Here is a 72,089-nt window from a genome sequence, read left to right as displayed (position 1 = left end):
GACCACGTAAAACTAACCGAGTCTAGAGTCCGACGTGCACATGCGCAGCACCAAATTTTGAAACTAATAAGCCCGAAAACTGTAAGTTGTAATGGAGAAATAGCACATGCTGAAATATTTTAGAACATGTATTGTGGCATGATCAATTATGACACCCCTGTATGAGTGTATTGCAGATTATCCACCTTAATTTAGTTACGTAAATGGGTGAAATACAGGCTGTAGAGTCTCAGCCGGATTCGGGACTTGACGAAAACGCACAGTTGGCCGGAGTCTGACTCGGAAGTCGCACTCAGTTTTTTTGGGGCGGAGTCGGACTCAGGATATCTTTAACCGACTCCACAGCCCTATAGTTTTACTGTACCACATGGTCCTGCGTTTGTATGGCCTTGGTGGCATAGCCGAACTAAACTTGCAACAACATTGCGATCAGGAAAATTTGACAAGATCAACCTGGTAATATGGAACTACGGCGACTGTACCTATATGCTGAACGTCGACCGTGTACATGTGACAGTCTGAACGTCGACCGTGTACGTGTGACAGTGAAACGTAGAGTGGAAACGAATCGATCTTGGTTCGACATTGGGAGTAGAATAGCTTCACTTAAATCTTTAGAAGATTACTTGACACATAGTCGTTGATAAAGACAAGTGGCCTGACATGCCAAATATATATATGTATTAGTTTAAGCGCTTCCGATGAAGGAGACCAAATACATAAAAAAAATACTGATTACATAAAGGTTTATTCATTTGTAAAGATAGCTACAAATATTTTAGTTTTGACGAGCTTGTAAGAGAGTATGGAAAATTGAGGATGCCTCATTCAACAAAGTGTTCGAAAATTACAAAATAAACATAAAGGCATATATCTATCAAAAAAGTTTTACAAAAAGTAAACAACGGGCGATATTAAATTGCTATTTGGGTCGGAATTGGCTCCACGAGGCGTAGTTTGCCCAGGTCTGGGCAAGAGTGTGTAACGTGATAATACGAGCAAACGTTCTGTAACGAACGCTGTGCTTTCTTGACACATAACACGATTTTTTGTCCGGTAAGGTGCTGAACACGCCCACATGGATACCTAAACCTAGAGTAGTGAGAGCGACAAACTTACCTTCCTCTTTGGCGATCGAGACAGAAGTCGTACGGCGCCAGGCTTCGACGATTTTCCGCCAGGCCGCTTTCGTAAATGTTCGGACAAGTTCGCGCAACTTCGGGCCCGCACAGAGGCACCCGGTGTGCGTCGGCCATCTGCTCAAGGCGAGCCCTGGCGTCATGACAGGCCAGACGCACGTTGTACGCCCTTACGTGCTTGCAGTTTACCCTCTTATCTCTCAAAAGAGTCGCTCGAGCGGACTGGGCGTCACTCATAGCCATAATTAGGCAGAAAACAAAGCTAAAGGCTGAAGAAAAGTACAACGACAACATGGCTTGGGTCACCGTCCAATAACCAACGCGAAACTATACAACTCCTAATATCGCACGTTTTTGAAACCCCTTCGAAATCGTTCAAGCACCCGGAATGCATTTCCACTCTGAAAACGTTCGGTTTATATATCGTGGAAGGGGGAACGTGCCGGCACCGATTTAGATTCAGAAAATACCGCTCGTATCCATTGAATTCGACCGGCCCCAAGTTTTAAATTCAAATCAGTTGCGGCTTTAAAGTGGGGGCGCCTAACGCGTGTATTTGCGAATCAATTCGCGCACGTTTACGACTGCAACAAAAACGACGGAAGGACACCGCGACGCAGGAACCAATCTGTGCGGAGGCAGCGAGTTAACCTGTCGGATTATGGGTTAAGTACCACGTAGGCGTTTGTCTTTTTATGGAAGGACCTCCAGGTTTTGGAACATTTCCTTAAGCTACTTTCCTGAGGGTTCGTCAAAAGCTTTGCAAGTCGTGCGTTGCTATGTTGTAATGTGAAACCTTTCAGTCTGCGACCCCCTGTTAGTTACATGTCGTCGCTAACCTTGTGGTTTAGCAGCTTCAAAGGGGCATTTCCCGCCGACGCGAAATTATTATTGCAGTGCATAACTCAGTTGAAGACTATTTTTGCACAACCAGAAAAATGACACATTTCACTAATTTAGAAACAGACGTAACTTACTGCTAGTGACCCCTTTAAGCTCGACCAGCAGTTTGCGAAGCTCGGTTACAGCGCTATTTCATATTTCGCTTAAATCAGGGGTTGTTAAACTGGGGATTCATGAAGGCCTAATTGAACTATGAGTGTATATTTAAGCAATTATTTTTTCTAAGAAAAGAGTAGGCTATAGTTAAAAGTAAAACGTTATTGCACTTTATTTATTTAGACTTCACTTTATTTTGCATTTTTTGGACCGGAAACAGCAAATTCTGAAGCCTATTCGTATTATGACGAAAATTTATGACTTGATTCCTAAAAATTTCTTACCTATACACTGTCCATGCGAAGAAAAACATCTTTAATGGGGCCCGCAGTAAAAAAGTTTAAGAACACGTGGCTTAAATTGATAAACAAATTAGTTTTATATATATACAGAAAACTGCATTAGTTATAGTACGCAGCTCATGCTATATCCCTGCACTTTTGCCGGTCAAGGTAAAACGTCAAGAAGTCGAACGTTTTGCCTTATAAGGAAACGTATAGGCACGTCGTCGATTGGAATCTCCGTCGTAAAAAGTATCGTGGAAAGACGCGTTGTGTTGATTTGACAAACACGGCCTCCTAAAAGTGGAGTTCCGCCCATAAAGCTTTGGGTAGAACGGTGACGTAAAGCCGCAAAATACCGGAAAAAGCAAACAAACGGCATACGAGAAAAATTTAAATACTGACGTAATGTCACAAATGCTTTGCCAACTTGTTCCTAACAAATTCACGTCGTATATCACCGTTGTGGAAAGTTTAGGTCAGATTGTGAGTACAACTTTTTTTAAAGAGGAAGCCATGCCATTTTTTGGACGTATTTTGTCTAGATTTCTCACATAAAACCATCTATAAGCCTAAAAAATAATAATAATTCACCTTTTGGTATACACCAGTAGTCGGCATCCGCCGGTCCGTAGCAGGTTTGCCAGATTAAAATTTTGTTTAAACACGAACTGTACGTAAATACCTTGTAAAAAGTCGAAAACAATACTTTCGTTTTAATATACTTTATGGTTGATTGTATGATAAAAAACACAATTGGTATCAAGCTCTCGTGAGGTTCAAAACAACTGTTGTGCTGTGGCCCATATGAGTTACATAGCACGTTCACAACATCCTAAAATGCATATTTTTATTACAAGATCTAACTTCTAGTACTTACAATATATCGAAAAACAGGCTGAAATATCATTTTTTTTAGATGTTTAAGCCTGCTCGCCTTAAAGTGTAGTGCAATATCATGTAAATAATGTTTATAAACTATGTCCAAAATAAAATAATTTATTATTTTGATATTTAAGCAGGGAAGGTTTCGAAAATACGTATGCATATTAATTAGTTTTAGCCTCTATAGTTTTTGACTATCAAAATGACAGAAAATCCAAATAATGTATTTTCTGACATGAACCACGTTGAAAAAACGATAGATTTGTGAAATTCGTGGTGAAAAATGCCAATCTGGCAAGCCTTGTACGTATAGCCTATCTATCCCACACTTTTCAGATCTCGGTCTGTGGTTCGTACTTTTTTATATTGATCCATTTTTTTCGTTTTATATTACGTAAGCTAACTATTGAAAGTGTCGTGTAGGACCTTGTCAATAATGGGATCTGAAATAAATTGTTATATATTATACAAAGTGTGACTTTTTTTAAAAGAATACTTTGAATATCCTTATTTTAACAAGCTGGTAAGAATAGAGGAATTGGTAATAATGGTATACAAGTTAAATTTAGGAAAAAACGTTAAGGCATAAAAGTTTTATTGAAATGAGCCGCGGGCATTAAATTGCTTGGCGGGCTGGATGCCGCCCGCGGGTTTGAGTAAGTTCAATAATTCCTGGGTGGGAGCATCTCTTTGCGGCAAAGCAAGCATAAAGTTCGCATTAAAAAGAGTTGCAATAAATTTCCTTTACTGACCATTTGTTGTTGTTTTAAGGCCGGTCCGCGAAGAAATTTCCGTTTTAATTTGGTCCTCAGTGCAAAAAGGTTGCCGACCCCCGGTATACACCATAACAAATGTCCCGCGCTTTATGTTGTTTTCCTCGCATATCGTAATAGAAAATTGTTCTGTAAACTTGGACTAATTAAGCGGCCTATGCATGTTAATTAGTGGCATCAATGTAATCTTATTATCAGAAGTTCTCGTAAAGCCTAAAAACAAATTACATTCAATGAATCTCTGGCTTAAAAATATTATTTAATTTCGCTGTGAACCACTAACAAAACTACCTCAAACGGAAAACTTTCGAAATTAATGTAAGCCTTTTAAAAATAAAAAACATTCACTAAATACAGTATTTTCATAACCTCCTCCTTAAGGACGTGGATCCCTTAAAATGAATTCTCGCCTATAGAAACTATTTAACGTCAATTTAATAAATGTCAAACCTAATGTTATATTTCAAAGTCATCGGCGAATAAAATATGACAATTTTCCTCGAATTTAAAAAGTTAACTGATAGAAAAAATCTTTGTTTTCAAATGTTTTTAAGATGATTATATTTTAAAATAAAATGGCATCGTAATCCTGCTACCTGGTATTATTAATATAAATTGAGAGACAAACATACCATAATATACCACAGAATAGTAAAAAAACTTCCCATTTTCCTCAATGAAAACATGTAGCTAAATCAATCCAATCGATTTGATCGGATTTTCTAAAATTGATCTTTTACAGAAATACAACATTTTTGGATCCGTTGATTTGAGAGAACTGAAATGAGGTTGATAATTTGATTTTGCCATTAACAATAAAAACATAAACTTTGTGATTCATACATCGATTCTAATGTTTGTTTGTTTTGTTTTTTTGGTATAAATACATTTTTGTATCGATGCTCGTCTTATTCAACAAAAACTCAACATTAAAAATAAAATTGCAATTGCGACATATTTTACAGAAAGAAAATATTTTTTTTTCCTAATTCTCTTTTTTTCCCTAATTGGTTGATTAGATGTGTTTTGTCAATCGTTTTTCTGCATGCGGCACACTTTTGTATTGTACATGGGTCAAGTAAAAAAATGTTTGGTCCCGTGGCGACTGTGCTAAATGGATGAATAGCCACTTGAAGCGGTAGAGTGGATCAAAGTTTTCAGGATAAGATTCTCATAATTATTTTGATGTCAACGAGGTTACCCGCGATTGTTGAAAACAAACTAATTACGTGAAATTCGTTTATGAAAAAGAATGACTGAGTGCTAAACAGCGTTGTAAAGAAGTCATTTTAATAGACTTAAGTCCAAGAAAAGTTATTCGTAAATCATCTTAGTCTAAGTAAATATTTTTGCAGTTACATAACAAGACAAGTCCCAGTACAAGTCATCACTTGGTTTAAGCCAAGTTACAGTCAAGTGATAATTAGAACAAGTCCACTCAAATTCAAGGCCTTGTTATAACAATAACAAACCTTTAAAAGTTGGCAAACTCGCCCAAATATTAACTCAAATATAAAATAACAAAAAGCGCTCCATATTGCAAATAAATTGTCTTTGGCTATATGAAAAAATTGGGATAAATAACCCAATTTTATATAAATTAAACAAAAACACATAATTTTAGCGAGCGTTTAAAACTCAACGGCGATTTTTAACTAATTTATTTAAACATTTCAAACCCTGCTTTGCAACACTTTTTTATTTACCTTTGCTGGTCGTCTTCGGGCCAACGGTTACCGTCGTTTTGTACACTGGCGGCTTGGCAAACAAAAACACATCATTTTTTTTGTCCAAAAGTTCTAAGTCAAATCAGGTCATTTCGTCCTAAATACTTCAGTCAAGTCACGTCTTTCAATGGAGTGAACTTTACTTATAAGAAGCTGTTTTTAAATAGAAATAATCTCAGTATCATTAATAATTTCGACATCTAAATGCTTGTTGACACATTTGTTCAGACGTAGGGGGACATCGGCTTTTTAAACAGTACTTGCTTGAATCGGCACGAGAAAAGTGACGCAGCAAAAGTCAAATCAATCAAGGCCGAAAACCGATTAAAAATATGCGAGATCGTAATGCAAGCGTGACTTTCTTTGGTGCATCAGATGGAGGCGAAGTAGGGTTCAAAGTTTTATTTTTAACATAATCGTGCATTGCGTCCCGGTCTAAAATGCAAAAACAACTTTACAATTACTCAGCTCTGTCAAGGTTCTTTCAGGCTATTCTTGCGTCGTACATAAACTCGATAACCATCCAATTATGGAACCTTTTAAGGGCGTTTATTGGGTTTCGACGAATTTATTATTATGTATAGAAATCACAGTCACGAGTATGTTTTCCTTCCACTGGGCTGACTCACAACCCCACGAAGTAAAGGAAGCAGTGACGGCTTTCTGCAGTGTGTTTTATTTACTCGCGGCATATTTTCTACCGCAGCAAAGTTGACATTTTTCCTGTTGAAAGCCAGTTTGCAACGTTTTACTAAAAAATATATCAACAAACTAAGGTTTAGGCTATGGATTTGTTTTGGAGCTTTTGTATAGCTCTTGTTTGGACTGCCATCCTGTATGGACAAACATATGCTCGTAAGTAAAAAAAGAAATTTTAGGAATTTTATTTTAGACAACACCTGAAAGAAACTACAGGATGCCATCAAGTGATTTAACCTTCATTCTGCGAATATACTGGATTATACTTTGTAGTGATATTGCTATTAGTTTAAGAAACCAAGCATTGTTGGAGAAACGACAATATTTAGGTTAATATACTTGTTTAAGTGCAAAAAAACAAATTATTAGAGTAGGCCGTAAAAGAAACAAAATGCTGAGTTTTTAGCAGACATATATCTTACATTGCAAATTCCAGTAAAACTTACATGAATCGTATTTTTAAAGCGCGACTAACTGTTTTTTCAGATAAGATATGCTGTGATATTTTGTAACAACGTATTGAAAAGGCACAGTATGCTGAACATCCGTAACATATTGTAGTACAACGTACGTAATTCAAAAACAAAAATCAATATAAAACATCCCTTTAAATAACGTGAAAAGGTGCTTCTGTCGGCAACGAAAACAATAAATACATGATCGTGGTGCGTATAGATGACCTAAGCTTATACAACCATAACCAAAATCAATCAACGTGCCATACATTACCAGCACATACGAAAAAAGGGTCTAGGGTATCTCAACTACAGTCCCTAGACCCACCCCATCTGGGGGTTTTCGGAGGACCGCGATTATTTTAGTTATTCGCCGGGCAAACTCAAATTTGTGCTTCTCCTGACGACTTCTAGACCTCTTTTTTAACGTTCTGTGAACTATTTGCGATAGGTGAACAGAGTGGGAGGCACAAAGTCCAATAGAAAGGAAACACAAGACAGCTAATAGAAGGAGGACAAAAGCCTTGAAAGATTGCGAACTACTGCCCTAGACCCTAACAATTGCTTCAGTTCCAATTAAAATTATCTTTTGTAGGGATTACGCAAGGTAGAACAACAGCAACGGCAGATGCTTATCCTGCGCTTGCGAGGCCCCTTCACAACCCAACAAAAGCGACGTCGCGTTATGCCAAGAAGTCTTCGGCTTCTCCAGTAACAAAGTCAGGGACGAGTTACAGAACGCTGCCGTCGATTCCGTTTTCCTTTGTTAATGACCTTGTCCCTCTTTCCACGCAATCCCGGGATAAGCCGCCAGTGTACAAATCGACGGTAGCCGTTGGCCCGAAGACGACCAGCAAAGGTAAATAAAAAAATGTTGCAAAACGTGCTGTGAAATTTTAAATGAATTAATAAGCTAAAAATCGCGGCGATTACTTTAGATAAGTCCTGGGTAAACAATGCTCGCTAAAAACTGAACCCTTGTTTTTATTTAATTTGGTATATTTTCGCTATCAACTGGTTACTGGGGTAGTACGATACAAAATTAATTTAAAAACAGCCATGATTTTTAAACGCAGCGATTGAACCCTGACAACTAAATTTATTAAGGTCGAAGGTTAAAACGTGGAGGAAGTAGATAACGGAACTATAGTATCGAAATAGGATGTCGTATGTCGGACATCCCTAGGTTACACGATATGCGTTTCTTAAAGTTGTGGTGCGGTCAATCTATTTATTTTACTTTTTGGCAGTGAAAACTCGGCCACGTTCATTCAGGCCCCAATCCAAAAAGCCGCGAGTAACACGCGCCTCAACGCTCGCCATAAAGCCAAGGGCTTTCGCAACGATCAGAACCAGCACAACGACATCAGCAGCTGGTACTGCGGCGCCAGGTGGATTGTCATTTAACATCCCGGACTTGTTCCCGTTTTTAACGACGCCCGCAGCGGAAAGCTTATCTACGGTTGGTCCCCCGGCACCACCCAACTACGGTCCGTGCAAGAACTCCACTTGTCATCCGTTGGCAAAATGCAGCACAAATGGAGCGGGCTATAACTGCACCTGTCCAAGCACGCACCGGGGAAACGGCACGATGTGCACTCGTAAGTATAGATTTGCCGCGAATTTGAAGTTGTGCACCTGCAATGTATGCTTAGTGAATCACGGTGCGCAGTCGAAAGTAAGAAGATTAATACTAGGGTGACCTTAACACCATGCGGCCAGAAGGGCAACCTTTCGCCCATTTTCACAGTTAGTTTTATATTTAACTCGGCGATATCTCAAATTTTTCCGTATTGCCGTGTTGACAAAACGCTATACAATTATTTTAACAACTTTCATACAGGTGTCGTACATAAAGATGATTTTTGTAGCCCTTGCATAATTTGGAGTTGTACAGGCCAAAAAGTCTTAAAAATTGTAGTATTTCTAGTTGAACAGACCAACTAAAAAACAGACCAACTTAAGTTTGGGTATGTGGTATGCGGAAAAGGTAAATATCTATTGCTATTCTTTAACCAAATTATCCTGTTTCAGCATTTTGCGTGAGCGTGGACGTCTCTACTGTCGTTGCTGCCACTGCGCTAAACCAGCTTGGGTTTCCATCTTTAAACTCACAACGATCTGCTCCAGCAAATCTCTCGCTGCCGAAATTTATTAGAAAGACGGCTAATACCGTGAAGGATAAAACCGCTGTCGCTGTTAAAAAAGTTCCTGCAGTTTTGAATCCCATCGGCATTCTCAGCGCAACTTTTCCTGCTACAAACCTCGGGCAAACGGCATTTTCGGATCTGAAATGCAACGGTAACTACAAACAGAGAATTGTCAATCTACAGTTCGGTTTCTTTTCGGACCAAAGTGGTTAAGAAACTGTTTCAGCGTGCGACGCACTAAAATATGAAAATCATCGCGGCACTATCTGTCATTACAGCAATAGCTAAATACCCAAATATTCCTGATTAACGGATATTATGCATATAATTTTCAAATTGAAAACTGCCAACCTACACTGTTAATGAATCACACCGTTAACCTTATTTGTGGTATATTTGTATATGCAAGGTCAAGATGTTAGATCCAAAAAATTCCACTCTTAGTTATTATTATTATTAACCACAAGAATTTTTCAGGAAGACCGTATGCGAAAGCAGATTGTGTAAAGGATTCAAGCAATCCGCAAAGAGCCATATTCGAAATGAGCTTTAATCCAACGAAGTTAACTTGCAGCGACACAATTTCGTCAATCGTAAAGGTAAGTCAGTGTTAAATAAGTGTAGACTTTTTACTATTTTTGTCTTGCATTACAGTTAGGATAGTTTTACAATTATATATTAATCCCAGAATTATTGGTTTTAAACTGTGTTTCATTATTTTTTTCTTTTTTCTTTTTTTTTAGGCAAAGTTGTCAGATATATATAAATTTTTCATTTTTTTGATATCATCATACCAATTTTGCCTCTTCGCTATTCACCGGTGAATTAACACGTTTGTTAATTATTATTAACACCAGATTAGGATGAAAATAAGACTTTCGCCACTAAAAGGAAACTTTTTTTTTTGAAAAATATTTTCGCAAAAATGTTTGTTTATCCCAGTTGCTTAAACGGGACTTAATTTAAAATTTTAAAAAGTATTGTTTACAACCATGCTAATTTAAATCACCAGCTAATATAGCACATTAATTTAATACAATCTATGTCATTGCAAAAAAAGTAAAATAAAAAAAAATAAAAACAATATATAAAAATGAAAAAATGGTGAAATAAAAAATATATTTAGGCATATTACATAACATGGTCTCTAATTGTTATGCGCCCCAAGTTTTAGTCACCGCTTGCCGACTGACAATTATCACGTTCTAAATACATCCGAGCACAAGTCACATCATCAATCGGGCTTGCGTTCTCGTTCCGAAAGTATTGGCTTATATTTAAATAGCGTACGCTTGATTTGCTTTTTAAGGTTCTGAGCGGCGCCGTGACATCGGAGGCAATAGGTCAAAACATTTTCTTCCTAACTCAACTCATGTCCTTCGCGGATACGATGACACTCAAAGACGCCCGGGCCATTACGACAGTCTTGTATCAGCTGGCTACCAACGTAGCCAACGAATTCACTGTAGGTTTTTGCATTGAACATACAGCACAGACTGCTCTACGCCTTTTTTATGAATATGCTGTTGCTGTCGGGCATTGTTTCAATCGTAAAATTGTTCTTGCGGTAAAATTTTATTAAAGCGCCAACGTTTCGGCCACCTATTCAGGCAATCTTCTTCAGGGCAATATAGTTACAACTATAAGGACGAAAACATCTGGGTTATAAACATTTTTAATTTGCCAAATCAAGGAAAAACGAAATGTGGCACAAGTTTACTTAAAATAGTTTAAAAACGAAATCTTGTTCAAAAGTTTCAGAATCACCGTTTATATAGTTAAACTTTAACGAAAAAAATAAATAAAACATAAAAAAAATATATACCCTGGGCCACCCCACTCCTTATATACGCACAGTTTTACAGATTTACTTGTTAATTTTAAAATATTTTTACATACTTTCCCCCTGCTTAATAAGTCGTTAGGTCTCATGAGTTTTTACGAGTTATGCCATTTAAAAGTTTAGAGGGTTGGGGCACTAAAACGAATACAGTAAACCGAGATTCATTACAGGTAACGCGCACCACCCTTTCGCAAGTGCTGGAGATTTGCAGCCAGGTTGCCAACATTATCCAGTCTCAGTCGAACGGCGACTTGGTCGGGTAGGTGCATAAGTTTCTACATCATTGCGGTAGACCAGGTAAGGTCTTTCAGACCTTAAGCCAGGGATGTCAAACCTGCGGCCCGCCTGAAATTTTTGTGCGGCCCGCTAGTCATTTTCACTCCCAAGTAGTATTTTAAACGTTTAATTTGGCCTAATTAAAATGTACCAGTCCGCTTTTAGGGGCGCACTAATAGTATAATATGAGTAAAAAAATATATACATTCCTCTATAGGCCCGTTATAACTCTAAAAGCCAATACTTAATCTTGAAACTTGATAAGTGTCAATGCGGCCCACTATAATAAAATGTTGGACATCCCTGCCTTAAGCAATGACTTGATCACTTTCCATTAATAATTTTTGGCTGAGTTGATGTTTGACCTAAATCAAGTGTTTTCAAGTTTTACACAAAAAACGGCTGAGTTTGTAGTGAACGCAAAATACAGTTATTTTAGTCTTTGAATTAAAGTATAGCTATCGGGTATCCGAGTATAATGTATGGTATTTTAATCTGATACCGATATCCGATACTTCAGACAAACGATCCGATTCGATATTTCGGGACAAACAACGCGAATATTGTGCTCAAAAAAGAAAATATATTGACTTAAACGTTCAAAATATAGTTTTTACCAGGTTCTTGGGCCTAACATTGCAATAGCGTTAAGCAGATTAATAACCATCAGTTGTTATCTACTATGATTCGGAGCATTTATCTATACAAGTAAAAGAATGCTGCATTGGATGGAAATCATAGCTAAAATACATACACCAATTTGGTATCGGATCGGCACCGATGCCACCTTAGTATAATGCGAGTAACGATACTAGTACTTGGCGCATCGTATATAGTTTAATATTACCGAAATCCCAAAGCAGCTGTACTACCTTTTATGAAGTTTGGAGAGATGGTCTGTGCTATTGCAATGCGTGTACTACTTTAAGTTGCTTAGGGTAACCCTTGCTGTAATTCCTTTCACAATTTTTTTGCAATTATGAAAAATACTCGGTTGTTCAACGTTTATTTTATTAAAAGGTACTAATTCCGCAAAACAGCAGAAGTTGTGAATATAAGATATTTTATAAGATCAACTATTAGGAACTTTTAGAAAACCTTAAAACTTCCCTTTCTCTTATTATGATTTATTTATACAATTTATTTCGGATTCCTTTGCATTTCGCTCAATTAAATAAATTCCTACCTATGTGCAACTCAATTGTCGTTAAACACTGCTGTCCGTTTCAGAATAAAAAATGAAGTATCCAAGATCGTAACCGTTATTGACGAGTTTTCATTGAAGCTACAAAACAATCCGCCAGGTGCCCAGCTTAATCCCTTATCTACACCGCTTTTTGCCACCAACGACTTGATGATGCAAGTAAGATACACCTACACATGATAAAAAAAATCACAAAAACAAGAAGAAGCTATTTGAATGCAATTTGTACTTTGTACGTACAGTTTGGCCTATTTTATATCATTTCTACAAATTCAGACAGACGCGGATCTACGATTTTTGCTCTTTTTTTTGAGGGGTGGGCGTGATTTTTTGTACTAGGTTACGTTGGAGCGTGACGTCAAAAAGAAGTAGTCTTAAGAACACTACACAGTTCATTTCTAAACTGTTTCCTTTCAGGTGCAAAACGTATTGCCCCGGTTCAATACCAGCGCATACGGAAGTTGGACGTTCAATAAATTTGGAAAGAACCAGTCGGCCGTGGACGTACAAGTGCCGGGTTCGGTTTTCCAGGAGGCGTCGAGGGCAACTAACAACAGTCGTCTGCGCGTTTCCTACACAGTCTTCCCTAACGACCTTTTCTTTCCTTCACACCGTAACGTGTCAAATGTATGTACCCTCTCGGACTTGATTTTATCAGTTAATTGCCAAGCCTTGGACAAATTATGCCAGCTGTCGTGATAAATTCTTAGTGCCGAAAAACTACACGTATTTCATACTACAAAACTTATGCTTAACTTAATATTAAAGTTGCAGAAACTATGCTTTTAACGCCGATTGCATTGCTTAACACTCCATTGAAATACTCTAAAATACACGATAGAATCGAACGTGGTTCCAACTGAAATCAGATGACTTTCGTTTTATACCCAATATGTTGTTTTTCTCGTTTGAAGATTGCCTGCGTCAACATCAATAACTACAAGCCAGCTGTTATTAAAGAACCGATCAACGTTACGTTTGAGCAAGAAAACGCTCGACAAGGAAGCAAGAAGCTTACGAGTAACCCCGTCATGGTAAACAATGTTTTCATGCTTTTGAAGTGCTTACGAAAATACAACTTTTCATACGATTATTTTTAAGGCGTTTTACGAACAAACAGTGATCAAAAATAAATGGATATTATAGCAATCGTGTATTCAAAAAAACAACTAACTACACATTTCGAACCGGGTTGTCAAGCATAGGGTTTGTCAAGCACAATTTTGGGGATATTAAAAATTATGAATGTTGGGTGACCTTTTTTGAAATATTTGTCACAAAGCAAAAAGCATATATGTCGAGTAAATTAAAAGCGTTTTTTTCGGCAAAGAAAAAACAAGAACTTGTATTTGCCAAAAAAAATGCAATTTTTAGTTTATAGAATGCTTGGCAGCAATAATATAGGCTTGTTTCGAATAGTAGCACAACCCCAACCCCACTTAAAACCATTCTTACAAGTTATTTTTGTATCACAGGCAGAGGTGACAAGGACCACATGTATGGTGTGGGACAAAGACAAGTTGATTTGGATGCCAAATAAATGCGCCCTAGTATTAGGAAGCTCTCCGCCGAAATGCCGCTGCTCGGTTATAGCCAGCTTTGCGATGATTGTGGTAAGATTATATTGGTTTGGCCGAAGACAAAGCCGGCCAACCCGCTGTTTGTAATTTGCAAGCGTCAATTTACCCAGTTTCATGCGGACTAACAATAATACTTACTTCATTTTTTTAGCATGTACAATTTATAATATAACAAACTTAATTGTCTGGCTATCCGCCTTAATTCACCGACTTGTGCCGGTCCGGACCTAAATATTATTACTTTCTGTACAATGTACACAGAAAGCCATCGCTGTCTCACCGAATCTGTCAAATCTCTTAAGTTCGCCGTAATCGTTGGTCAAAGAGCAGCTGAAGTAACAAGACTTGTTACAAGACGTAATGGAACACTAAGGAATATTCTTAATGCCAAGAACGTCTCTGTTAAGACCTTGCCTTCAATAGATGTTGGAGTATGACTTGATCGCCACACGAACACGTCTCCTGGTTCGTTGTTGGCTTGCAGAGAATGCACAGCCACAATTCCAAGATTGTCTATATTGCTGATATGCCGGAATTCTCTGATGCTAGGAATAGCAAAATGGTCAAAGGCCGTCCTCTTGATAATGGCCTCAAAAGAACCGTTTTGAAGTCTGATTTGTTGGGTAGTTACTGCACGAGCTTTGAAATAAGAATCGACAAAAGGGCAAGATTCCTGATTTTCAAGTAGCCGATCGGAAGCAATTTGCTCTCTTGATGTGCCTGCACTAAACGGGACGTGGATTCGCCACGAAGGTCTTGGAGCTGGCGGGAGATACAGTTCGTAAGAATCTTCGGATTCCGGGGAACGTTCGTGGCTATTTCTTCTGTAATTGTTTCTTCTTTCCGATGGATATCTTCTTATTGGTGGTGATCTTCTGCTTGATTGTGATCTTCTGCTTGATGGTGATCTAGATCTTATGGGCGATCTGGATCCTGAAATTCGTCTAATCAAAGGTGGAGTTCTTGGACCTCGAGATGGCTTGCTCAATTGTATTTTCGCTTCTGGACAGGAGAATTTCTGCTTGAATCTGAGCTTGCAGAACTGATTGGCGAGAACTCTGGTTCTCGGCGTACAAACCCTGTTCTGTCCGCTTGCTGCGGTTCGGGTGAGTAGCCTCTATCTGGTCCAGTCACAAAAGCACCCGAGTTTGCTGTCTGAGTAGTAGCTATATAAGCCATTTTATATTGATTGAACACGCTATTTATAGACGAGAATCAGTTAAGAAAATTTCTGCGATAAAAGAAAGATTTACGTCATTAATTCTTATAATACTTAACAAAATATCACGTGATAACAAGGCGTGGTTTAAACCTTTTTCACACTTATTTCTGACGCGAAACATACAAATTTTACGTCAAAATGCGATTGCGAAACAGCCTCTGTCTGCAGTTAAAATGTCAACAGTTTAAAAATCACACAACCGGGGAAACCGACTAATGTTCAGACCGCGGTGTTTTGAAACATATACAAAAAAAACGGATGTAAATAACTTGACGCATAAAAATTGGTGTCAACGATTTGAATTTTTGCAAATTCGCTGCAAATATTATGTGGTTGCAAGAAATCTACGTAACGGAATTTTACCGAAAACTTTCCGCTTATCGTTTGCACATTGGCTGCAAGGAGTAACGTAAACATTAGAATATGGTTACAAAGAATTTAGGCCATAGATTTTTACTGAAAATTTTCCGTTACGACACATCGATTAAAAAACAAAAATTCTCTGTGTAAACACAATATGACAAAATGGCTTCTACAAATATTCCCACGCTAGATTTTGGAACAGCTTGCATATTAAAAGCTGGTTATTTGTTTGTGAAATGTGTGTGGACACGTGGACGCGAAAATTGTTCGATCACATAACGCATTTGCGCAATTGTTTTAGTCAGATTCCTGATTCCTCGAGAAAGTTTTCTCTTTGGTGCCTGAATTAGCAACCGAGGACTTTGATGTCAGCGTTCGCTGAGTTGCTCGAAATTGTTGTGTGCTTGACACACCATTGCATTGCTGTGGATTGAGCTTTTCAGGCAATCTGTGCGGCAGCAGGGGAAACTCCCTGTTTGGTGCGTTGTAATTTTGACGTCACCGGAAAGCCATTCATTGTGCGCTGCGCTGTGCTGTGACCTTTCGCTGTCCAACGTGCTTTTGTATTCTGAAAAATGCGAAATATTTTTCGGCAGATATGTGTTCGTATGTCTTGAACATTTTTATTGCAACACTTCAAACTTAGGTTATTAACATTTTGGTTATAGACACACATATTTTTTATACTTATATATATATAGGCGCGACAGGTTACACTTAAAGTTTGAGACAATTAATTACTGGAATATATATTTATTTATATATTTTATATTTTATATAGTTTTTAAGCATTTTAGTAACATTAAGAAATCATCAATTAATCTATTGCAATAAATAATCATTCAATTTTACACAATATTTGATTCGTACAGTTTCTGCAAGATTTCACTCTATTACATTGGCGATACAATTACTTACATTCAACAGAGATTATAAATACGATTCATCAGGTTACATTTGTTATTCAAATTAATACAATACATATTCACATCATTTTGTTTAGTAAACGTCTGTTATTCAGTGTTCACGCAACATTCAGGTTTTCCTCTTATTTAATTATTCTTCGTCCTCCCCAGGTTCAAATGGGATTTCATTTTCGTTTGGTATTTCTATGACTTGCGGATTCGCATTTAAAAAGGGAAAACGTTGTTGAATATATCTCCTAACATTTTGTAACTGTGGGTTCATTATAGGCCGTAAGCGGATTAGACAGTTTCTTATCGTTGAAATTGTTAAGATTAGCCCCCACAATAAAGTTATTATTGTTAAGGTCGAGATTAGTGCATTAGCAATAGGGTTCGTTACCGTTGATATTAACATTAAGAAACTATTTCTCAGTAGTTTTTCTGGGCTGCCATGTAAAGGGTTCGAAAGGGCGTAGGTTGAGTCATTAGTTTCTTGCCCCTCTATAAAATATTTCAGGCGTTCTGCCTGAAGGCTTGAAGTGCGGAGAGTTGCAATGATCGCATTTAAATCATTTGCTTGATTTGAGTCATAGCCTAATTCCATGGAAGTTATGGCAAAATCATTGGCTATATGGGATACATTGATTGGCATTAGTGTTGGTGAAAGTTGCGTCACATCGTTCGATGTGTGCACTAATGTATAGTTTAGGAAAAGATAAAATGTTCCTTTTATCTTGAAACGTAAAATTCGATTAGGTTTGTACGTTTCTAAGTGGTCGATCGAAGTAGAGGCGTAATTCGCAGTTGTGTACTGGAACACCGTCTGATGGGGTTTATCGGTTGCTAGCTTACCGATTCTGTCCATAAGAGGGCGTGTGGCATATAGCCCTTTGTACGCCAAATGCCGCCGTAAGCGCAATGTTTCAGTTGAACAAGCGATTTCAGAAATTGTATCGCCAGTTCGAATTGCGTACTTTGGTGATCCTGATAAAATTGATAAGATCTGCGTTGGGAATAACGCAGCTTGGTTTTTTAGTGATAAGGATATGAGTCGCTGAAGTTTGCACTCTAGGTAATTAATTTGACTGGTTTGTGATTTTATAGTGTCTGTAAAATCATCTTCCAGGTCCTGCAGGTACGAGAGGAAAAGTTTTGGGACGTTGTCCCGTTTCAAGAGGGGAGACGCACTTTTGAATGAGTTTAATTCGCAATCATATGGAATCATTACGAAATCGCCGAAACCACAAATTGCGCCGCGATCAACGCATTGAGATTTCGCTGAACACAAGGTCCAGTGATGTATTGAAATTGAGAGGCTTTTTATCTCTAAACGGTACGGTATACCTTCGTCAGAAAAATGTAATGACAAAGTTGTATTTTTCGCAAATTTTATTTGCGGACATTTTAAGTTTCGGGGCGGTTGCCATATAAAACTTATATGGTTCAATTCGCAATGCCCGTTTCTAACATCGCAATGTGTTAGTTCTTGATAAGGGGAAATGATTTTGTTATTTTGATGGTCATAGAGGAGAGTCGATCGTGTCAATACAGCGTTGACAACAGTTTCATGAGTAGTAGTTGGCCAAACATACTTATATTTAGGACGGTTATGTGTTTTGAAAACACCTTCTTCGTTAGGCTGTAATTTTCCGATGCCATTGGCGTTTAGACTTTTATTCCACATATCGCATTCAATAGTGGAAGGCATATTATCATAATCGGTTATTTCGGAATGCGTTTTCGCACCAAAAAAATAATGAGTCATTTGTAATTTCGTTACTATTCGTTGACACGTAACTACTGGGATTTTAAGAAAGTGACGATTCGGTTTGTAAACAGCTACTTTGCATTGTTTAATTCTATGAGGAGTATGCGCGTGACAGGGAGGTGATGTTTGTATATCGTATTCCGCTTTCTTTAATTGGGGATTGCAAACTGGGAGGACGAACATAAACGATGCTTTACAAATATTTACATAAAATAATAAACACAATACTAACAAGCGTAGGGAATTCATTGTAGGTTAAGGGGCGTATTCTTCAAGGTAGGCGGGTCTCCTTGGAATACGTGCGCCGGATTTCCTTTGCGTTTGAGGTGTTGTATCTGGAGGTGAATCTCTAATATTTCGTTTCCGATTTCTGACTCGCTTGCGTTTGTTCTGTGGAGCAGAATGTTGGGATATTGTTGGAGTCTCATTGTCGGATATTTCATTATCACCAGCTGAATATTTTATTATCTCGTCTAGCGTTCGCGCTGCTTTTAATCGATTTATTGAAACCACGTATGGCTTAGAGTTTCTGAGAACTGTATAATACTTTGGCGTTCTACTTATTACGTTATACGGGCCGTCAAACATTGGTTGTAAAGGTCGTCTAACCGCATCATGTCGTATATACACTTGTTTGCAAGTGTGCAAGCGTGGGTCCATATAAGTTTTCTGTTGCGCTGATTTTCTAGGTTGGCGATATTTGAAACGCTCTAAGAACCTCTGCTGTCGTCTCATAAAGCGGCTGTCAGGCTCTGCCTCATCGCATGCATCATTACCTTCGAAAAACTGGCCTGGCAAACGCAAATTTGTACCATAGATTATTTCTGTAGGGGTTGCCTGTAAATCTTCTTTATAAGATGATCTAATCGCTAACATCGCCATCGGCAGGCAATGATACCAGTCTTCCGTGCTTAAAGCCGCTTTCAATGCTTTTTTTATTATTTGGATATTTCTTTCAGCTGAACCGTTCGCTTGCGGGTTATACGCGGTCGTGTGTATATGGCGTATGCCGAGAAATTTCATAGCGGAATCCCACTCTGCGCCCATAAATTGGCTGCCTTTATCTGTTGTTAATATTTCTGGGACACCAAAATTTGCCACCCAAGCATGCATAAAAGCGTTTAATACGGTTTCGGCTCGAATGTCTGAGATAGGCGCAGCGACTGGATATCGTGAAAATCTATCAACTATGACCAGAAGATACGAACATCCACACGATTCGGGTAACGGACCTGCTAAATCGCAGTTTACTTGTTGAAATTTGCGTGACATGTCGGGGTACTGTTGCCACGGCGAAACAGTATGTCTAGTTACTTTTGTTCGTTGACAAGCGTTGCATGCGGTCGCCCACACCGTTACATCTTTTCGTAACCCAGGCCAAACATAACGCTCTGTTATCATTTTTATTGTTTTCTTTACTCCTGCATGGGACATATTATGTACACTGTCAAAAATTATACGTCGGAAACCAGTTGGAATTATCGGTCTACTGCGGTTTGGCATGCTTGTATCGCATAATAAGTTTTCGTTAGAATTGGGTACTTGCTTGCACTCTACTTTTAAGGAGTGGTTTCCTTCGAGGAACTCAATTAATTTACAGTCCTGTTTTTGTGCTGCCGCAATGTCGCTCCAATTGATTTGGGCTGCATGTTTAAAAATGTGATTTACATCGGGTCGTGACATTAAGTCAGCAACCAGGTTAGTTGCCCCAGGGAGGTATCTTATATCTGTTGTGAACTCGGATATATATGCTAAGTGTCTTGCCTGTCTATCGCAATCGGATACTCGCTCAGAGGCAAAGGCTTTGGTAATCGTTTTATGGTCAGTATAACAGGTAAATTTTCTTCCTTCAAGGAAATAACGGAAGTGCTTAATTGCCAAAACTATTGCTAATAATTCACGATCGAAAGTGCTGTAACGGCTTTGACATTGATTGAGGGATTTTGAAAAGAAACCCAGTGGCTCAACTTTCGAATCTATTTTTTGTTGTAGAACAGCGCCCACACTCTTATCTGACGCGTCGGTGACTAATGCGATCTCAGCATCCGGATTAGGATAAGCTAGCAGCGCATGATTCAACAAGCACTGTTTTGCTTTTTCAAACGCAAAATTCGCCTCGTCTGTCCACTGTACAATTGCATTTCGTTTTGACTTTTTACCCTTCATAAGGTCGTAGATTGGAGCTAAAGTTCTAGATAATAAGGGCACGCTGGGCGCAAAGAAGTTTAACATTCCAGCGTACTTTCTTAAGCCTTTTGTATCCCTAGGTCTAGGGAAATCTTTGATTGCAGTTACTTTTTCCGGATTTGGTCGCACGCCTTCGGGCGTGATCACATGCCCTAGGAAGGTTACACTTTTTCTACCATAAACGCATTTTTTTGCATTCAACTTTAGGCCAAATTCGCTTAGACGTTGGAAAACTAACTTCAAGTGTTGTATATGCTCCGCCTCATTTCTGCTGAAAACTAGGATGTCGTCTACATAGCAAAATACAAATGTCAATCCTCTCATGGCGCAATCAATTAGCCGTTGAAAATTCTGCGCGGATGTCTTAAGGCCGAAAGGACTTCTAACAAAATGAAACAGACCTAAAGGTGTCGCGAGAGCAGTTTTGTGCCTGTCTATATTAGCAATCGGCACCTGATGGAAAGCCGATTTAAGGTCAAGGCACGAGTAAATGCTCGAGCCGTGTAATAAATCATAACTGGTTCTAAGATTAGGTAAACCGTATTTATCATCAATTAGTAGTTTATTCAATTCTCTATAGTCTCCTACAATTCTTAATTCCTTAGTCCCTGCCTTTGGAACAGCGTGCATAGCCGTAGAATAATGTGAACAACTAGGAACCAGAAGTCCGGAGTCTACCATTTCCGTAATTTGTTTTTTTAATTGAGCATAGCGTTCTGGGTGAACTCTATGCGCGCGAGCTGAGGGTGGTCTCCCAGGTTTTGTAGGGAGGTATTGCACGAAATTATGTTTGACTTCGGCGTGGAAGTCTACTGGGGAAGTGAGGTCTGGAAACTCTTTTATTAAGTTTTCGTATTGTATTTCAACCGGGATTTCGTTGCCATCAGTACGTTTAACATGATGTACGACCTTTAACTGCGTTTGTGATTTGGCGCACTCTAAAAGGTTGCTTGCTGAGTGCAAAACTAATTCATGTTCTCTAAGGAAGTCATAACCTAATATTGGCGTTTTAACTTCACATATATTGAAATTTCCTTCCATGGCGCCAAAACCTATATCAATATTAATTTGTTTCTTACCGTAACTTTTTATGTGACTGCCACTTGCTGTGCTAAAACGGGAGGGAACTTCTGTGGTATCGGCATAGGTTTTTGGTATAAAACTCTCTATGGCGCCACTATCAACCAAGTATATTTGATTTGAGATCCTATCTAAAACATACGGTAAGGTTTCATTAGATTCTAAGGCCACATATTGGTTACCTTTTCTTAAATGGTTTACATTTGGTCTGCCATAATTACATGGCTGTTCACAGCGTTTTGCTTTATCTCCAAATAAATCATGATAATAACATATGTCTTTATTTTGTTGTGGTCTATGGGGAAAGTTCGACCTTTGGAATCCCGCGCCGTAATCTCTTTGCGCCCCCCTGCTACTATAATTTGTATTAGGCCGCGCGTCGCCGTATCGTTGACTCCGCATCGGGTAATGCCTTGCTGTTTGATAATATGAATTTTCGGGTTTTCGCGGGCTATTAAACGTGTTATTAAGTTTCCACGGCTGACGATAATTATTCTGATGTACATGGCTAGTTTTGTTACTCGTGGATGCACGCTGGGCAGTCATTAATTCATTTACTTTAGCGGTTAATGAAGCGATGGTGTCGGGTTCTTCAATCCTTTTAATAGCGCTACTAGTTTTTTTAGTAATGTCATGAAATTCATCTGCATATTTTCCTAAAACACGAAGGGTCTTACCTTTTTGGGCCTGTATTGTTGGTCTAATTATTTCTGGTAATAAATCTATAAATCTACTGTGCAATATTGCTTTAGCCGTCGCATCTGCCTCTGGGTCTAATGGGCAGAGAGCTAACAAACGGCCAATTAACATGGAGGGTCTCTCATTTGCCTCCGCACTTAAAGCATTTACCCTACGTACCCATTCGGTGGGGTTCGTTCCAAAAACATGACTCAAAATCGCCCCTTTTAACTCCGTATATGGCTTTTTAGCAAGGCTCGCTTCTGCTAATTGCGTAGCATATTTGCTAGATTGATCTGCGGTAAAACTAGCGACCAGCAACGCGAACCTATTGTCCTCGTTGTCTATGCCATTCGAATCATAAAATTTATCCAAAAATACAAAATACGATTTAATTTTTGCGCTCGACCAGACGGACGGTATCTTGAGTAAAGAGTTTCTTAAACTTCCAATGCCATTATCCTCGTTTTTGCTCGAATGAGAGCTTGAGTCATCATTTGGGGTGCCTAATCCTGACGTGGTTGGGATATTATCGCTAAAATCAGGGGTTTGATTTTGTGGCAAAGCTATATTTTGGGTTTCTGGGGTATCAGTGGGATTTTGTATACCCATTGAACTAGCAGCCGCGACGGTGTCGCTGTCATCTGTTTGTTCGTTAGAGGCCATTAGTGCCTTGGCGTGGCTACGGGTAATTCTAGGCGAATATTCAGACGTTTTTAATTTTTCCTTTTTTTTAGAGGGAGGTTTGAAAGTTGCCTTTCGTTTAATTTTACTAACAGAAAACTGAACGTTGCGTTTCATACACTTAAAAATACGGACATTTACTTACTAATATTCAATTGGTCGAAAAACACGCTCGTTGAAATCTCGGTGTACAGGGCTGTCGGCGAAAAAAGATGTGCACAATTTTCCTTGTGCAGTCGGGTCGGGGTCGATCCAAAGTTCCGCGGTTGACGGCAAAGTATTTGACCAAGACGTCTACCTTCGTATCTGGATTGTTGCCTCTGGAGTTCTTCGAATCCTTCACTCGATGGAACCAATTTGAAGTAACAAGACTTGTTACAAGACGTAATGGAACACTAAGGAATATTCTTAATGCCAAGAACGTCTCTGTTAAGACCTTGCCTTCAATAGATGTTGGAGTATGACTTGATCGCCACACGAACACGTCTCCTGGTTCGTTGTTGGCTTGCAGAGAATGCACAGCCACAATTCCAAGATTGTCTATATTGCTGATATGCCGGAATTCTCTGATGCTAGGAATAGCAAAATGGTCAAAGGCCGTCCTCTTGATAATGGCCTCAAAAGAACCGTTTTGAAGTCTGATTTGTTGGGTAGTTACTGCACGAGCTTTGAAATAAGAATCGACAAAAGGGCAAGATTCCTGATTTTCAAGTAGCCGATCGGAAGCAATTTGCTCTCTTGATGTGCCTGCACTAAACGGGACGTGGATTCGCCACGAAGGTCTTGGAGCTGGCGGGAGATACAGTTCGTAAGAATCTTCGGATTCCGGGGAACGTTCGTGGCTATTTCTTCTGTAATTGTTTCTTCTTTCCGATGGATATCTTCTTATTGGTGGTGATCTTCTGCTTGATTGTGATCTTCTGCTTGATGGTGATCTAGATCTTATGGGCGATCTGGATCCTGAAATTCGTCTAATCAAAGGTGGAGTTCTTGGACCTCGAGATGGCTTGCTCAATTGTATTTTCGCTTCTGGACAGGAGAATTTCTGCTTGAATCTGAGCTTGCAGAACTGATTGGCGAGAACTCTGGTTCTCGGCGTACAAACCCTGTTCTGTCCGCTTGCTGCGGTTCGGGTGAGTAGCCTCTATCTGGTCCAGTCACAAAAGCACCCGAGTTTGCTGTCTGAGTAGTAGCTATATAAGCCATTTTATATTGATTGAACACGCTATTTATAGACGAGAATCAGTTAAGAAAATTTCTGCGATAAAAGAAAGATTTACGTCATTAATTCTTATAATACTTAACAAAATATCACGTGATAACAAGGCGTGGTTTAAACCTTTTTCACACTTATTTCTGACGCGAAACATACAAATTTTACGTCAAAATGCGATTGCGAAACAGCCTCTGTCTGCAGTTAAAATGTCAACAGTTTAAAAATCACACAACCGGGGAAACCGACTAATGTTCAGACCGCGGTGTTTTGAAACATATACAAAAAAAACGGATGTAAATAACTTGACGCATAAAAATTGGTGTCAACGATTTGAATTTTTGCAAATTCGCTGCAAATATTATGTGGTTGCAAGAAATCTACGTAACGGAATTTTACCGAAAACTTTCCGCTTATCGTTTGCACATTGGCTGCAAGGAGTAACGTAAACATTAGAATATGGTTACAAAGAATTTAGGCCATAGATTTTTACTGAAAATTTTCCGTTACGACACATCGATTAAAAAACAAAAATTCTCTGTGTAAACACAATATGACAAAATGGCTTCTACACAGCTTTAGAAGGGCTAAATCAAAGTTTTTACCACACATATATGTGTGCATCTTTCATTGAATATTTTCCGTTCTATTCTCTTGATATCTTAACGGTAGGCTAGACCATCTCAAATGTAAAGTACTTCAGCGGAATAAATTGAAACCTGAATAGTTTATTTGAAATCGGTTTGGTAAATAATGGAATGCTCTTGGTTTTGCTAATGGGCGTTGTATATTTGACGCTTTGATCCTATTGCTTTGATCCTAATTTTCGAAAAAAATACTCTTGAATCCTTGAGTACGTCAGTTTGGCCTTACAGAATAAAATAAATTCGGTTAATTAAACGACGCCACATATATTCTAACTGAAAAGCCCATGTGATAATAAACTTGCTTTTTATACGGCTGAGGTTCTGCGCTCGGCGACGCCCTGGTATGTCGTTTCAATGTTTTCAAGGACAACGCACAATGATTTTGATCCGTATTTAAACTCAACTAAAGCGGTTACAATACTTGAAAATATAATATTCTTATCCCGAGAAGTGTGCATTTGAAATCAATGTTACAAGAAACTAGAGCGAGTGAATTTGATTTTCTCTTAAAATCAACGAATAAATAAAAATTACTAACATTCCAATTACTAAAAGTGCGTCGCAAGTCTAATATTTTTTTACAAAGACTTGGGAACCACTGGTATAACGGTGTTAAGTTGTACAATTTAGAGTCCTGGCAAAAAGACCATTTTAAACACTGACACAAAGACTTCTGTGATTTTTCAGGACGTCCGAATAATGCGGACTGCTTTCGAGATGGGAATCGTCAGCTTTGTCGGTTGTTCTTTGTCCGTTCTCGGCCTATTCGTTACACTTTGCATATTTTTGGCGATAAAGTAAGTAAATAGACCTCACAGACCCATCTTTCACGACGATTTTCAAGTCTATGCTTTAACCAAAGACAAACATTCGCACATGATTTTTCGCGAGAGCTTAAATAGTCCCTGTGTTTCAATTCATGCCAAACATGATCATCTGATTGCCAAAAATATTGCACAAAAAATTCAAAGGGATAAAGATATATTCATTGAATCGACTAAATGCACTTAGGTCAGTATTTTCAAATGGCTTCTCAATCGGAACGGAAGTATTTTATTTAAGTTTTATTTTTAAAGAGGTGAATTCCCATTGAATGTTTAACATCAAACAATTGGCTTGTCTATGTTTGCAAACGACGGACTCGGACTTCAGTTATTTGGCAAACGGCATAGCTAAGATTTTAAAATCGCAAATCGTCGACGCTTTTACATGTTTGAAATTCCGACACTCAGAAGGTGGAACGGAGAACGCAAACCTTTTTCCTTGTGGGCTATATGAGGAAAACATTCTATTTCGTATATGCAGAGAAGTGCGCGAGCGCAAAGCAACTCTTTTCTTGGCTAACATCTGCCTGTGCATGATGATCACCAACATCATTTTCATGGCGGGAAGCGGCAGGGTCAATGACCGGGTGACCTGTTACGTTTCAACTGCACTACTGCACTACTTTCTGCTGGCCACTTGGTTCTGGATGTCTTGCAACGCATTTAACATGTATCAGACACTCGTTAGGGTAAGTATGAAAACGGGAACTGTTATATAGGAAAAGCTTGGTAAGAGAATACTCCATATTATAAAGCATTCGATTTTAACCCACTGTTTTGCCAACTTTAGATAATCTACAAAACAAACTTTTCCTCCATTACAATAATCCACAAATTGTGGATTACATATAAAAACAGAAGTATTACAACACGCTTATAAAAGGCTATCTATCTGGTAGTTAACGTATCAATTAGGAAACAAAATTTAGTAAAAACGAGCACATTTATCTAATTCTTTCTATTATGGATACGGTAACTATAAGTTAAAGTCATTAAACATGAAAGTCCGCTTTGTTGTTGTTGAAATGTGTTCGCCAATTTTTGTGCAACCATAAGGGCGTTAAATTTTAGGCAAACAATGTTGTTGTTTACAGGTTACAAACGTGGACAGTGACGTAAGGAAAGCATGGAGCATAATTTCCTACGTCGCACCACTGGTCATCGTGGTGATAACAGCAGCAGTTACGATACCAATATACGACATACCCAACTATAGAATCGGTATGGTACCAAAACGTCGTTTTATGATTATTTGGATTTTGGGCATTGGCGCCTTTAAAATGTGATTTCGCAACTATACAAGTCCAATAAAGACAGAACGATATACGAGCCTTAATGTTTCTCCTCACAATAATAATATAACCCTAAAAAACTAGACGGAAAACCAAATAGTAAAAAAAAAATTAGAAACGTCTGAAGTGCGGCGAATTTATAAAGAAAAAAAAATGTTGTAAACAATAAACGCAAACATTTGTCTTACCTCAAATTCTCCATGTAAGATTCGGAAAAGTATTGCTTTCAGCGATGTAAACGCACGTATTTACTGCAATCGTAACGTTGTATTTTTGTCCCGCAGACGACATATTCTTTGAGTCGGCGTACCGCGCTAGACATGTATGCTGGCTCCACCTTAATCCCTTAAAATACGCATTCCTCGTCCCGATTGGAGTTCTAGCAACCGTCAACGTTATTTTCTTCGTCCTGGTCATGCGCAGCATTACATGCAAGAGAAAAAAGGTAAAGCGTCCGCCTTCGAAGTTTTTCGGCCAGTAGGCCATATTTAGAAGTGGTTCTCCAACGTTTTCGGTTTGCGGCACACGTTTTATGCAATTGGAAATTAACTACACAGAAAGGAATTAACCTTAATGAATAGTCTGCATTTCAGACCTGCACATACATGCCTATTGTTAATGCGAATATTTTCTACTAAGATTACAAAACCTTTTTATGAGGTTTAGAGATAACCTGTTTGTATAACAGGGCAGAGGCAAGTGTGTGATACAACAAGGTTGTTGTTAAACAAGTATGCGAGTTTTGAATGCACACTTTCCCTTAATAGCTGTTTATAATGTATTATTTACATTTTGCATTTTCCTGTTTTAAGGATGATTGACTTTGTTCTGTAGGAAGTATGTAACATATTCTGCTTTTCTAAGTGATGGGTACGCCCACTTGGTTTTAAATATCTAGCCTATTAAGTGAAACGAAAATCGTACGGTAGTCCGTTAGTTTAGAAAATAATCATGTTTGATCTTAATCGGCAGGATTCTTAAGTGTATACTTGTTTTATAACGTTATACCTAAAGTATACTATGCCGAAACTGCTCTAATATTTTTTAAAGGGCTCAGTGTTCAAACAACTTTGAGAACCCCTGTTCGAAATGCAATCGACAATTATTAAACAAACTTCACCGTCCGACCTGGATTCTTTTGTTTTGCCTGCAGATTCGTTCGTCCATCCGGCAACAGAAGAAGGTAGACGACTTCATAAAGGCCGTGCAACTTGTCTCCCTAATGGGCCTTACTTGGATTTTCGGCTTCCTTATACTCGCCGCGCCCAACGTAACTTATCGACAAGTCATGGCCTGGCTGTTTACCATCACCAATTCGCTCCAGGTAAATGGCTTGACTTAAATGCACTTAACAGTTTTCAAATGACTTGACTGTAGTCTTTTGAACCAAATGAATCGACTTGACTTAAGTGTTTTGATAAAACTTAATTGACTTAAATCTTTTGGACAGATGACTTGACTTGAATTAAGTTTTATGAAAAATGAATTGGGTTGAAATAAAGTGTTTCCATTAAGCATTTTTCATTACAAAATTAAAAAAAAAAAGTTTTGCACGTAAAACAATTTTGCTTGTGATATTTTATATTTTTTTAGCAGAGGGTATTGCTCATCATTGAACTAATTTACCCGATTCTAATAGTCTTATTTTTAAAGACTTAGTTGGATAAACAATGTTACTACATTTATATACTGCAATTCTTGATACCACCATTTTATGGTTGTATTTACTGCCAGGTTTGCGCCAAGGCGAGAAGTGCTTTTTGCAATATACAATTTGAGCGATTAGAAATTTACTGTTTTACAGGGTCTTGTGATCTTCTATGTCAATTGCGTGAGAAACGAGAAAATACGACAGCTCTGGTGGGAGCCTTGTTGCAGTCGAGTGTGCTGTTTTTACAAAGCCAAGCCAGCCTCCAGTTTAGGAAACCTGAACACCGTCAGCACCACTCGTACATAATAATAATTTTCCAACCGAATTTATTTTCCTTACTTGATTGTTTCCAACTTACCTAAATGTTTCGAACAAAATTGTTGCGAAAACTCATACAGTAAAAGTATATAGGCGATAAAAACTAGCAGCAGTGGTTCGCAAACGTTTTTCAAAAAGAAACAAGGAAAACAACTTTACCATAAAATCACCCTGTCTCTACATACGGCATTTGTGTGTAGGTAAATGTTTTAATATTAAAGCTGTTGATGTAGTGTGCATTTAAGTCCTCTAAGATTGGCTGTGTGTCAATATGTGCTGCAATTAAATTACAAAAAAAATCGTGGTACACTTCGAAACCTTCCGAGGCATACTGGTGTGTGGCCGCACACTGTTTGAAAATAAGTGTCGTGAACTGATGTGGTATGTAGAATTATTACAGTTTGGTTTCAGTGTTATTTCGCAGTTTGTAAACTTTACGTGTGGTTATTCTGGATTTATAGGACCTTGGCACTCTCACCTGCAACTTATTGACAGCATATAGAGCTCCCCCAATATTTTTTACCGATAGCCTGGTAAACCAAATAGGTTATTGACAATTTAATGATATGGCTGTTTTATTGTCAAATTGTTCTAAATAAAAAATATTTCGATATTTTTTGTTAACTTATTATGCGTGGGACTTCCGAAAGACTCTTCTATTCGGTCGACGAATTTCAAAATATTTTTTTCAATTCGACAAACATACACTTAAATACTTTTGATACAGCATGTTTTTTTTATTTTATTAGGTGATTCTCCAATCATATATGTTTTTTTAACATATGCAATCAATTCAATTTGCATAAAGCCATAGCATTTCGATCACTTGATGACACTGTTAACATTTATTACACATCGTTTAAAAGCGGTTGTATTAGAAATAAATTGTCGATTTACTTGTGTTGTACATTTTGTTATTCTGGATACTTTTATAATAAAAAGGTTTTTGTAGCAAAACAGTATAGACTTTCTTGTCTCAGTCAAAATCAGTCACTATAGGTTCTAGTTTATAAAAGAGAAATATATTTCGCCAATCACGGCATCATCAGTCTCTAAAAAACGAATACAAAATAATGTTAACACGTAAACCAGGTGGTAGAATTTAAAAATAATAGGAAAATAATCATAAAACCTAGAGCAACAAACTACGCGACCAGGTTAAAAATATAAAAATATAGAAGATAAAAGATAAAAGATAAAAGATAAAAGATAAAAAGTATATATATTTTTAACCTGGTCGCGTAGTTTGTTGCTCTAGGTTTTATGATTATTTTCCTATTATTTTTAAATTCTACCACCTGGTTTACGTGTTAACATTATTTTGTATTCGTTTTTTAGAGACTGATGATGCCGTGATTGGCGAAATATATTTCTCTTTTATAAACTAGAACCTATAGTGACTGATTTTGACTGAGACAAGAAAGTCTACACTGTTTTGCTACCATTCGAAGTCATTGTCGTCACTAACGTGCATTAGGGCGAGGAGATATCTTCTTTTTCAAATATTCGGTTTGCAAGGTTTTTGTAGTTACTCAGTTGCGCAACGATATAGAATGCTTAATATATATAAGTGTGAAAGGAAATTCGGCAATGCATCTTCAATCGCAATTTGTCTCAGCTCAAAAGCAGAAAAGCACGTTACTTCGCTGGTGTAGAGCGGCCTTAAAGTTGTTTACACCACAGAAGCGGCGTATCAATCCTTATTGCGCGCACGACGTGACGAACAAGCGTTCTTCAACTGACGTGACACGCGTCAGCACATTGCTAGAAGATCGGGGAAAAGTTATTTCCTCTAAAGTATAGATCGGCTTTCAGGGCATACACAATCTACGCGTATACGATCAACTTAGCTTTTCGAATTGTTGTTTCCGTACCCAACTTGAAACGCAGAGCAGAGGCAAAGAAGCTAGATCTTGCCAGAATGGCTGGAGTGGTCGACGTTAGCTTGGCAACATCAGCATTTATAATCGTGATTTTGGCTCCATCTACATTCGGTAAGTTTTTTTAGTTAAAAATGACAGCGCTGAAGACATCACGGGAAGCGGAATACACAGAAATTTCACAGGCTAACAATTACAAACTATCTCTACCATATACGCATAAATTAACGGTAAACATCACATATTCGTGTAGGATAGTTCTGTTTGTAAGGTTCAAGATTTATTTAAAATGAAATATTTTGAAACTTAATTTCGGTACATAGGGCCTCTAGAATACCAAATCCAGGTCTGATTAAAAAGTAATTCTGTCCACTGGGTAACAGAAATGCGACGACAATGGAAATTCTCAGCCACTGGAACAAAAAATACGCAAACTCTTAATCGTTTTCTTTTAGATATACCTAAACTATTCTCCAATATACTTGGGTACAGTCTGCAAGGATTTGCAATGTATAGCTTGATAATAAAATTTTAAAGCCAAAAAGATCGAGCACCCAGAATGATAAGAATTGCGTCCTATTTTTACAAGTGATGTTTTGATTTACGACTCAGTCACATAGCTATAAGATGATACAAATTTGTATCGAAACGTCTTAATAAATATACAAAATGTCGTAATCAAAATGATGTCGATCTACTCGACCTTTTTAGCTTTAACATTCATTATCAACTTTTTCTCCACTAGTCTATTCACTTTAAAATGCAGTAAAAAACTCTATACTTTAAGTATTGTCACATTTAACATAACACATAGTTGGTTTACCTTAGAGCACGAGGATACAATAGGCTACATTGTATTCTATTGGCATCACTCTATTTGTCAAAATGTAGCCTTCAGCACTCCCCATAATAAAAAAAAACACCAGGCGGCAGCTTTACCCTAGGCAACCTAGCGTTTTGTATCACAAGTAATACCTTCAAAACCCCAAAGCCGTGCTATTTTCTCCTTTAGGCTGCGGCAGACTTTTAGAGGCGACTCGAACACCACAGGTGGTTACCACTCCTGGCTACCCGCAATTTTACCCGACAGAGAAGTTTTGCAACTGGACCATCCAGACTTCTTTTCCTGGAGCAATCTACGTCAAAATCACCGATTTCAATGAATTTGGATGCTGCCGGCAATTACAGGTTGCTTGAGATAGTTTTCTAAACGCAGCAAAAAATGTATTGAGTAAAATGTTTCGCAACAAAACCTTGCGATTTTCATAATCTTCAAAATTAACCCTGAAGTAGTGTCCCTCAAACTTTTTTGACCGCGAGTCATTTACCGATCGTAAAAACAGCAGCTAAGTTTTGGCGACCCAATCCTCTTCAGTGCACGTTTTGTAAGCGAAAAAAACAAAATACAATAGCAATAAAGGTTCGAATTGTACCCAAATCGCTTAATTGCTCACTCAAAGTTTTTTAATTTTGAAAAATATTTGCTCAAAACCATTTCAATAGTCTTACCAGGTACTGCAGTCGTGGGTCCAACCAAATCAAAAAGCAAATTAAATTTGAGAAACACTGCCAATAAAAAGAAATTACATTAGTCTATTCTCGTCTGGAAGCAGTTATATCGTTTAAAATGTATGGGTTATCTAAAAATTTATATACTGTATCTGACTGAACATGAGAGGTACAAGTTTTTTTGACAAATGCAGGTAATCGACGGAGGAGTTCCAATTTTTACAACCGGACAACGTGCACAAAATGTAAATTTGATGTTAAACACCACATCGTCGTCAGTGACCATACGCGGGAATCCGTTCGGTACAAAGGTGTTGCTTCGCATGGAATTCTACGTAGGTGCGTAATGATGCAATCACTTGTTTTCTTGATAAACTAAATACTTCTAGAATAAACCCTATTGTCTCGTAATTACTTTGAAGTTTCCCGACGACTTCAATTGTTTCGATTTAACTTTATCGTTTTCGATGCAATTGTGTTCAATTTTAATCATTATTTATCTAACTGCAATACTTTTGTTTTGTTTGCAAGTGGTTTATTACTCTTAACGTCTTGGTCAACAGGGGACGTGGCGTGGTTTTGCACAATATGGGCAAAAACGTCAAAATGTGCGAAAAATCTGCGCAGATTTTAAACTGCCTTCAAAAATGAGCACGCCAAAATGTACAAAACAAGAGTTAAGAGTTAAGAGTTAAGAGTTAAGAGTTAAGAGTTAAGAGTAAAGAGTTAAGAGTAAACGCACATTTTTTCTCACATTGTGCGAAAAATGTTCGCATCCCCGTCTTGTCTCGGTGTTCTTCGGCGTATCGTTAAACCACGCTATTGAGAATCTGTTTTGGCATTTCAGTTGATCGATGTGGTTTCAGCAACAATCTGGGCGCTGGTCAACTTTCTAGTCCTGCGCTCTCGCCAGTTAAGAACTACAAATGCGGCTGGAACCTGAGAAGGCCTGCCGGGGAAAGACTGACCAACGCTTTCATAATGACTGTCACCAATATCCAAATCGAAAGCGGCATTTTTGAGGTGACGTAAGACCTGAGAAGTGACAAAAAACGCGAACGTGGCTAACAAATGTAATTCAACCACAGATTGTACCTTCAACAAAATTATGTCAAGTTTAAGATGGAATGCAAATGGCAAATAGCCTGCTTAGCCATTTTTTCATAGCAAATGGCCTGCCTAGCATTTTATTCATAAAATAGTAACTTATCAACTGTCAAATAACAAGTAAATATTTCGTAAAATAAAAAAAATTGCCAATCGAACAATTAATTCAGTTGATAGAAATACTTTTCATGACCTGCCAAGGTAATCTTTTTACACAAAACATTACGTTTCTTAAACTTAAAATTCCAATATGCAATTAAAATTACAAAAAGATTAAAGCAACGAAACAACTTGATAAATACCGAAAGCAAAAACCTCGAAACTCTTTGTTTTTTCATTTCTTAGGTTTACAGCTCAATGCGTCGACTTGCTGTCAACCCGAAAAACGGTTCCACCTTCTACGACGAGTCACTTCTGCGGGTTTTCTACGACAGCGGAAACGGTTCTACTTCGGCTTCGTTTTTTGCGGTTTATTCAAATGACGGTAACAACGGTTGACGTAAAATAGTTATAATATATAACATAGTATAGCCTATAGACTTTCAATTGCTTTATCTAGGTGAGATTAACCTTGTATAGGCGCACATAAAACACCACCTCTCAGCAGAGCGTATAGTTTAATCGAGTGACCTAATGGACCACAACGAAGCACAACGAGACGCAAGTCCCGTCTCGCGAATACAAAAAATTAACGACACGCTACACTAACCCCACCAGTGTTACACGCGATAACAATTTGTTTAATTTATCTCGCGACCATAGCGTGTATGTGTAGAATGGTGAATGGAATCGTTGTCGGTTGAAGTCCGGTAGCATGAACCTGTTGGCACAAAAGTTTGTTCGATATTAGCAGGATTAAGACGGTCTATGAAAACCGTGTTATGCCGACCATTAATAGCGAATCGAGCTCTGCTGCCAAACACCCACAAAATCGTTTTTTGGCGCTGATCTAATCCCAAGCAATACTATTGGAAATCGGTCAACCAAGTTGTGGTCTGTTAGACGTGCCTATGACTTTAGTTACCGGTGCATTCTTTCAACAATTCCATTCGATTGTGTATAGTAGGAAGTCGTACGCAGTGTCGATGAGAATCTAACAATTGGTTAAGACTATAGCCCAGAGATTTTATTCGAATTGCCGACCTCTATCAGAAGTTTTGGTATCGGGTATTCCGATTCTTAACATCCGCGACAATAGCCCTCCATAGTACACAACCTTGCTGCAACATGTGTCACGTAATGTTTGTGATGGCTTGCCGCGAAAACTTTCGAAGTAACTGGTGTTGTGTATGCTGATTCTTTTGATTAGTGTTTAGTTTAGTCTTTTATACGGTTCATCACACGAAGGGTACTTTCAACGTAGTGAACCACGTGGTTAAACTTTGTTGGCGACTGCTTTACATCTCTTTTACTTAATTGCGCCTCGACTTGAAACCATAGCTCTAGATCTTGTGTTCAAAACGGCAGAATTTTTACTGCAACCGCTGGTATACTATCTTCTGCCTTTGCTAAACGTTGTATGAAAATTTAGGTTAACGTCGGCGGTCGCCATTTGTAGGCACACGTAAAACACAACCTCTTAGCTGCGCATTGTTTAATCGAGTTACTTTACATCCAGCTGAACGAAACGCAAGTCGCGTTTCGCGAATCCAATAATTAAACGGCAAGCTACAACCTTATAATGACTATACAAGCCCGTTAGAAAATATAATTTAATGTTTTAATAAATCCAAAGCAATCTGTGCAGATTTGCGCTGTGCATTTTAATATTGGATATTCCTAATTTTTATAAAAATAACTCCCGTTAAAAAAGTAGGTTGCCTGTTTGTTGTTTTATACATATTAGTAGATAGTTTAATAGTTATGGAAATAAGAAACTGCGAACTTAATAATATAAAGCAAATACCACTTTGGGAGGAGACTTTAACCCTTATAACCCTTATAGGCAGTAAATTTATCTTTTTTACTCGTTGCGTAAAATTGTTTAGGGTCTCGACCTATCCTAACTAACAAAACCCAAGAAGTAATAATCCTATATATTATTAAAAACCTTATGCAGGCGATACTACTACCGATACCCTGCGTGCAATGAAATCTTTGAAAGCAACCTTGCCGTTTTTCAGTAAACCATCACTTATTTTCTTTTTTGCAGTCTGTAATAAAACCCTTGTTGCAACATCGCAAGTGCAAACGTTATCGCCACCCGGGTACCCCTTATCCAACTATCCGTACGGCTTAACCTGTGAGTGGAAAATCCTTCCATCCGCAAACACTAATCGAACCGTTTATCTTAAACTAACAAAACTGGATTACACCAAATCTTTCAAGGTAAACATTGCCAGAAGTTAGAAATTATAATATATTTTTTATAACATATATGGAATATTTTCTTTTTGGAAAAAACATTTCATCGTGTTAAAAATATGTATCAATTAATTATAGTATAACATTGATTTTTACTTGTAGCACAGGGTGAAGGAAAATGAATCGATTTCAAAAACAAGCAAAAATAATAAGTGCTATTACCACACAGTTCTAAAATACTGCCAACGCTTGCCAACAACAATAGTAACAAATACATTAAATGGCCGTCGTTTTGTTAACAGATCAACGACCAAGGCGCAACACAATTCACTGATTTTAATAGTTTTCGTGGAAGAAACGGAAATTGGCAAACGGTTATCACAGCTTCAACCGCTGTCATTACCGTGGAACTATCTTCCGGATCCAACGGATTCGAACTGAGTTATAGCGAAGGTATAGGAACTGCTAAAACCTATTTTATCAGCCTGAGTCGTTAGCAAAAGTTTGCGAACAAGCTGAGATAAATAAATATTATGCATGTAACAAGGTCAAATACTAAACCTTATACTGGTAATTGTTACATATTATACATTTACCGAGTCAAGGAATAGTGCAAGCTACAAAAGAACATCAAGCTGACTAATTAATGTTGCAATAAGCAAATTCAAAAGGTCAAGAATACGAATTTAAACATTCGGTTCCGCAATTATAATATTATTCCTTCTACAGCGATGCTTTCTAAAAATATAGAAAGGCGTATCATAGTTTAGTCTTCAGCGGCTAGATTAAAAAAAAACATCTTGAGTGTAATTTAAACTTCTTTTATTCTTTTGTGCTATTACTACAAATCTGTTATAAAACATTTAAAGTTTACCAAAACGTTACCTTCATAAAGCCGTAACGTTAAATAACTGACATGAAGTCTGTGACAAGTGACTTCATCGCAAGTGCAGTACCGGTGAAATAGAATCGTGGAGATTAGGAATGGTCGATCTGTTCGTTTCGAAAAGATTTATTTTGTTTTTGATGCATATAGTGCCTCGGTGTGGGTTTTACACCCTTGGAAATCCGGGCGAGTTTAAAACTCCCAACTATCCTCAACCGCTCCCGGCGAACAGCAAGTGCGGCTGGATAGCAATCAGAAATCCAGTCTTGCAGTCTGAGAGTTTTGTCTTATCCGTACGTTTCACAAGCGTGCTGAAAAGCAGCGACGTCTTTCAGGTACAGTATAGCGTTGTTTTTCTTTTCTTTTGACTAAAATTCCCCAAACGATAACATAACTTTTTATGAAATAAGCTATTGCTGCCAGGCATAATATATAACGGAGTGTTGCTCTTCCAGCAGTATATATAAGTGATCGACGTTTTGACGTGCTATACAGAACGTCTTCATCAGGACACTAACGTATCGTGCAAAACAGATTCCTTATAAATCGCACGTCGAAACGTCGATCTATTATATATACTGCTGGAAGAGCAACACTCCGTTATAACTTTTCATGACTAACATCGAGTTTCATGTTATTTAATAAAAGGCTAAATTTAATAGAAGAGCATAAATACATGGTTGTACTAAAATATTTATCAGATCATTAACCGGTTATATGCGAAACTCAATAAATTTTAGTTTCCAAAAAATAATTATACTTTAAGGTACAATTACGTGATATTTTTTAAAAACTGGAAAAGAGACAGATTCTTCCAAGAGCTTACTCTCTTCTTCTAAAACAGGTTGCATTCGCCCTAATATAAAATATTTAACCGAATTAACCTGACCTGGAAAAAATATTTACTGTTTTATCTGGAAATTTTCTACCGCAATAATGAACGTGAGTATAAGCTCAGTAAGTTTTAAACACTGTACGGCATACGCAACAGACTTCACTATATGCCTAAGCTTACAGGGATATAACGTAAATATATGCTCGAGCGAGTTTTCAACACTAAGTGTACGGTTAACGATATGTTAAATTTTGCGTTGCTCTACTAAGATATGCATGTGTTTCAAAAAGGTTTACAACGATAACAAACCACTAATTACTGTGGATCTGCAAAACACAACGACCAAAGAGTTTGCCGGCACCAAAAGTCTTCGCATATTCTACGCAACTGGAAACACCAGCGGCGGTCCGTCGTTCACAGCAACGCACAAATACGGAGGTAAGTAGGCCTATAACGTAAAATTTTTCTTACTCGCTCTTTGGATCTCGAGCATAACCATAAAGTTAGCGAAACTCAAGGGCTAATACAGAATCCGTATATGATAAAGGTCTTTCTTAATGTACAGGCAAACCTCTTGTAGAACTGCATTGAACACAACGGCAATATTTGCTCAAGTTTTCGGAGAAAAAACAACGTTTAGTATCGCAGTTCATTTGTCGTCTAAACAGACAAAAAGAGAGAGAGGTTTTCAAATGTAGGCGTAAACAAATTGTAACGTCTTGATAGCGCAAAGCGCTATCGAACGACCTAACATGCAGCACAACGAAACGCAAATTCACGAATACAACAAATACAGACACACCACACTTATGTTGCAAAATTCAGGGTTCAAAATGTGATACGGTAAAACAGAACCGAAGTCATTTTCGACAAGTTTGTTTCTCAATAAACCCATTTTTGTCGCGTAGCGTGTAATACGACGTTATACGCTTCTCCGGATATTCAGAAGTTCACAACACCCGGATATCCCCAACTAATGAGCAATACGGAATGCTCTTGGAACATACTCGCTTCCAGTCCATCCAAAACATGTCACTTAAGCCTGAGTGACTTCAGCCAGAGCGTTGCCAACACAGAGGTAAGGATTAATAAAATTTCCAAATGTGGAAATATGTGGCAAGCTTTCTAACACTTATTCACCTGGCGAACCCAATCAAAGCAGAACACGAAACATTGAAAAACCAAGCTTCGCAAATTACTCTTATATTAAAAAATTCAGTACTCATACAGAGTGTTAACTGTACACAAGCTTACAAATTATTTATGACAATTAAAACCCTTATGTCCTCAGCCAATAGTATTAAACCATGGCTAAATCATTAATTGAAAAATTGATGCGGAAGTTCGCTTTTAAACGAAATTTCTAGTCATAGGAAATTAGTAACAACATATAGTTTCGCAATTGTCAAAAGGCACATGGTCATGCAAATATTTTTAACTTCCGTGCTCTGCATATAGTATCCCTATTTTTCACTTTCTCTTGGAAAAAATTAGAAACAAGTGTTTCTCAATGGATTTGTATTAGTTCGGGTCTACATATCAACAGAAAAAAGTTCCAGCTCATCCGGCCTGGGGAAAGTCCCCATTGGTTTCCTGCTTTGCATTTACAGCATATTGATTTTAATAGGGCTACCATATTTTCAGCACCCAAAAAGAGGACATTTTGCTACGAAGAGAGTTATAAGTGAAGATTTAAAACCCTACGTTTTAAAGTGAATAGTCACACACGCTTTAATAATTGGCCTTTTTAAATGTGAGGTTCGGTTGCAATTTTTCTGGCGCAATGTTTGCAACAACAATGAAGAAGGTAGAACATATAAGGCAATTTCAGCATTTTTCGTGGCTACAGTATTTTTTTGGAAATAAATACCAAGTCTCGCCTAAAAGGTTGAAAGTATAAGCAACTAACTTGAAACATGTTGGGCATTTTTGAGCGTCCTCGGAGGACCATTTACTTTTCTTGAGAAAAGAGGACAAATCCAGATAGTTAAAGAATGGCAACTGCCAGTTGTCGTCAGACTCGGAGGATTTCATCTCCTAAAGAGCTTTTTGGGTTGTATTAGACTTATAATGGCGGGTTAAGGTTTGGAAGATGTGGCCTACTTGGCCTTTTATATGGCCCGCATACTGTCACTCATATGTTAAAGGGAGCTGCATATTCAAAATCTCTCCGAGTCCATTTTTTTAGCAAATGCAGCTGTTAATCGTACAATGATGACACGAGACGAAAATGTTAGTCTTAGTAGGCCTATATCGATACAGTAAATAGAACAATCGAGAAAATCAAGCAAGTATCAAGAACATCAAAGCTCTGGGCTTTATATATCATGATACGTTATCACTTGTTAGGCAATACCTAGCCGCAAGACGATTGAGACCACCTTCAGACAGTAGCATCTATGCGACGATTTGTTACTGCGATTGACAAGGAATTCCTCTAGTTGTTCCACGATACGTGAAGTGTAAACCAACCACGTCTATAACAGGGGTCGGCAACCTACGGCCCGCGGGCCGGATCCGCCCGCCAATGTAATTCATCCGGCCCGCCGCCTCTTTGACAAACTAAGCACGAGTCCATTTAAAATACTTTTTGACTATTTTAACTACGTAAGTGCGAAAAACTTTCGCGCTTCGCGCTAATAGACCTTCTACATTCGGTTTGTTTACGTTTTGATGCTGTCTTTTGAAGTTTTGAACTAGATCAGCGCTTCTTTACCGTTGCGCCATTTTTTGTGCGGCCCGCAGAGACCTTTCTGGGGTTAGTTTTGGCCCGCGACTAGAAAAAGGTTGCCGACCGTCTATAACGTGAACATTTGATCAAATTTAGATTTTTCTGTTTTTCTCATTAACTTGTCCATCCTAAACAAAGCTAATGGAACAGGTGTCATCTCATATTTAAATGCTCTTTCGATGTCTCTATCTCTTTCAGCAAGAACAATAAGTCGGTTAAAGAGAACTGTTTTTTTTTCAACGTAAACCCTTTTAGGTCCAACGTTTATATGTTTTTCAAGAGAACTTGGTGGTTTACTTTCATAGAAGTTTTAAAAGGTTCGAGGTGAGTAGCATGGTCCAAAATTTCTTGGATAATTTGACCAATATGCCACGCTTGTTCACAATTAACAGAATTTGTGTCGGTTGTAGTCAGATCCATTCGTCCGAAACATCTCGTATGTATGTGGAAATTTGTCTTTTAGTCAAACATTTCTAGTAGATATAGCCTTCCACTTTTGACATAATGGCCATCACTGGCTGCTGCAAATATGTAAAGCATAGATGCTACTGTCTGAAGGTGGTGTCAATCGTCCTGCGGCTAGTTATTGCCTAACAAGTCATTATATGTCCAATACAACACAAAAAGCTCTTCAGGAGATGAAATCCTCCGAGAGACGACAACTGGCAGTTGCCTTTCTTTAACTATCTGTATTGATTTAATCCACAATGGCTGATCGAAGTTTATTATTACGGGAATATCATGTGAACAGCTAGATATACATTTTCTGGGTATAGTATAAAAACTGTTGACATCATTTGGGGATCATTTGGATCATTAAGAATGATCGGCAGAAACTCGATCGTCGACTTCTCCACCAAACCGGTATGATACTTGTGCATAAATCCAGACCAGTTAGGATGACTTATGTTGGTCAGTGCATTAGGTAATCATACATTCAGCCATATAAGATCTGTTGTTTTAAATAAAATTTCCGTTTTCATATCTATAAGTTGTTTGATTGGAATATACCTCCTAACTGAAAGTAGGCCATGTTTCGCAGCCATATTTAAAGCATAATAAAGGCCAAGCGAACATCACGTGCATAAATACATACTTGTACTGATAATAGTAAATTGAAAACAAATTTGTCCTAAATAGCTAGTTTTAAATACAAATATTACAAACACTGACGATCTGAAAACTAAATAAATAAATAAATATTGAATTACACCTGATGGGGAATTCCCGCACCTCGACACCCCGTCTATAGTCTTCACGACTAACTAAGGTTTAAAATGCTCTATTTGGCTCCTTAACCCTCAAACCATTTACTTTAACACCATAATCTCTTTCATAAATGATGTAGAAGCTGAGATATGAGCAAAAACCTGTATTTTATGGCGGCCATTTTGAAAATCCAAAATGGGGACTTTCCCCAGGCCGGATGAGCTGGAACTTTTTTTTGGTTGCTATGTAGACCCCAAAAGATACAAATCGAGAGCAACACTTGTTTCTAATTTTTTCCAAGATTGGTCCTATTTTGCTCGAAAATAAGCATACTAATAGCTGTGAGTATAGTTACACGTCTTCGGACGTAGAGATAAAGCTTATAATTCCGGAAGAATAAAATCGCACTAAACTTTTGTCTGTTTTTCAGATTTGGTTTGATGGAAACTTCGGCGGTACATTTACAGGATATGTATCAAAAAATTTAAACTTCATTGGACGAAACTTGACTGTAAGGTTTACTTCAACTTACTCACGGCCAGGATTTATCGGTCATTATCAAGAAGGTATTTACCGACTCCAGCCATAAGGCAGACGTCACAACAAAATCAGCATTAGCATAAAACACAGTTAGGAATAAGACCTAATTAGGGGGAAAAAACAGCAGCACCTCAACGGCACTGTATAATCCAGGGCGCCCAAACGTCGACATCAAAACGGCCGATGCCAGACATGTGTCGTTTTTAACCCCTCCCTACAGCTTAGACGTGATTTTGTACATTAAGGCTTTATTCCGGCGAATTTACGAATTTTTTGGACAGGTTAAGGTCATAGTCAGACAATTTTAGTTTTGTTGTGTTTATTAGACCTACTCCGACCTACTCCGTTTAAGTCGTTGACCCTTATATTATGTTATTATGGATTATTCTGATTTAGATATTGTTGGCTAGTGGGTCGTATTGTGTGTTCTCATATATGCCAGAATTATAAATTATTATGTACCTTTACACCAAAACTTACATACTTTCCTAAAACTTTTTTTCGTAATCAAGCTACAACTTAAATCTGTCGTTTAGTTTAGGCCAAAGTTCCCTAATAAGTTTAAGTACTCCGAGACTGAAACAGGATTAAATTAATTAAAAATGAAATGTTAAAGACTGCATCTATAACCTAACTATGTGAATGATCAGCTAATTGTTTCGTCAAATAACTATTGATTCTTTAGGATAATTGTATATCATTTTTGCCTAAGAGTTCTGATTCATTTTTGCTTCACTGTCTAATTTGTTTTTGCCGTATGTTTTGTACATTTGTCCCAAACGTTTGTGCCGTTGTCGTACGGCGCTTTGTTATTGGAGGGATAACATTCTCAGAAAGAAATGCGTCCTCCCCCAGTTTGGTATCCGATATCGCGCCTTAGAGTTTTTATAGGAGCTATTAACGAGGCCCGTCTGTAAACATATCACTAGCTGATATTCAGAAACATGCATGAATAGTTGTCTCACAATTTATTTTGATTTGTAGTTGAGAACTGCGGCTTTCTAACCAACTCAACTGTGGGAAATATTAGTTCACCGAATTACCCAGACGTGGCTACGCCAGGCCTTAAATGCCAATGGACGGTTATGTCGTCGCTAGGAGCGGTGACAGGCTCAAAATTATTTTCTCTTGAGTTAAGAAACTATAATTTCCAAAAAGATAAAGACACTTTTCAGGTAAAACATGTTAACATAGGTTTTTCAACAGTAATTGTCACACAGTCTGCCTGCTCTTAACAGTTCTTTAAATTTTGTAAAATAATTTCGGTTTATAAACTGTTCCTACCAGGCATAGTAATATAAATAAAAAAACAGCTCTGGTAATCTGGTAAGTTCAATAACAAATTACAATTACCAGAGGAGCTGTTTTTGGTTTATATAATTTCGGTTATTGGTAAAAAAAGTTGACATTATTCAACTTGTTTGGAAATCGTTAGGACAATTTTGTTGCGGAACTTACTACGCAACCTACACTTGACTACAGTATTAACACTTGACTTTCTTCTCTGTTTCAGTTGTATAACGGCAAGAGTGATTTAATGGCAAGACGTTCCGACAACTCGACAGCAGTTAGATTTTACGAAAAGGGGGCGTTTCTTCGCGTATTTTATGCTACCTCGACATCAACTCGAAGCAATTTCTTTGCCACACACCAACTTGAAAGTAAAATGCATGATACACAACCTTTGACTTTCTTAAAATTTTGTTTGAATGTTGTGACAACAAGGGTAATGCTTTTACAAGATAATTTTATTCCAGATGGGTAACTTTAGCGATCTTCTACAGGTATATTCCTTCTAACACCAGGAAACCTATTAAAATAAGTCATATACTTATGTATATGCAAGTTACATGTATTAAATCAAACGCCACTTTTTATCAGATTGCAAGGTTTACTCAATTCTGATCAATGCTAGTCGTTTTTCGAAACATTTCTATGATAGAGAAAAAAGAAACCGGGAAATAATTTATTTTTACAGCATGCGGGGGGAATCTTACAGCAAGGCAAGAACAACAGGCTTTGGTTTCACCAGGTTATCCAATAAAGTACATTGGTATAATATCTTGCACTTGGACAATACATGTCATACCAGACAGGAGCATTTACATCAGCTTGCTGTATATGGACAGCTCGTCACTTGGGGTAATTTTAAGAGGCCTTTTGGTATATTTCTCGCAGCCTTGGCGCCTTGCGTTTTTCAATAAACTTTTTAGAGACGTTAGTTTAAGTCTATACTATCCTAAAACGATGCTCAAACTTTATGTCCCAATAGTCGTGTTTACATGTGCAATATTTTAACTTGATGTAGCACAATTGTTCGATTAGATAGGGGCTAGACCAGGGGTGTCCAACAAGCGGCACGCGTGCCAAATGTGGCACGCGACCTAATAAAAAATGGCACGCAAGTGCCCCTAAATACTTAGTTTGTTATTCAGCCAATTAAAAAAAGTAAAAAATACTTAATTTTTTATACAGTAAATTGCCATTGTTTATTCACAATATAAAACAATCGCTGCAATTACGACAACTAACAATTACTTCTAATACTATGACATTATATTGTAGTGGAGGCTAGCATTCACATAACTATTAAGTTTAAAAAAGTCAGCTCACCAACTGATATTTAGAAGCAGTAATGCGCACTGCTAACTACACGTTTTATTATTAGTAAAAAAACGCTTTTATTATCAGAAAGAATTAGTTACTAAACTTTGGCACGGGAAGAGGTTATAGGATACAAAATTGGCACGCCAGTATGTTTGAGTTGGACACCCCTGGGCTAGACCCTTTGTACCATACACCATAATGGTTTATTTAATCCAAATGTTGTAAAATAATTCGAGCTGGAATGTCAAACTTACTCGACTAAATGGTTTCTAGTTTTTGTTTAATTGAGGAAAATGTTGAACATATTTTAAAATAATTACTATTACTATACTGTTTCTCTCGTAATGTGACTTTCTTTAAATATGTTGTGCATGCCCGGCAATTCGCATAATTTTTGGAACATTTGACATCGACGTTTGGAAGCTGCTAAACATATCTTCATTTTGTAAAATTCGTTTGGTTTTGTAAATTTCTACACATAATCCTAATTTTGTTATACAACAATGAATAAATCATTTACAATCTGTCACAAAATGGCTGTCAGATAAACTCTATACTGTAAAACTATTATGATATTGTTGAAACTATAGATCTTGTAAATATGATCGACAATACATAAACGTAAGCGCAACCAAAGTTTGCAGCAAAAATATATGGACATATTACAGCATAAAATAAATACCGGTAGTTTCGTTAACTCCTACGACAACTTTACTTTTGGCACCGTTTTGGACAAAGTGGTATGAACACTTTGACCAAAAATTCGCACAATGAAATCTATTTAGCTGAAAATTTATGATTTCAGATAAAGAGCGGGAACGTACAAATAGCTGTAGCCAACTCTTACCAACCTAGGGTTAACACCGTTGTCCACAATTCCTCTGCACAAATTGTATTCAAAGGCAATTCCGGGGAAGGATTTGTTTTAAACTACACAATGGGTAAGTCTAGTTGCAAAAAAAGTTTCTGAGGTGACCTTGCACAAGCTTTTAGCATTCATGAATTTATAGAGTAGGCAATTTAGTGTACGAATTACGCGTAAGGATTTTTAAAGTAGAAAAATGATACAATTCGAACGATAATAGAAAAATGCCAACAAACTATTTCAACCGCGGTACTCGGCAGACTTGGACAACTAGATTTATTTTAGCTTTTTAAAATTAGATTAGAATTAAAATTAGAGCATTTCAGTTTTTTTTCAAATTAGATTAGAATTAGAATTAGATCATTTTGAGTTTTTTCAAATTAGATTAGAATTAGAATTACCGAATTCTTAAAAAAACGAATTTAAGCTAAAACTATATTTTATTATTCACAATCAATTACATTTAAATCGAGACGTATTTAAAAGGAATGTGTAGGTCAATTATGTGTGTGCTAATTTTTAAGCATTTTAGCATAGCATATGATTTTTAGTCCGTGAAAATTGCGTTTCAACTACAGAGTTTGAATTCAAATTCTTTGTTTTCACTAAGAGACTAAAAATGTCGTTGGACAAAGTAGGATTTTTGGTAAAATCCAAATTAGATTAGAACTAAAATTAGAACACACAAGCAATTGGCCGCATTTTGCTCTAATTCATTGAATTAGAAAACTAGAATTATCTAGTTGTCCAAGTCTTCTCTGAGGATGGTTTTGTCATTCTCAGTTTTGGTAAATCAGTTAATATTGTAAAACGTTCAACAGTGCAAAAGGCTGACATGAAGTTACACAACCAGTCAATTTGACAAAAATATATATTCATGCACCACTGCATTATGATAATTGTGCACTAAATTAACTACTTTTATATTGTTCGTTACCTCTCAGGCTAAAAACCTGTAAAACTTTCGGCAAAAAAAACAACTGCCACTTAACTCAATCGGTGTCCCTTTTGAAATTACAGTTCGCACCTGCGGGTTTATCAACACGAACATACAACAGGAAAGGTCGTTCCCCAATTCAACACAGATAACAAACGGGGTTCAAAGAAGACCATGTTTTTGGAGATTTCCCGGCAGTTATGGCAAACTTTTAAAAATGCGTATGACTTTGCTGCGAAATCGAGATCGTGGTGAATTGCTGGAGGTATGTACAGTTGTACACATAAACAAAATCCAGCAAAAAAACTATATTAACAGAATCAAACTTATTTTAATGATAGACAGTGTATATAATGTAACATCGTGTCATTATGTTATAACTAAAAGGTATACGGTCGACTAGAAAAGTTCGAGAACATGCTGAACGAAACACTGCAGCAAGTTGAATTTTACAGTCAAACTAAGCTGACGGTTTTTTGGTATGCAACAGAAAACAACTGGAAAGACCCGCTTTTTAAGGCGTCTTACAAGACTCAAGGTGTTTTATTGAAAATCTATAATATTTCGTTTTACTTTCAACTGATATAACGTTTAAATTACGTACGCAGTGTGCACCGGAACGATGGTTGCAAACGCTACAACTCAGCACTTAACAATCGGAAACAACGTCAGAACATACGCGGCGTATACAAGTTGCTATTGGACAATAATAACCACCAACAACAAAAAGAGCATTTACTTTCAAGTTTCGGCAAACTTCAACGACAATTCGTCCAAAACAGTGAATGTATACCTGCCGCCAAAATTTGTAGCTTACAGTCACAGCATGTATAACATTTACGCGAATTCGATCCAGGAAAAGTTTACAATCCTCCTAAAGAAACTAAGCCTTCCAAAGCAAGTTTGTGCCACTATTCAAGTGTATAACACGCGAGAACGTTTGCATATATATCAAATGGGTTCGGATATTTAGCGGCACACTTAAATAAAATTGTATGTGCTTCTTATTAAATAGGAGGATTTTTAAGTTTTTTCCCTGTTATAGCAAAGTTTTTAATCATAAAGTCAAAATGAATTTCAACAGCGTATAAAAGATATTATTATATAGGCTAACCATATTTAACATTTCAATTTGGTACCATTACTTACAAAAGATGGATAAGAAAAATCCATAAAAACTTATTTGCTTCAGTTCCAGCAATCAAGGAATATGTTGCTGATTTCGTTCCGATACTCAGTGCAAAATGTCCAATTCATTTCGCACGGAAGTTTTAATTTTTTACAATTTACATGGTCCAATTCCGGGGGTCGCTTTCGGCTAAGACATTCTTTTATAGAAGGTAAAACACGGTACATTTTATTGTAAAGACCAGATGGTAAAGTAAAAGTATACTTAACTGTTTACCAGTCGATCGATGCGGATTTGAAACGACAAACAACAATGGAACAGTTACGTCTCCATCATATCCAGCAAGTGCAAATTCAAGCCTTATATGCGGTTGGACATTAGGAAGATGGGGCGCGACAATGTTTATAAACTTCACTGCGTTGCATATTGAGCCTGGTGATGAAATGCTGGTAAGACACAACTCTTCTAACTTCTTTAGTTTCGCCTTTGTCAATGCTCTTAAAACGCGAGCGTGTTGACAAACAAAGAGAGGTCAATGGCTTACTTATATTGGTAAATTGAGCTACCCGAATATTAACCCTTGGGATTTTAAGGATCTTGTCAATCTTGCGATCTGTCACAAACTTAATTATCGAACCCTTATGTCCCTAATGATTGAGCGATGCATTTGGCCGCGGAAACCTCTGTTTTACATCGAGCTTGCCTTATACTGATTGTCGTACCTTCCAATAAACGTTTTGTTCGAGTAACTAGAGTTAAACCCTTTTCTTAGCATCTATATTTTTAGGGATTGCGTCCTAAACTCGCCTTGACTTTATTTTCTTGGGCAAGATGTTTATTGCACAGAGCTGCAGTCAATATAAGGCAAAAACAAATGCCTTTAGGCTGTATCTTGCCTCTAACAAGAGATGGCAAACTGTGCTAACAATGCGTCCGATCCGCTCGGTCTACCCGCCGATTGCCGACGCTATACCATGCCATACAAATAACCCAAAATCGGGCACAAAAAAACACGCAGCGCTGAGAAAACGGAGGCTACAAAAGTCACACAGTTCCTTCTTTCCCAGGGAAAACGAGCCGGTGAATAGCCTGTCTAAAACGGCGGTTCCCGAACCCAAACGCATCACTTAATCATGCACACAAAAGGGTAGCGATAACTAAATTCGTGACACAGTTCTTGCGATCCTTGTAATCCTTAGAATTCTTGGGTTTTTGCGGTCCAGTATATTTTGGATGCCCCGATTACAACTTAACGCTTTATTCCTATAAAATAACAGATATACGACAACACGATGTTACTCAACAGTGGGCCAACAAAAAACTCAACAATATTTTACTCCGGTTCAATTTTGAGAATCGTGTTTAAAACTTCGCGTAACAGCAAAGGCAGTTATTTTTCTGCCAACCACTCTTCTGCAAGTAAGTTTTTATCCTATTAGTGATAGTATGTAATTCTGTATCTGCGCGACGAGCCAAAATATGTTTTTAGGATGTTCGTCATTACCAGGGCTAGACTCCAAGTTTATAGTACCCTAGACGTTTTTTTACATTTTCAATAAAACTTTTAAACGTTTTTGTGCAAAACGAGCTGACAAATGTCGTGTTTTTTTCTTCAGTACTCATTGTTCTTAATTAACAATTTTCTCATTTAATGTATCTTTAACTGGCTGCAAACATACTTGTATACATGTTCGATTACATTGTTTAGACTTTGGAAATTGTGCAATCATTCTGACGGCCAACGATAGTTTGCAAGTCATTTCTTCCCCTGGCTATCCATATACATACGAAATGTGGTCCAGATGTCATTGGACAATTAACAGCTCAAATCCTTTGGGTTTTATTTTCATCACAATAGTCAATTTGGATGTGTACAATAGGACAGCAAACCTCAGGGTAGGTATAGTTGGAGACCGGTGTAAAACATTTCTTGGTTTTGTGGCAAAATAAACAAAATAATAAATTAAACTGAAATACTACAAAAACGTAAATAAGGGTTTTTTTATCGGTTTACTTTCGTAAATATTCTATAAAGAGCATTAAAATGGGATTTACTCTATTTTTAACAAGTAAGGTAAGCAACATATATTGAGAAATATGTTTAAGATTTGAACAATTACATCTAACGTACTGAGAAGGCTTTACAGTAACAAACGCCCTAATCATTAGGGCCTAATGGTTTCAAAAACCCGCTTAGCAACGTTGCCTTGGCACAGATAAATGACGCTGACAAACAAATATTCTATGGAGACCGACCAGTGAAGAACGTTAAGATCATCAGCAAAAAGCGAGCTTTCTTATCTTTTAATGCCCCGGGCTTCAACGGGGGTCGAGGCTTTACCCTAAACTACCGAGAAGGTGTGTGATCTAAGTTTGCCTAATTTTGGCGAAATTTAAATTTACGAAATTTTCACACGACGTAATTAGCTAAAATTTATTTTTAAAAGTAGGCCTATACGATAAGGCTAACTTTTTCTCAATCGTTAAACGTGTAAAACGGCAAACAAACTGTTGCTCTTAATTGCGGCTGTGTCGTTTATCCACATATATCAGTAGAAAACTAATGGTACTTTATAATTAGGATTATGTCCAACAAATGTTTCTTCAAATTGTCACGCCAAGGCTAGCTGTAGTGTTGGGGCTAACAACGTTTGGGAATGCAAGTGTAACGCAGGCTATCAAGGAGATGGAAAAACTTGCACAAGTACGTACATTACAAAGTTCCTAATGCTTGTTAATGTTGTATAAACCAATAATGTTTTTTGAGTTTTTAATACCCTTCGTGGCAGTATCTTGCAAAGAACAGTCAATTCAACATCAGGGAGGAAGCTTCAAATTCGTAACGACCCCGGTTGGATTTTCCGCTGTCTCGAAACAAACCTGTCCTGACGGTAATAGTTTGCTCATAAGACGGATGTTTTCATCCCAGTTCTTCGCTAAATAAAAAATCATTTAAATATTCCTAAGTTTAAAATATAATACAAAATAAACGAATGGCTATATAGATTACAAGGCAAACTCAACCGATAGAAAAAAACGTCCAACCGACACATTTTATTCTACCGATAAAGTTTGATTTTTCAACATCGTCGTTTAAGGCCCATGATATAATAGCCTACTTGTAATAGTTGTGCACTACGTCTTACTGTGTAATGATGCTAAATGCAGAAACCGTTGACTATGTATTTTGGCAGTTATTATTATTGTTTGGCCACAGATTAGTGGAGAAGTTATTAATTTATATAATAGATTGGTTATAGATTTACGCTGTCGTCAAATTGGCAGGGAAAGCAATCTTACTTGCACGCAGTGCATTACTGCTAAACGTCAAACCAGTTACTGTTTCTAACGAAAAAAAGAAGTGCTATTTACTTTGGCTTCCGCACGTATTAAAGTTAACAACTCTTAGTTTTTTGTTCCTAAAAAATAATAATAATTTAATCAATATGTTGACCAGAATAAGAATAGCCAATTTTCATAGTATAATATTTATTTTGGAGGCAATGACTTTATTTTAACTTGACTTGAAAAGGCAATAACTTGGTTAGCAGATGATTTGGTATTTTTTGCAAGTTTCTCGACTCGGTACTGAGTTGTTGTTCAGCAAATTGCTTGATTAAAACTTTTATTTTTTGATATGACTTATTAACAACACCGCCTGTTCGCTTCTAGGGCGGGCAAAGGCTTTCGCAATCTGTCACCTCACAACATTACGACTAATTGCACCAGTTGAAGTTGGGCCACGTGGACCAGTTGAACTAGTTGAGACAGGTATGTATCAGTTTTGATATAGGCCGTACACCGGTTGCATGAATACTAAGTTGATGTTTGGTAAACATTTTCAACCGAAAGTGAGTCATTTCGTATTTCCCGAAGCCTAAGAAACGCGTTATACAACAGTGCGAAAAATTCAAAACAGGCTACAGTTTTTCACGTTCAGCGAGAGAAATGTCGTTTTGGATAATCGGGTTTTACTACTGTAGTTGAGTGTTGGAATGCAATCGTTTTGAAAGTTTTTTCCCCTTATAATTAGAGCTTCCATCCCTTGAAGTGATGCAACCGCCAACACTACCAACAACAACATCCGATCAGGGAACTTTAGGAAACATTTCAGTTGTTAATTGTTCGTTGAACCTCTTACAATTTATTCACGAGAGAAGTGCAAAGAAGGTAAGCGGCGTTGCTAAAGTTTGTACCACTTTTCCATCTGACAGTTTTGTGACCACAGAAGCCGACGCCGTGATATTATACCTATTGTATAGCTATACTAGAAACGATGTCCTTGAACTAACCACTGAGCATTATTGTACATAAAGGAAGCTGCAACGACAGAATCGGTGGCTGAGTCAGTTGCAACTATAAAGCTACTGACATCAACGAAAAAAAGTCTGACAGAAAACGAAACGACGGCAGTAGCGCAAACGTTAAGCCTTTTAAGCAAAAAAGATCCCACAAAAGTAAAGGTGCGTGGCGAAAACTTAACTTTGTTTGTTTAATTTTTTGAGAAATAACTTTAACGCACGCCTAGCCTTGCAGATATAGTTACAAAACAGTTCCAATGAATGTCCATTTAAATATAAGATTACCGGTAAAAATAGCAAAAGCTAAGCGTCAATTGACTTAATAATGCTAATATTAAAAAGTGAAACGTATGCGTATGCACGAAATTCAAAATATTATCCAAGAAAATTTCATTTCCCAATATTGTTTTACATTTTTTATGAATATACATGTGATATATCTATTTGTATTTACGTGCTTTGAACGGTTTTAGTTCAAAGTATTTTTCGGCAATTTATCCTTACAGATAACGTTGTCCACTCTCTACGACACACTTCTCATAACTGACAAGGTTTCAACATCGATTGCTTCAGAAAATTCAAAGCTAGGCAAAAGGTAAACGAATGGTGAAGTGAGTTAAACTTCGAAACAGTCAAAATGTCAAAATATGCAAATGACTTGACTTAAATCTATATGACAATTGACTTAAGTGCTCCGGTTGAATAGCATGTCAGTAAAATTTAGGTATAAACTTACGCGCATTTGGTTACTTATAAAAGTTAGAACTTATTTATTTAGTGGTTGTGATATGATAACAGGCTAGAAATAGAACACTGTTAACATTTTTAATAGTTGAAAACATAAGGTTTTGATGATTATGACTTGATATGGTATGGTAATTCTAACAGTTGCAATTTCTTGGTATGTAACGACTTGTTACAGGAAATGTTATGTTAATAATAACCCGACTTTTGACTGAGGTCATATATTTGTTTCAAACACTGTAACTGGTATCCTTTGGTGAAGTAGATAGTGAAAGTCCATAATCTATTACCATATTTTTCTATTAGTTTAAAGGTGACTTTTTTAAGTTTGTGGTACATTCCATAAACGAACAACGATATACCTTAACCGTTATATGTGTAGAAAATCCACACGACAACAACAGCAAACGTTGATCAAAGTTTTGCAAGACTTTGTAGGCCGCGTCGAAATGCAAGAAAATCAAACCACGATAACCTTGGACACTCGGGGTCTTGCTGTGGAGGTAAGTTTACCAAGTTTTATAGACTTTACAGGGCCAAAAGTCCGTTTTTTATGGCATTTAATGAGATGAATGTTTTATTAATGGGGGTATCATTACACACTTGAAATTATTAAAAACTTAGCAAACCTGTAAATGTTTAAAATTATATGTATTACTTAAATGAGCTTGGTCAAAACAAATTAGAAGAAAAAAAAAACTCTTGTAAATTATACAGCTATGTGAACACGTGAAAAAGGCTATACTATCTTATCGAAATTTATAACTTTGTGTAAAGAAAAGTTTACAATGTTCAACCGTTTACATTTTTAAGAGGAAACTTTTTCGTGAAATCAATCGCAAAATTCGACCTGGAAGAGCAGGACTGCCTCAAACGTGTAAAAGTCAATTACTGTTCCAGGTCACCATGCAAACCAAGGTGGCCGAGCGCTTCAATGACGTCACTTTTCAACCTCGTGACGCGACGGGGGCGCTTTACGTACCCCCGATAAGCGCCTTGGTTCCGGGCAGTTTGCTGGATTCGATTTCAAGCGAAAGCAGTGCAAGGGTGTCGTTCATCCTTCACAAAACAAACAGCCTATTTCCCCCAGGAGACGGTAAATTGAGCAAGGTGAAGCTTTAAAATTTTAAAATTAAGCTTAAAAAATTTAAAACACTGCTGTTAATTTTCAGGTTTCAGTTATTCACTTACTCCTTAGGATGCAACAAAGCTTACTTATAAATAGATAATAAAAGATTATTGTATTTTAGTGTATGGATCAGTCAAGTCAAGTATAGTTGTATAAGCAATTAGGAACAGAGTACCAATTGATTTAAACCTAATTTAACAAGAATTTAAAGCCAAAACGGGGTTTGGTAACAAAAAAAAAAATTCTTGCCCTAAATAGTCATATAATTCACAAACAAATCTTTCGATTAAACTAAAAGATCGACGAAATCTGATAGCGGAGTCCATGGCCGCTTTATTCCTGTCGCGTATCTGATTTTCTTAATGCGAAACTTTTCAATAAAACATGTTTCGGTTTGATTGCAAACCACAAAGTTATGTATTCAGGTTCTATCAGTGCACGTTAAACCAGCAAAGGCGGTAGGAAACCAACAGCCAATCACCATAACCTTTAACAACGTCACCGAACGACAAGGGAGTGTTCCGCTAAAATCAAATCGTCTGAAGGTAGGCAAAGATTTGTGTAAAATAGGCCTTATGTACGTTCAGGCTGGATCATGCCTTATATAGGCCCTATGCACTTAAGACTTTGGTGTCCTATATGTGTTAGTACAACCACGATAAACCACACAAAATATTATCGAAATTTAATAAAAATTAAAAGTAAACAAACCTGGGTCAGTATTACGGTCTGAATCGTCTGGCCAACTCGAATTGTTTAATTAAACACTAAGGCAGTAAGGCACCATTGAAAGTTCGGCGAAAGCAAAACTATAAGTCGCACACCCTTCCCTTGGTGTCCTATAAGCACGTGCTTATTTTGCGTAATTGGTAATCCAGCCCTAACTACGTTACACCATTCGAATTGGGTGAATAAAAACAAATGTTGACAACCAGGTCGATCACCAGACACGCCGTCGAGGAGCAAGCTATTAAATATACTCTTAAGTGTAGTGAAACCTGGCTGGTTTCTTGTTTGTTAACCTGTGCTCTGCGCAAATTCGCCAGGAAAACGTGACAAGGACGATGTGCGTATCTTTGGATAAAGATTTCCGCTGGACTTCCGATAACTGCAAGCTGGTGTTGGACCAAGGGGCGGGTAACAGTTCGAAACCAAGGCGCCGTCGAGATTTGGAAAGTGAACGTAAGTGGTTTATATAAGCTGTTGGTACCGCGCATAATAGCAATATTAATCAAAAACCGCTCCTCTGATAATTGTAATTGTTATTCTAAGTTTCGGCAACCTCTTTAAATCGCCTTCTTCAGGTTTATTTAAAATGGTTTATTTTAGCTAGCATCTTAACCTATCTGAACACTTTCATAGGACGAAAATCTCACGAAATACACGTTAAAAAATCAAATAGGTCTTTTGCAAAAAACACCAAAAATGTAAAACTAACTGAAATAACTACAGTTCGTCATATTATAATGCATATCACATTTAGTTTTACAAAGACCTTTTTGCTACGTGATTGCTGGTTTTGGAACAAATAACCTTGCCTAATTATTGGGGATATATGTCGGTTTGCTTAATATTAAAAAAGGTTTTTATTTGTTACTAAATAGTCCAAATATTTGTCATATAATTTCTTTACATACTTAATAAAAGGAGATTTCTTACCCAAGAAAGTGAATTTAAAAGAAGATAATATTTTGAAATAGGAACAGTAGAAATATACTTCATGAAGAAGTTTTGTTGTTCTTTTATATTTTCAGACTTACATGAAGACCGGGATTCGGGTCCCCAATTTGAGTATTACCAGTTCGGTCACTTCGCAATGATCATAGTAAGTGTTTAAGGCAGGTGCTTGAAGCACTAACAAATAAGCCATATCTAATATTTTGTTTAACCAAACGATTACAATAATTATTATTAGAATACTTTGAAACAATATTCAAGTGTTTTCTCAGTAATTTTACTAAAATATAATAGTCTTAATATTCGACGGATATTGATGTTTCACTGTTAACAAATGTTCCTTCAAAACAACTTTTAAAGATGGTTTAAACTTTAAACAGTGTAAAAATTCAAGAAAAAATTTAACGACAAAACACAAAAAATAAATTAGATTGGCTTACTTTGAACAAAGTGACTCTCGATTTGTAATTTCTGTACATCGTTTGTTCTTAATCTCTAAATGTACATCCAGAATCATTTGTTTTTGCAATTTACCTCAACACATGTTTTATAACATTTCTTTGAAACAATTTTTTTTGGGTTGTTCGACCCCGGCATATTTCAAAAGTCTCTTGCCAATAGACCGCAAGCCAGGGTGTAAAACTCTGAATCTGCGCAGAAATCAGCGGTCCTTCCATCGGCGCACGCACTTCATGTGGCAACGATAGTGGGCTGTTCGATCTCGATGGCAAGTCTGTTGGCAACCTTTATCATCTACTGTAGTATCGCGTAAGCCTAGTTCTTATTACATCTAGAACAATTGCTCTGCAGTGCTCTTTTTCCGGTAAAGGTTGATAGCGTAGTACAGTGCTCTTCAACCGGTGTGCACGGTGCACCCTTGCATTAAAATATGCATGGGGTGCACCAGTGCGAAAGGTATACAAGGGTGCATCACAAACTTTTAATGAAATATTAATATTTAACACTGAATGCTGTTTATGACATGCAATAGTAGGCTACTCGCAAGAAGCCTGCAGCCATAATCGAACTCTCACCGACAGTGTTTAAAACTTCGGCAGCTCCGCTCGGTTTGATTAACATGATGATATTGTTAAACATAATGATTTTTTAAATCGCTGTTTACCTCAGTTACCTTTTAGATGAACAGGGTGCGTGAAACTTTAGTGGGCACCCAAACCAAAAAATGTTAAAGAGCACTGGTTTAGTAGACCAATGCTACCATTGTGTGCTGGGGAACACTAGCCACACTAGCGTGTTTCTAAAAATTATAGTGCGCCAAATTTTTGTAATCTGTCGTAATATTGTTGTTTTGCAGGTGTGCCGCAAATATTTTTTTGGATTTTACTAGTGTGCTGCAAGTCTCCAAAGCTTAAAAAACACTGGTTTACCCCTACAAAGACACACAAAAACTCTTCGACCTCTAAGTTCACCATCACAAAACCTAAAACACCGGCATTTCACTTTAGCAAGCCAAATACGTCGAACGTGCAAACCGTATAGAAGATAAAATAAGGTCATATATTAAAACAACAGCAAATTGACTCAACTATTAGGTCATTACATCACTGCAAATACTTAATGAGTCACTTGTTCAGACAGGACTGCGAAGTCGGTTAAAAATTACCCAAGTCCGACTTCGGCCAAAAAAATAAGCTCGAGTCCGAGTTCCGAGTCCGATTCCGGACAAATATGAGATTTCGTAGAGTCCCGAATCCAGCTTAGACTCTACAGCCTGCATTTCACCCATTTACTTAACTAAATACGGTTGATTTTTAACAATCCACTTATGGGGGTATTTTTTGTGTTGGTATCCCATTCGTAACCTTACATCTCTTACAGGCAGCTCCGCATAAAGAAGCCCACATTTTACCTTCTCAACATCTGCGTGTGTCTCTTCGTTGCAAACCTGGTTTTCGTGGTGGGACACGGCAGCGTTGGCAAGCGAGTCGAGTGCTACCTCTCCACCGCCATTTTGCACTACTTCCTTCTGGCCGCTTGGTTTTGGACGAGCGCGAACGCCTACGACTTGTACAGCGCGTTGGTCAAGGTCAGTGCCAAACGGTGTTGTAATGACATAAGTGATAGACTTTTACTGTTTTCAATTATCTTGATTATAAGTCTTTTACGTTAAGTGACTGGAACTGGCTCGAGCCTTCTATGTAAAGCGACTAAACTTCTTTAAGTCATCCGGACAAATGACTTGGCCTGGACATTATATTAAAAACACACTTTTGTAAAAATTGCGAGTTTACTTATCTACGCGTAATAGTGTTTGCTTACGAGTATAAAATAAGTTAATGCATTTTATTACTTTTTACACGCCTTTTTTAATTACTTTATTTGACGTAGTAATGGCCTGAACTGCAACTATTTATATATTTAAATAATTTAAATAATGACACGAATGGGACTTGACTTGTTATTTATTTATAATCGCGTAAATTTAAATAAGTTTCAAATCACTTTAAGTTTAGCTTTTATATCGGATGACATTCTGAGAATTTGTATAAAGATTTAGATTAAATAGAAAGTATATTATCGATTGGGAATTTCAAAACTAAGAAAAGTCGTGTGTTACACGATTTACAAGAAGATCTTGACTACAAGAATGTAAAACATTTCTGATATCCACACCAGAATGTGTTGAACAATTTGTTTATATTGCTTAATTCCCAGGCCACACTGTACTAATTAAGCTAAAACGGTTTGTCGATTTCCAGGTTATGCGAACATCTGCTCAGAAGATACGCACAGTGGCAGCGGTTACCTCCTACGTCATACCACTGGTTGTTGTCTTAATAAACGCCGGAGTGACAATATTTTCCCTTGACGCAAAACTGTACAGGCCAGGTAAAATAAATAAAAATATTGGAAAAAAATTAAAGTAGAAAGGAAGTAATGGCTGACACTTAGACTTAAAACTAGGTGTACGCCAATAAAAAGAGAGCAAAGACAAAGTCTGCCTAACACAAATAATAAATAAAGGCCGCTACATTTTCCTTGTGTAATCCAGGGCTCCCTAAACTTTATAAACGGAGTGCGACACTATTATATTAGAACCCGCCAGCACGTTGTAAAATGGTAAACATTTCTTTATGTCTGCCATAGTAACTGCAATTACTATATCAGTTGGGGATTGCGTTTCGCGTAGGTTTTGACGGTTGCATGTCAATAGTCAAAAAGTGTACAATAATTATATACATACTGTAAATATATGACATATACAACATCTTGTGTAAAGTTGGTGTAGGCCTAAACGCGACACCTACTACTCGTTGCGTACCACCAAGGCTACGATCCTTAATTTGGACATCTCTGTCTTAACTTATACGAATAAAAGTTGTAATGTGCGGTGAAATAAGTAAACAATGCATTTAATTGATAGACGACAACCTGTTTAACTCTGCATACCGTGCGAGGCACATCTGCTGGCTCCACCTCTACTCGCTTAACTTCGGCTTTCTGCTGCCGGTCGGACTCCTGGCCCTCTTCAACTTCTGTCTCTTCATCGTGGTTTTCAGCAGCTTGACTTGCCGCAAGCAACAGGTGGGGAAGTGGTTTGTAAAGTGTTTTTGGTCACCGAAACGCTCTGTCAAAATATAACCTACTTCGGTAATTACATAAGAGAATTGGAATTTAGACTTTGGAAGCTGCATTAAAGTCTCTTATTTTCCTGGGGGCCACCAAAGGCAACTTTAAAAACCTAATGAAGAGAAAAGTAAAGTCTTCGTTTTAAACGTATAAGTTCAGTTTTTCATTGTGCATGGGCATCAAACACTTAACAAAAGCGTCAACTGTTATACCAAAAAAAACAAACTGAATCATACGGCACGGTTGTTTTGTTCATTTCTGCTGAATGTCTTAATGCTCAAATATAACAAAGGTTGGTCTCGTAAAAAAAATGCAAAACAACATCATTGGCACGTTTATATGATATTTAGAAAACGTTTGTTGTATTCTTATAGAATCCAAATTCACAGAAACTTAACTTATATGACTTCAAATATTAACACAATAGTCTTTTCTATTACGTACAGATCCGCTCCACAGCACAAGGTAGGAGCAGCGCTCAAGATTTCATGCTGGCTGTCACCTTAATCCTTATGTTGGGACTCACCTGGGTGTTTGGATTTCTTATGCTGGTGTCGGAAAACGTCTCTTACCTGGAGGCAATGTCCTGGCTGTTTACTATTGTGAATTCACTCCAGGTAAGAAATAGCAATAGTGGGGCGCCAGATTTGTTGAGTGTTTTTAGCAAACTTTTAGAAAATGGGATGGCTAAACCTAGCGGATTTGTTGAATGAGTAGAGAAATTAAGTGTGCTTTTTTCCTAATTTACTTGTCATCTGTTTGTTAAGTTTTGCTACTTGAGCCCTTAGATCAGGGATTCTTAAACATTGTTTACCGCGGAGCCCTAAAATTTTTTTAGGCTCGCTTGGACCACGGTAGGCAAAGAAATTTAATCACAATACAAATGACTTTATAAATCTGCTGATTTCGGTCCAAACATGTGAAAATGAAATGGAGTCTTTACATTCAGTCCAAAAGCGTTTTAATTTTAATTCAACTGTTTTCTTTGATATATTTATTACTTCTTAATTATTCACTAATATTTAAATTAGACGTTCATTAATCCCCTAAAACTAGTTCACAGACCACGAAGGGGTCCATGGATCCCAGTTTAAGAACCACTGCCTTAGAGAAATGTTCATTGGCTGCTATCATACGACTTTTATGCTTCCAATAGTGTTAACGTTTGTTCATGATACCTTTAAACGAGTTGACCATATTAACCGTCACAGGGATTCTTCATTTTCTTGGTCAACTGCGTTCGCAACCCGTCGGTGAGGAGTCTATGGCTGGGGCCAATAGCAAAAGCGTGTGGTTGCGCAACCGATACAGCAACCTCTTCAAAACGCACCAGTTCCACCGCTTCAGGGCAAAGAACGAAATCGAACCCAGACACTTCACAGATGTAATGGGAGTCATAAACAATGGAGGATCTGTTTTTAACCTTTATTATAACAATGTTTTAAACTCGGTAGGGGTTAATGGTTAGCAAGGGGACGTGAAAGAATGACTATAAAAAGACTAGCTAACTAATGGCCAGTTAGTCATCTGTTCATACGCTTTATTTATTTAGTATTATATTTATCCAGTCGGAATACTTTTTCAAGCTTAAATTTTTATGTATAGATGTCCAACCGATTTAAATTTGTTTGTGAAATTCATCCACGGTTTGCGATTTTTACATTAAAGTAAAATTACATTGGTTATCAACAAGAGATAAACTCCTCAAGCAAATTTTGGCCTAATAACTCTAAAAAGAATGTTAAACGTTTATATTTTATGTATATTGCTTGCTTGAGCACAGCAATGACGTCATTTGGTATTGTGTAGAACCGCGATATTTTGATCCAACATATCGGGCACCGGTATCGGAATTAAATGTCAAGTATCGGAAATCCCTAGATGTGATATCTATTAACACTGTACAGTCTTGTCTGCTGGGCCGTCTCTTTCGTGTAAGAAGCGATTATCGTATAACGCCATAATTACATGTATTTCGTAGCTGCGAAACTTATTATTCAGAACTGGGAAATGCCAATGCTCACGACCAAACAAGGTTTTGTTTAAGCTTCGAAAATACATAACAAAAACGTAAGCTGTAATATGCTTTAACCGTCTGACGTGGACCGAAGTCCGTGTAAATCGTTACTTTAAATTCCCAAGCAATAAAGCCTTATTTTTTGTGATGCAAAAAGGTGGCAATTCATCTATTTTTCTGCAACATATTGATATAGTGTTATGCCATTTGTTTTTTTCAATACTCGAGAGTGTGTCTATACTGAACCGTGTTTGTTGCATACTATGGTGTACAAAAAATAAAACGCTTCAAAAGCAAATATTGTTGAATTTTTACCACTCATGGCTACTGCCTTGCAGATTCTTGGTGGAAGTGCGTGGTATTAGGTAAACTAACTAGAATCTCGCCAGAAGTTAAAAATGGTATCCCGTAACTGTCCGTCGAATTGTTTGACTTTAATCATAGTTATAGAAAATGCCAATCGGCTAACAGAAAGACAAAATCATTATTTTTTTTCACTCGAAACCAGGCTAATGAATATAACTTTAATGTATTCCTAACACGTTAACTTTAGGTGAAAAAAGAAATAATGAGAAATGAATCAAATGACGAAGCACAAAAACAGAAAGTAGTTTTCAAAGGATTTGATTTATAGCAAGCTTTATAGCTTTATCCTTGTTTTTTTTTCGACGACTATACGCGACCAGCTAAAATTAGCCATTTCATCTTATTGTCGCATTCATACGACTTAAATGCGAGAGTGTTGTATACCAAATTTTGTCTTAGTCTATCGGACAGTTTTAACACAGCGATCCTGATCGAAACTGCACAAATATATAATTTTAGTTGCCTTATTTAAAGCATTGGACTAAAATGCGACTAATTCAATTGTAATCTAATTTGTAAATAGCTTGTTTCATTTACTTCTAGTTCTAATCTAATTCGAGTTTTACCAAAAAAGGCTAGTTTGCCCGACGGCATTTTTAGATCTTGCAGTCTGAACAAAGAATTTGAATTTAAACCTTTTTCGTCAAAACGATTTTGGTAAATTTTACAGTGAGCAAAGCATTCCCTTTCCACATCTTCGAGAAAATAAATTACGATTTTAAATAAACTGATCGTGAATTAAATTAAATGTCATTTTGGATTAAATTATAGTTTTTGTTCTATTTTTAAAGAATTCGACAATTCTTACTCTAATCTTATTAAAAAAACATAAGTTCTCTAATTTCAAATCTACTTCTTAAAAGCTAAAATCTAGCTAGTTTACTAAGTCCGATCCTGTTCATTTAAAATTAAAACAACAAACAGTACAAAGGTCATGAATCCATTTCGTTGAGTCCTAATTCATTTGAAACCAAGATTTATTCGGAACGTCGACATTGTTCACTTTATACAACAGGTTATGTATTTATGAGATCCAAAACCAAGACAACATGTTTACGCCTATCGATCACTACGCCGCTAAAGCGCATTCAAACAAACAAAACTCTAAGTTTAACAATTTAAACAATGTACAAAATAATCAGTGTCCAAACATTTTATCGTTGTAACGTAACTGGTCCAAATCTTGGCATATAAGTCTTTGTAAGTTATCACGTTTATTCCAGTTGCATTGCAATATTTTTATTCGTTGTCGTTTTGTATACTGGCGCTAAAAGCGTGTATAGCTTTACGTTTTGTGAGGTAATAAGCGCGCGTGGCGGTCAACGCTAATAGACCGAACGGTAACGTCTTTAGAAGACCTTGCCTTGGGCGTCGCTACATCACATTACACAACGAAACCGCCAAAACCGACCGGCACAGAAATTAGCTGGCGTTTCGCACCGTTTTACTCTGTGTCCTTATATATAGGTACGACTGTAAAAACGAAATGATCTACGCTTTGCTGGTATTTTCCGTGGCCTTTTCAATCGCTACTGGTAAGTCAGATCAACTGTGTAAATGTGAGTGTTGTATTGACATAAGTCAAAGACTCGACTTATTGCACTAAATTCACGGTTTTTAAATGACTGGACTTGACTTTAAGTCTCTTGAACGAAATTACTTGACAAGTCTTTTGGAAAATGAGTTGGGTTGAATTAAAGTGTTTTCATTAAGAATTTTTTAATTTGAAATTCAATTATTTATTTTAAGGTTTGCACGTAAAACATTTTTCTTGCGATATGTTGGGTATTGGTTATTTTTTAGTAGAGGGCATTGCTCATAGTTGGACTAATTAACTTTGACTTTTATGAAAAGGACTTGACTGACTTCTCATCTATTCAAATTAACTTGATTTGGACTTAAGTCATTTTAAAGTGTCTTGTTTACAACACTAGTAAATTTTGCTACAACGAGTTCGTGCTCACTCAAAATAAAACATCCTTCCGATTAGGTTTACATTGTATCTCGTGTGATTCGTCAGCAAGCGTTGGCGAATGCGATTCGAAAGGAAAGGCAGTCGAGTGTATGGACCACGAGGTAAGGTTTTTTTGGTATGTTTTGTACGCTCCAAGAAATAGTCATCAAACAATAAGTCGATTGTATCTGACGCGCAATCTGTTATTTAACGGCATGCTTTTCTTTAGGACAGTGGTTCTTAACCGGGGTGTCGCGGCACTCTGGGGTTCCATTTGTAATCCTTAAGGGTATCGCGACATATTACAACTTTTTGTGTTAGATTAGAGTGGAATAAATCCAATTAAAACTACCTATACGTTGTGTAGAGTTAATGTGTGTTGTCCCAGTTCCGTTTAGTGTGACATTCTAGTGAATTACCTACTGAAAAATCTTATAGGGGTGCCGCTATCTATTGATTAATTCTGAGGGGTGCCGCTAGCCATAAAAGGCTGAGAAACACTGCTTTAGGACAAAGACTATTTGATTAACAACCACATAATAACATTGGACTGCGTTTAGTCTTGCTGGCCCGTGTCATTTCTAAAACACATAGCAGTCGTAATATTTTTTCACGCAAACATTGGCAATGAATATTGGTATTAAACAACGTTAAATTATATTTATAAATGTAAGGCTATTCCATATGTACGAAGGCAACCGTTTCCATACGTTCTTATATTATCCATGGAAATCTGGCGACACAATGTGCAATGCGGCAAATCGTTTTCGATTTCAAAATACGCTCTACAAAAATTAGTCTACCTGTAAACAAGGAACAGAAAGAAATTTACTCTTTTTAAACAGCAATGTGAAACCGTTATACGCCGCAACGGAAACTCGATGCTGGTATCAAAGGGATGCAAAAGCAAGCAGGCGTGCAGCTTAAACCAAATGCAGGTAATAGCGTTACTGTCATAAACCTGTCCATATCAGACGTTTAAGAAAACATACAGTATAATATGAACAGTGTACGAATTTGATTTTTAGAACTCAAGACCTTCAGGACTATCGACGCAGTGTAACAACGACCAGTCAAACTCGTTTTGTGCTTGTTGCTGTGGTTTCAGCGGCTGTAATGGCGGCGCGGTGGCACCTTGCGCAATGATGTATAATACAGGTAAGATGCGCGTACAATCAAATATAATTTGTGTGTGTGGTATACACGCTGTCACGCTCTAGGCGTTCTTATTAAAATAGATGCAAATCGCTGTGGGGCACAAAGAGTAAACTTATATAACATCGCGTGTATCTGCTAAAATCTGAAATCATTCAAAGAAGATTTCTGCCTGTTGATCACACAGAATCAATTATACAGTCCTTAAACCAAGGATAAAAATTAATAAAGTTTAATTTGGATTTTTTTAAACTACGCCTTTTTGCACACAGCAAATTGTGGACTATATAACAGCAATTAAAACTTGGTAACAAACCATTTGTTCATAGCGTTTGGTGGCAATAGTTTGAAATATCTTTTTAAAAATCGATATACTTTTTTCAGGTCAGTCATTTCGTGACCATTGAGCAAGAAAATTTATACTACGCATTTTGTTTGTTTAATTTGTCTAAATACAGTATTCAAACAATTCGAGTTTTGGATACAATTTGTCAAACCGATAAAACTTCCCTGCTGGCGGTAAACCTTAAGCACGTGTATAACTACAAACATATAACAAGTTACCGAACTCCATTGAACTACTTACACCGTTAAATTATTAGGCTTAGCTTCAGCAAGAATTAAATACACCGTTGTTACGTCTTAAGCGCCCAGAGCAATTTTCGCTCAGACGAAAATAGTTAGGACGATAAATAGCGGCCTTGTTGACTTAAATTAATTATTTTGCTTCGAGATCAATCAACCACATTTTAGGGGGGCTACCAGAGCGTTTTGCACAGTACTTGTTTTCATATTCTGGCTTTTCTTTGGCTATAAAGTTCGAAACTAAAACCATTGTCAACACGTTAAAACAGATCTAGCTTTCGGGGTTACGTGCGTCTTAAGTCAAAGGCGACATCGTCAAGTTGAGTACCAGAATTGTTCCACTTCATTTTTATTTTTTTCTAGTGGGAATAGTCTTTTATGGGAATCATAGGTTATCTACCTATCGTTAAGAAATGCACAAACCGCTAGTGTCAGGCAAGAGCCATCTAGGTTGTATGCAGCACATGTTAAATTTTATGCGCAGTAAGCAAACATAATGCAACTATGATATTATGGTCATGCGTCCCATTGCACCCTCAAAAATAAAAGTTTTGACAACTTAACAAAATAAAGGTGTTTTTCCCCGCACCTCGAATCGATAACATCTTTGTAAAGTATCTTTCGTATTGAAAGTAACACCTCTCTAAATCTAAAAAATAAACAAACAGCGTGATGCTTTAGGGTTAATTTTAATGACGTCACGTTTATATTTTACTTTGCGACGTCACATTTTGACGTAACTTTGTGACGTAATCTATGAAAAAAAAATTGTCTCTCAAAAATAATTTGGCACATTTTGAACTTTGTCAAATTTTGACGTAACTTTGTGACGTTATCTATAAAAAAAATTCTCCCCTCCCCCCAACAAAAAATCCTAGTTCCGCGCCAATGATTCTGTATCTAATTTTTTTTCGATGACATCTCTTCCTACCAAAATTCGGAAGCTCACGCGTACTAATGTGTTTTATTTACTCGTGAGTTTACACAGAATAATTCTTTCAGCAAAGAACTGTCCGCCACAGCCTCGCTCAATAAGCAACGGGAGAATAACTTGCACGAACTCGAATCGACTCGGTTCGGTGTGCCGCTTCCGGTGCACGGGTAAAAACTACTCGCTCCACCCACCGAGTAGCGAGTACAGCACGTGCGAGAATACAGGGTCGTGGAGCTACGAGACGCCGTGCTGTAAACGTGAGTGTTTTGGTGATATAAAGACATGTATATAGTCACGGATAAGGATGTCCGATAATATCGGATCGAGCCGATTCCCAAAGCCAAGTTGTAGCACCGATATTTGTTAGATACTAGGGTGGTATCGGTGCCGATCCGATATCAATTTGACATAGAAATCTCAGCCACGATTTGCGATTTCTACTTTTTTCGATTTTCCACAATGTAAATTTATCGAAATGAGTATCAATCTAAAGTAACTAAACTATTAACGCAAAAGAAAATGTTTGCCTAATTTTCAGAAAAACAATTGCCTTTGAGTGTTTAAGCTACATATATATTTTTCTTTAATGAGCATAATAATGACGCAATTTATATCGTATCGGATCGCGATACTATTTGCTCAAAATATCGGGTATCGGTATCGGACTAAATTTTTACACATCGGATATTGTTTGTCACGAACATATGAAAACGGCGAGCGTGGATTGGAGGTGATTTCCGTTGATTTAATAATAATTTAAACAGGCATTGCGCTCAACTTGGAACCAAACTTTTTTTAGTTAATTTGTTTTAAAATATATTTCGGTGTGACCAGGTGTTATTACCCTTATAAAGATTTTCTTTAACTAACCCAAAGTAAAGAAATGTTGATTTAATAAATATCGATTTAACAATCGTTTTTATAGCAATTTAACATCAAAGTGCAGTTTTAAAACTTTACAAATAAAGATTTAAAAAAAGAGATTTCCCTAATGATAATCTGTAAAATGATTTCTCTAATAAACCATAGAAAACGATATTACAGCAAATATCGGCGACTCGTATCGCAAAAATAAATTTCAAATAGCAAATATGTTTTATTACCATCTTGTAGGACCATGTCCACGCTTTATGGTTTACGATTCGGCCGTGGTCATTCATCTCTCAAATCCCGAGTCCTTTCCACTGGTCAACGCGATAATGGACAAGATAGCAGAGTAAGAAAACGCAATGTTCAGTATATTTAACTATTGCCTTTCTAAAATCTGGATGTTAAAAATACATCCCTATGGTTTTGAGTGCGTTCTAACCTAATATTGCCCCAGAGTTGAAAATACAGATTCACGTAATAATATTTTTTGAAATCAATCCACAGCAAAGTTACCATCGGCATGGATTCGATGAGAATGAGTGTCATCTTTTACGGGCACGAACCACTCCGAGAATCGCTGATCGACTACCACGAGTACAGCAACAACAAAAGCGACATGGGCAGACTGCTAGCGGAAAAGTGGGCACTTTTTACAGCTGGTAAATATTAAGCTCAGCGTATACAGCAGCTCGTGCGCTTGCCACGATTGGTCTGTTGTAAGGGTTTAGGGCTATAGGTAGTGCTGTAAACAAGTCATTTTGAAATGACTTAAGTCCCAGTCAAGTCATTTGCAAAAGTAACAACAACAAGTCAAGTCACAGTCCTAGTCATCAGTTGCCTAAGTCAAGTCGCAGTCAAGTCATTATGAAAGCAAGTCAATTTCAAGCCACATCATTGGCATAAAAATAAACTGTTAAGCTATTAAAATTGGTAAACTCGTCCGATTATTATGTGTAACAATTCAACAAAAAAAAAACACAAATACGATATACAGCAATCAAATTGTTTATTGTGCAAAATTGAGATAAATTTAATAAAAACACTTTAAAATCCCAAAATATTTGAAAAAATGACGTAAGTCCAAGTCAAGTCATTTGTCCAAAAGGCTTAAGTCAAGTCATTAGACTCAAAGACTAAAGTCATTACAACAATGGGTTTAGGTGGCAGCAGCATTTTAAAACGCGCACGCTTCATATGACGGTTGTCATATAATACATTATATCGCATTATTTTCGTGTTGATTTGTCGAGTGATAAGTCTTGCGCGGATACGGTCATTCAGATCGGGCCACCCGCCCACCATATTTTTTTGGAGATAGCACTATGTTTATTCAGCTGTGTTTTCGATGTTGCATGATATATTTGTGCGCGGTTCTCGTGGGGTCTATAGCCTTCGAAGATAAAAGCTGATAAAGTCTTAGGTTTTATAATGGTTGTTTATACTGTTACCTAAATTTAAGGTGCACGATATTTTAACTGACTCCGTTATATGCTGGCCTTTTTCGTCTCGCTAGAAATAAAGGCAAACTTTGTTTTTAGCAGCACTTCGGGAAGTCGTGTTTTGAAATAGTTTTTGACAACGCTTTATTGCCCAAAATTTCATAAATTTTGCTTTATATCGGGTGTTGTAAAACAATAAAAATTGCCACGTCGGCTGAGTACAAATTCGGGTTTGAGATAGTTAAAAACCTTATACAGCTATCCATGAACGGTAAACCAACTAATTGGCTACATCATAGTTTAGGAAATTTGTCGGCGCAGATTCAGTAAATACAGCCAGAAAACCAGTAAATCAGGTGACGCTATTGTTAGTACTCGAATGGAATTTTCAATGACCAAAGAGTTATTTTCACGAAAAATGTAAACCACAGAAAAATGTGGCAATAAAAATGTTTTTCAACAGGATAAAAAACAAAAATATCATCAGGATAAAAGTAGTAAAATAAAATATGAACCTGCGGCGAAGGTTGTTTTTACTTCCCAGGACTTGTCAAATTAAAAAAATATCCAACGCTAACACCACCAGAAGCTTTGCTGGTAAAATTGGGCAATAAAAATAAAACAGATGCACTGCAATTTTGTTCTTCACGCCCGAATAAACTCTTCCTTTTAACCATGACCGGATTAAAGGTAGGCCTAAGGCTGTTTACTAGAGAAGGACCTAATTTTGCAAACCGAGCTACAAAAATTAACAAAAATGCATGCATGAAAAATTGAAATTATTAAGTGCAAAATAACATGAACGTACCATAAAAACATGTCGTAAATTGAACCAAGTGCCATAGACTCATAGTGTATTACAATGTAAGAAAAATGAGGGCACTACTTATCACTAGATTATTTTTGACCTAAAAATTGAAAAATTTTGACCTACAAATTTGAAATTTTTACAAATTTTGATCTAAAAATATATTTTTTGACAAAATTTTGACCTATTAGAAATACATTGATTTAAACAACATGTTGTTGTTTAAAGTACTGCATATAGTGTCTTGGCGTCGTCCACCACACGTTTTTGATGTTTTACTGACTAACGGTCGAACGCTAATCAATTATTTTTTCGGGTTTATGCAAAACTCATGAAAATGCTGAGTTGATATTTTTGTCATTTAAAAAAGACAAACAACTATAAAATAGCCAAAGGAGCTGGTTATTTTATCAAACTTGGTGGGTAAAGAGTTAAAATACAAAGTAAAAATAATTGCTGAAAATTAAAACCTATAGTAATCGAAATAAGAAATGGGATAATAGCAAATAACAAGCGAAAAAAGACAGCAAATGCTGTTCAATACTTTTGGCCAAGTCAGAGATAAACAACTATATAAAAAGCTAAGCCTAATGCGATAAACAGGCCTGTGGTTAATTCTGCAAGAATATGTAGGTCTATACCGTATATTGCTCTAATGAGGACATAATACAGTTAAAATGTCGTTGAATATAACTCAAAACTATATTTTTGCATGAAATTTTAACTGAACGAAAGTTTCAAAAAGCTGACTATAGTTTTTTTTTTATTAATTTTGTAAACCAAAATTTTGACTTTTTCTGACAAGTCAAAAAATAATCGCCCTACTTATAACCTTACTACAGACGAAGACAATACTGTGAACACGGGAGCTGCAATGAAGTACGCGATCGAGTACCTGTACTCGGGTGCGATCGGGTCCAGGGGCGGGCGAGTTGCCAGGAAACTCACCGTCATCACCGACGCCGACTCGATTGATGACGTCACCGACGCGGCTGTGGAAGCGCGAGGCAGGAAAATACTCGTGAGTGAAACAAACAAATTCAGACCCAAGAGCAGATGGAAGGGCATTTTTTACCGAACAAAAATATTTTGATAAAACAGAAACTGATAATGCCGATGCATACGGTGAGATATATATTTCTCCAAAACAAAAACAAAAATTTATGTTTTATACCTGTTTTCAATTAAAAGTTTAAATATCGCTATCGTATAGGATAATTTAACTGCCTGCTGCATTTATTTGTAATAACGTTTTTATAGGTCAATAATAAATTGCAAAGCCAAAAAGGTCGAGTAGATCGACATCATCTTGATTAAGACGTTTTCGATCTTGTATTGAGCTTGCGTTCCACTTTTTATAAATAATGTTTGAATTACTTCTCAGTCACATTAATTAAAGATGATAAAAGCTTGTATGGAAATGTCTTAATCGAGATGATGTCGATCTGCGCGACCTTTTTGCCTTTGCAATATTTTATCAACGTATAAAATTGGTATTATAAATAATGTAACAGGAGTTAAATTATCTTATACGATAGTAATATATAGACTGTTTGAAAACGGATATGAAACATTAAATCATTTTTTTGTTTTCGAAATATATATCTCACCGTATACACCGGCATTGTCAGTTACTGTACAAAAAACAAACATATGCAAAACGCCAAAAAATCGCGATAATGCGATAACGGGCACAATTCATGAAGTGATGAAGAATTTTCTGTCATTTTCTTGTACGATATAATATTTAGAAAGTTTTTAAGTATTGGTAAATTCTTTTTAATTTTGCATCTACAAATTGAAATTTTGTCCTTATTATTTTCGCAGACGTACGCGTTAGCAATACCTCCCCCCAGTGGCAAACTGGATCGGAACATCTTGGCAACAATCGCTGGGAAAAAGAGTCGCATATTCCATATGGACAAAGAGCACCTTAGCGAAGTCGTCGACTCGTACCTGAAGGAAATTGGGTCGCATATTTGTTCCGACCGTTGCTAAGACAAAACATCTATTTCCAGCTCTATTATATGTGCTATGTTATATGCGGTGGTTACGCAATAAAAAGTTCTTTAATAGTGAAAAATCGTGCCTGGTTTTGCTGAGACTTAAACGTGATTTAGAGACAAAAAAAACTTTAAAGAACGTCAAAAAAAACACGTGGGAGGTTAACATAGCCGGCTTTGATAGCCTAGAGCGCATACTATATTAAGGGTTCACTTTTATTGTATTAAACTCGAGCCAGAAGCTTACGTATAGAATTACGAAGTAATCTTGGTAAACCAGCGAATACCTTACGGGCTTTTTTTAGAAAGTACATGAGCCGTTTTTGTTCAACATCGATGAAATCAAGTTTTTTTATCGCTAAGCTCACACAGTGACCTGGCAAACATTTAGAGTTCACGTTTTAAGGGAAAAGTGCAACTTTGCTGCAAATAGTTAGCATTAGTTTGGTGTTTTTCAGTTTAGATGGCGCAGTTTGCGTAGGCAACAAACAATAACACTTACAAAGCAACAATACCTAAAGTAGAAATATCTATAATACCATAGTATTAAGATCAACGACATAATAAAGCCAAAAACGCAATAATGTGCAGAACAGAATAAGATCGATTTTGACCGACGCCGTTAGGGCGCCGCTGTTTTGGCACCGGATTTTTGCCCCTGTTTCGGGTTATGGGTGGGGTTAGAAAATGTGTTAGGGTTGCAATTATTACGGGAGTTATTGATGTACTTAAAAGTGGGTTTTGAGGTTAGGTTAATTGTTTGTTATGACGATTCTGATCATTTAGGTCTTATTCCGACGGGTTTAGGACTTATTCCAATTAAGAAGGTTTTACAACTTCTGGGTATTATTACTATTTTGATCTTGTTTTGAACTGGAATTTATTCCGACGTTGATGTTGTTCCTATCTCGGTCTTTATGGGTGGAGACCGTTTGCGTAAACTTGAGTGTCGTGTTTTGTAAAGCGGTTGTTTGTTGGACAAGCGATTCGCAAGATTTACCAGCATGAACGTGTCACAAGGCAGCAAAAAATTAGCGTTATGACGAAAACACTTGTCAGGGAGGTTGTACCAACTCTACTGTTATGTGTGTATTTCTATTAATAGTTTTTGGAGCATAATGGTTGGAGGTTGTA

The 72,089-nt window shown here is 37.2% G+C and overlaps 3 protein-coding genes across 3 annotated transcripts in view; 2 read left to right on the top strand and 1 right to left on the bottom strand.

The window, feature by feature from the left end:
• The window catches only part of LOC146145426 (interleukin-17C-like), a 1,876-nt gene extending 494 nt beyond the window's left edge, over positions 1 to 1,382 (bottom strand). Inside the window, exon 1 of the mRNA XM_083390562.1 lies at positions 1,120 to 1,382. Within this exon, the coding sequence (XP_083246688.1) occupies positions 1,120 to 1,382 (263 nt within the window). The remainder of the gene's footprint in view (positions 1 to 1,119) is intronic.
• A 35,245-nt stretch (positions 1,383 to 36,627) lies between these two features.
• On the top strand, positions 36,628 to 60,212 carry LOC146145425 (uncharacterized). The gene is made up of 21 exons (XM_083390561.1): positions 36,628 to 36,864; positions 37,655 to 37,802; positions 38,273 to 38,442; positions 41,735 to 41,815; positions 49,599 to 49,740; positions 50,172 to 50,273; positions 51,055 to 51,153; positions 51,416 to 51,552; positions 51,699 to 51,845; positions 52,190 to 52,278; positions 52,810 to 52,930; positions 53,328 to 53,537; positions 53,982 to 54,101; positions 54,603 to 54,738; positions 55,311 to 55,381; positions 55,892 to 56,001; positions 57,073 to 57,280; positions 57,954 to 58,083; positions 58,619 to 58,779; positions 59,271 to 59,441; positions 60,036 to 60,212. The coding sequence occupies exons 1-21, from the start codon at positions 36,628 to 36,630 to the stop codon at positions 60,210 to 60,212; spliced, it is 2,967 nt and encodes a 988-aa protein (XP_083246687.1).
• A 2,442-nt stretch (positions 60,213 to 62,654) lies between these two features.
• LOC146145424 (matrilin-2-like) lies at positions 62,655 to 71,003 on the top strand. The gene is made up of 9 exons (XM_083389976.1): positions 62,655 to 62,742; positions 63,198 to 63,283; positions 64,007 to 64,099; positions 64,190 to 64,319; positions 65,904 to 66,092; positions 66,949 to 67,051; positions 67,210 to 67,364; positions 69,795 to 69,973; positions 70,780 to 71,003. The coding sequence occupies exons 1-9, from the start codon at positions 62,694 to 62,696 to the stop codon at positions 70,948 to 70,950; spliced, it is 1,155 nt and encodes a 384-aa protein (XP_083246102.1). The 5' UTR covers positions 62,655 to 62,693; the 3' UTR covers positions 70,951 to 71,003.
• Positions 71,004 to 72,089: the final 1,086 nt, after the last annotated feature.

The sequence above is a fragment of the Ascidiella aspersa genome, chromosome 5 (genome assembly GCF_963924565.1).
Source record: "Ascidiella aspersa chromosome 5, kaAscAspe10.2, whole genome shotgun sequence".
Taxonomy (NCBI): Eukaryota; Metazoa; Chordata; class Ascidiacea; order Phlebobranchia; family Ascidiidae; genus Ascidiella; species Ascidiella aspersa.
The sequence above is the reverse complement of the archived record's forward strand: the minus strand, read 5'-3'. Positions and strand labels throughout refer to the sequence as shown.

Coding starts and splice junctions, on each gene's coding strand:
- LOC146145425 (XM_083390561.1), top strand. CDS start 36,628: ATGGTCGATCTGTTCGTTTCGAAAAGATTTATTTTGTTTTTGATGCAT. Junction 52,279..52,809: donor AATTCAAAGCTAGGCAAAAG/GTAAACGAATGG, acceptor TTATATGTGTAG/AAAATCCACACGACAACAAC. Junction 54,739..55,310: donor TCGAGATTTGGAAAGTGAAC/GTAAGTGGTTTA, acceptor TTATATTTTCAG/ACTTACATGAAGACCGGGAT.
- LOC146145424 (XM_083389976.1), top strand. CDS start 62,694: ATGATCTACGCTTTGCTGGTATTTTCCGTGGCCTTTTCAATCGCTACT. Junction 63,284..64,006: donor TCGAGTGTATGGACCACGAG/GTAAGGTTTTTT, acceptor CTTTTTAAACAG/CAATGTGAAACCGTTATACG. Junction 69,974..70,779: donor CGCGAGGCAGGAAAATACTC/GTGAGTGAAACA, acceptor TTATTTTCGCAG/ACGTACGCGTTAGCAATACC.